Below are 72,089 nucleotides of genomic sequence, written 5' to 3' on the forward strand. Positions count from 1 at the left end.
TACCTTATTTACTTGGGATCGTAAAATCTCGGGTTCTCACAATTGACGTGGCAAGCAACAGATAGAAATGTTCAAATTGTATTTAATATTACCGTTGGAAGAAAGCCTATAAATATCAGAGAAGAGCAGCTAAAGAACAACTCTTGAACTTTTGAATCTTTGAACAACTATCGATTTACGAGTCAGTTACTTCGCTAAAATCCTTAGAGACATCAAAGCTCACACTTATTGTATACTTTCATAGCTTTCAGGCTATACTTCGAGCTTTTTCAACACAAACTATAATACTCGATATTTAAGACATCAGTTGTGTTATATTAATTCATTTCTATTGACAACTGTAAACAAGTTTGTAACTAAGAATTTCAGTTTGACATTGTTAAGTCCAAAACTGAAGTGGGTCTGTACAATCGATTGTATTGATCAAAGTTTTTTAGTGTATATCCTATCCTTGAGATAGAAGGGGTGACGTAGGAGTATTTGAAATCTCTGAACATCCATAAAATCTTGTGTCCTCGTATTTCAGTTTATATTCTATCTATCAGTCAGTTTGTTTCCGCGCACTATTTGTTAACTGATTGATATTGACTTACAAGATTCCCGAGTATCAGTTTATCACTAAACTGATTCATCAGTCGAAAAGGTTTTGAAAATCATAAGTGTTTATTCAACCCCCCTTCTAAACATTTTTCCACCTTTAACCGATCCTATCATCTATGTTTATGTATGTTTAGATATTATTTCGTACACGTTACTTTCAAATACATGTGATTTTATTAAATACTATTTGATATTCATGGTTTATGCGTGTTGAGTCTTTAGGCTCACTAGACTTGATCGATGCAGATTTTGATGCTTTTCAGGAGACAGGAGGTGCTGACCAGTGAGCTTGCTCGGACTGTGTGCAGTACAAACCCGAGGACCGATATTGTTATAAAAGGATTTTATGCACGTTAAACTTTTTACTCTAATTTTATTTATTCAAAATTTTGTGGGCAAACAAGTATTTTCAAATGTTCGTTTTGGATAACGCTTTTACAGTATTGATGAATGATATTTTTTTTGACATGGAAATATTATGTACTTGGATTATTTTCAAGAATTTAATCGATCATTTTATTTAAATTCAGAAGGCGAGGATTTGGTATTTAAATAAGAAAAAATTTTATTTTTCGTAAATTTTAAAGTAGTATTAGTTATTTTATTACGGAATGTTAGTCTTAGAGCAGTTGTAACTGGTGGAATTATTGGCTTTCCTTCTCTGGTTTACATTTCGAACTCGTATGCTTTTAAGTCTGCAAATAAGTCATGTAGCTCAACCTTATTCAGATCTTTTGATTGTCTCATGGTCATTGTTCTGACATCACATTCTTTGGGAAGACCACTCATCTTTTTTATTGCAATCTCTTTGTTTGAGTACACTCTTCCTAGTGCATTCATTTCCTTTGTCTGCTCATTTCCTTCACATAACTCTCTCAAATTTCCTTAGCTGAATTATACATTTTAATTTTGATGAATGTGTTTTTATCCAGTGTCTTGTACAAGATGGCCTTGGAAACATTGTCCAAGTTCTTTTATCTTCTGAAGTACTCATCACGTGGCTTTTCTATACGATATGGTGCTCCGTCAGCAAGAGCAACAGCTGTGTTGGCTTTCATAATATTCATGGGCCTGTCAGTTATAACATATCACGTCATCGTCTTGACCAGTTAAGTGAGCCTGCATTTTGATTTTCCAATCATCAAACTCTTCTCTGGAGCACATGGAGATTTTGTTGAATGACGACATGATTATCAGTTTGAGCGTGTGAGAGTATTCAGGACAAGATTAACCGCTCTGATACCACTTGATATGATTGGTTAATGCAATTGGAGTGTTTAGAATAAGGATTGAATAAACACTCTGGCTTTTTGCAATCTTTTGAATATGAATCAATTCTTTAATAGAACTTATCCTGAAATCTTGTTTGTCGATATAAATCAGTAAATTAATTATAGTGCGGAATTTAACTGAAATATAGACTGAATACTAAGGGTGAGGTACTGTAAAAACTAAACAAATAAAAAAATTGAACACAAGTTTTTTATGTATGTTCAGAGTCTTCGAATGCTCCTATGTCACTCCTTCTATCTCAAGGATAGTTTTTCACTAAAAAACTTTGATGTATTACACCAGACTATAATAAATTACTTCAGTGGACTTATATACTTTCAAACTAAAACTCTTAGTTTTTCAATACCTTACAGTAAATTACGAATCACTCTTAAAGAGTAGCCTGAATGCTACAAATAAATACAATGAAATAAGAGATTGAGTGTGCAATTTGTAAACTGAGAAATTCTTGAGAGTGTATCGCAACTGATTCATGATCTTCGATAATTTTTCAAGTATGTTTCACCAATCTTTTTCAACTGAGTCGATCAGCTATATATAGTCTTTGATTCCAACGGTCATATTGAATGTATTTTAATGACTTATATCCGTTGAATTGTCGTCTAGTCCAAGTAAATGACTTTATCGGACAGTAGTATGAATTATCAGACTGTTCTTATCTGTTTCATCTGTTCTGTTTTGGCACGAACTGTCAGTCTGTCGGCTGATACTACAACTGATAACGTGGCTAACTGATCAAGAGTCAACTGGTCGACATATCAGTTCAGCAGGACAACATCAGTTCTAACTTATGTCATTTTAGTTTGGAATACTTTAGTTGATAAAGGTTTTTCGAGTTCAGTTATGCGAAGTCTTCAGTACTAATTACCAATTCGTTTACTGAACTTCGTGTCATTGATTTTAAAACTTACTTATACTTATATGAACTTCAGTTCTTAATCCATTTAATATCGATAAGTCTTCTTTCAGTTACGTTCTCTTGATTACATCGGTTCAGTTTGGTTCATCAGTTCTCTTCCATATTTATTTGTCAAACTTTGAAACTTCATAATATTCCAACAGAAGATTTGTCTGTTGCTCTTAAGAATTTTTTGGCTTCAGGAGAAAATTTTTCTCCATCGTGCTTCAATAAGTTGCTGAAAATGAAATTTCAATTATTGACAGATATTTTTGCAAAAACTATCTTGATAAAGGCTAGAACCTTTGACAAATCTATTATAAAAAAAATTACAGGTGATGTTTGCTATTACTAATTTGAAATCAAGTCAATTGGACATCTGTTTTGTTCAAGTCACTTTCTGATATGGTTCAGAAGAAGAGTTCTACCGGTTTTGTTGTGCAGATCAGTAAACTTCTCAAGGATGCTGGTTTTGGATTCACTTCTAAAAAGGATGGCACTTCCACCACTATGATCAATGCTGATAATGTGGTTGTCCTTCGACTCAAATCTTCTGCGCCTGAATTTCTCACAGCAAAGAAGGATACCAGGGTTCAAAAAGATGCTACTAAAAAGAAAAAGATGATCAAGAGGAAGCTTATCACTATGGTAAGTGATTTTGAACAAACTAAGTCTGAAAAATCCCATGTTCCCATTCGACCTCCTCCAAAACAAAATTCATCAAAGAATAAATCCAAACATAATATATGCATTAAGAAAAAAACATCTATTTTGGATCTATGCTCTACTCTGTCCCCATCTGAAAGTGATAACCTACCCCTTCACCAAGTCTTCAAACCTATTGCTTCTACTGCACTACAAGACCCTCTACCCAAAAACACTCAATTTCATGCCCCAACACAAAAGCGATCAACATATGCAGGCTCAATATCTTTTCTCATTTGTCCACAAACAGTAGGGGGAGGTCATACGAGATCCTATTCCACAATCTACATGATTTCAAATTAAGAAACAAGTTTTCATTGATAAAGGCAAAGGAAAAATGCATGTTCTTCATGAAGAACAAGTGGAAACATGCTCCAAATCTTCTGTTCAAACCGCCATTGATGACTGGGTCAAAATCCGCACAATTTTGACTCTTTCAGTATTCAAATCCATGGTGCTTGTTCCAAGGCCCTGAAATATGAGAAAATGGTGTTCACTGCTACAAAAATAGAATTTGTCGTTGAAGAAATGAACAGAAGAAATTACATTCTTTTGAAGCTCAAGATTAAGAAGTTTAGTGAGACACTAGATGTTCCGAATTCAAATTATGATTTCTAAGGTCCAACAACCATTCATGTTCAAGTGGCGATCACTCATCTCTCTTCTGATTTTGGAACTTTATTGATTACAATAATGCTTATTGCGAAGAATTTATGTGAGGACGTCGTGGTTGGAATTCGAGAACCATTCAAGGTCAAGCCAGTTGAGGAAAGAACCAAAACCCTTCCAAGAGATGAGGTCTCTAGTAATCCTGCACATTCAATTGCACAATTTCAATTGTTACTGCTGCTTCAGCTCTTGCAGGATCAAATTCTTTGTTACTATTATTTTTTCGCGAGTTTTCACAAGTAGAAGAATTGAGAAATTCAATTGTTCAAGAAGCTGATGCAAAAGTCACTGTTGCTGAAGACTTTATAGCTTCTGTTATGCCGTCTACTGTATCGATCACCCGTGAAAATGAACAAAAGATTGTTCTTGCTACCGATGCTCCCCAAGTCCAAGTATCTGTGATTCCTGATCTTGAAATGTTCTATGTTGAACATTAACAAGAAATGAGAGAAATCTTGTCCGCTAATCCGGAACCAAGAATGCATGTGACTACAATATTGTTCAAATGCCTACTCTACCAGAACTCACTATTGATCCAACTCCTGCTCTGGTTCTATATTGTGAGCATAGTAGACACTTCTTTTGACAAGTCATTGCATGTTTCTCGTTTATCTGATATTAAAGATCGCATGGACGCAAAATATCCATCCACTAATAAACAAAATGCCCTAGAAATTGAGATCGAAGATGTTAAGCGTAGCTGCAAAAAATCATTGAAGTCGTCAAATGCATTACTTTTGAGCAAGTTTATGTTAAATGTGCTTTCGGCCTTTTCAAATATCATCTGGCTAAACAAATGGTATCCATCTACGAAGACGTGAATAAATGACCTTTCAGCTTTCTAGTCTTAAATCCAATTTTTTCATAACTCAAGAAAATATCATACTAGCTGAAACTAATCTATCATCTTCTGCTACTGCCCATACCGACTCTCTCCATTCACTCGATTCCGAAATCAAAGCTCTAGATGCCAAGCTTAGGGATCAATCTCAATCTATTTAGACTTTGAATAACCGAGTTGGCAACCTTACTGAGCACTTATTTGAATTTATTCATTGGGTCAAAACTAGTGCTGCCAAAAAAGGAGAACAAGATGTTGCAAAAGAGCATAAAGCAGGATCTGCACAAGAACAATATGAGAGTGAAGATAAGGAAATCCATGAAGATGAGTAGACTAAATATCAATTTTTTTTAAAAGTTATATTATTTTGGATACAATTACTTTATTTATCGTGATGATCTTGATATTCTCACTTTGCTTATTTATGCTCTAATATTATCTGCTTTATAATATAACAGGGTTTTGACATCACCATATAGAGGAAAATTGTTAGGCCATCTTTAGTTGTGGTGATGTACTACTTAAGAAAACCAGTACTTTAGTTGAGGTACTTGATATAGGTGGATTTTACTTGTTTTTCATGTCATGTCAGCATTGTGTTACATTTATCGTTTAGATTGCATGAATTTTGTCATATTTTAGAATAAATTATGTTTTATTGTTACTCATGTGTTTAGTTGGCGAAAATGCAGGAGATTCGTGCAAAACTGAAGATCAAAGGGAGAAATTCGAGAGACCTCCATGTCCGCCCGGGCGCATCCAAGGCATGAGAAAAAATAATTTTTGCGAGAATCATCCGCCCGGGCGGACAGTTATTTCCGCCCAGACGCGCCAAAGAAAAAAGAAAAATGAAAATTTGCGAAGACCACCCTCCCGGGCGGAAACTTATATCCGCCCGGGCGCGTCAAAGGAAAATTGAAAAGCTGAATCTGCGAAGACCTTCCGCCCGGGCGGAAACCTATGTCCGCCCGGGCGCGATTGTATTTTTGGAAAATATTTTGCGTGATTCCTTGCCCTATTTTCTGGAGGTAGATGATATGGAAGGGGTTGGAGGCACGATTTTACATTCATTCAGACATAACTTCAGAGCCGCCACAAGCTTTGGAGAATTTTTGCGCCAGAAGTTGAAGATTTGAAGATTTTCGGGCGTCGTCTTTGCGATTTTTGTCATGCCTAGTATTTCTGATCTAGTTTCTATTCTTTAAACTTTGTTTTGTTTAGTTTTAATATGAACTCGAGTAGCTAAACTTTTATTATTTGTTGGGATTTAAGGGGATCCTACCCCGAACGTTGATTTGAATTAATTTATATTTTGATTGTTGCGTTATTCTTGATTATACTACTGTTTTATCGTGTTGTTAGAGCGTAGCAAACTTTGACAACGTTTTTATATTGCGAGTGAGTTCGAGAGAATAACTTGTGATAGGAACGAGTAGTATAATCCGTGGATCTACAATTTGCATAGATATATGAAATTGGATACGCGCCGATAGTCATAGCCCTAAGGGTCGAAAACTAGGGGATTTCATAAATCGACATGCAATTCACTCTTGATAAATAATTAAAGACATTTAATTACTTCATTGAGTAGAATTAGTTTGGCATAGCTCGAGAGAGTGTGTTCAATTGAATAGGAAATCCTGTCGGAAGTATAAAATCAATATCGAACGAATTAATTAATTAATGAGGGGTGGGTGAACCGATATTCCCAACAAATTCATTTCTCATTGAATTTTTAATCAACCATTTTAAATATTAGATTTCATTAATCAGTTCTTGAATAATTTTATTTGCATGTTTAGTTGATTATAGTAGCAATAAAACAATCATTCAAATTTTCGTTGCTAAAGATTTAATAACTGAAAATAATAATTGTTAAATACAGTCTTCAGTGGAACGATACTCGTACTCACGTACATTATACTATTACTTGACATCGTGCACTTGCGATTACATTTGAGCATACAAAACCATATTTTTATCAAAGATTTAACAGTGCAAGTTTTGCTCGATCAAGTTTTTGGCACCGTTGCCGGGGACTGTTAATTCACAATTTTATTTTTAGTTATTTTCTTTAGCATTGGTTCATTTTGTTTTAAATTAACAGTCCATATTCTGTTATAGATATCTCGTCCAGTGCATGCCAAAGTCACTTGACGTAGAGCTTGAGCAGTTCGACCCTGAAATTGAAAGAACTTTCCACAGGAGAAGACAGCAGCAGAGACTGAAAGAACTGATCGAGAGGCACGAAAACAATCGTGAGGAGGAACATCGTGAAGATAGACATGTTGAGATGCCACGCCGCATAACAATGCTAGAGTATGCCCAGCCTTCTTTGGATGGTGCATGCCCTAGCATTGTGAGGCCTATTGTGCGGGCAAACCACTTCGAAATCAAACCAGCGATAATTCAGATGATTCAGAACACAGTCAAGTTTGGAGGCTCTGCAGTAGATGACCCAAACACGCACATCGCAGATTTTCTTGAAATTTACGACACTTTTAAATTTAATGCAGTTTCTGATGACGCTGTTAGGTTGCATTTATTTCCTTTCTCTCTACGTGATAAAGCTAAAGTATGGTTGAATTGTTTGCCTGTAGGTTCAATCATGACATGGGAGGACATGGCGAAAGCGTTTTTAATTAAATACTTTCCTCCATCTAAAACCATGAAGCTTCGGGCAGACATCACCACCTTCGCTCAATTCGAGCAGGAGTCGTTGTATGAGGCATGGGAGCGCTTCAAAGATCTCTTGCATAGATGCCCACATCACGAGTTGCCACTTGGGTTAGTTGTTCAAACCTTTTATTATGGTTTACTTACTCTTAATCGTACTATGATAGATGCTGCTGCATGTGGAAACCTATTGAGGAAGACTGCTGAAGAGGGATATGAGCTGTTGGAGGAGATGGGTGCTACCAGCTATCATCCTCAATCTGAAAGAAACAATCAACGGAGAAGTGCAGGAGTCCACCAGGTAAATGACCTTTCTGCCGTGAAGCTTCCGCTCGGGCGCGTCCCTTTTAAAAAAAAAAAATTTTAAAAGCCAAGAGTTATCCGCCCGGGCGGGGGCGGAAACTTATATTCTCCCGGGCGGATCGCGCAGATCTAAAAATCTGCAGCCTTCTTTTCTTCTCCCCATTCGAACCCTACTCCTCCCCCTTCGAATTTTCGCACCTCCTCACTCAAATCTCGCTCACATAGCTAGCCGTGTGTCAATTTTAGGTACAAATCGTGGGTCTCCATCCGCACCAAACATCAAGAAGTGATTTTTCCGGTCAAAAATTGAACTTTCCGGCCACCTCTACAAAATCTGGCCACCGCTGCGTCATTCCGGCCACCTCCTCCGAGTTCCGGCGAGCATTCTCTCGGCGACACACCCTCCTACTCCGGGCTTATTGTTCTTCAGAAATCGTCTTCAACGATGGCACCTAAAAAAGCTCGGGTAAGTCACGGTGCGTCTACTTCGTCATCTCATATTTCCCAATTATTTGTAAATCCTGCGGCTAGGGAACGATATGAGCACGCGAAAATACATCGCGCTCCAATTCGAGAGCGAGGTTTCCAGCTTGAGCAGAATATTCTTATTATCAGACAAACTGCGAGTAGAGGATGGGGTAAATTTTGTTCGCAACCGCAAGCCGCAGTGGCACCAGTGGTGCGAGAATTTTACGCCAATGCGGCTGAGCGGAGTGACAGCAAGGCGTTTGTGAGAGGAAAATTGGTGGATTTTAGTTCGACAGAAATTAATAGGGTGCTTGAGACACCGGCGGTGGACGATTCGTTGTATACGGCATGGGCGACAGAACCCGATTTAGAGTTTATGATGCGGCGCATCTGCTATCCGGGGTCTCCGTGGAAGACACCTGGATCGCACACCTGTTTCGCTGAAAAATATCTGCTAGTCTTGGCTGCAATGCGGTATGCTTTTCTGACCACACGATTGATGCCAGTCAGGCACACGAGTGACGTCCAGAGGGAAAGAACATTGTTGATATATGCACTGATCACACATATGCCGCTCAACGCGGGAAAAATCATTCATTCACAGATCCAGCTGAGCATCCATAATACAAATGTGGCGTTATTCTTTCCCCATGTTATCACCGAACTATGTGCGAGCGCTGGGGTGGTTTTTCAGGACGACGATGAGTGGCTGCCACGGACAAAGGCCCTCGATGACGCCATCTGGCTACAAAAGACCGCAGTACGGCGGAAGGCGTTCCCTCAGTTTGGCCCTATCTGGGACAGTTTGACTTTTGATCCACTGCCAGAGGAGCCTCCAGCACCGGCCCCGCGACCTAGACGTCGCCTTCTGCATGAGAGGATGGATGAGTTTGCTGCCTTTGCGGACCATCAGTTACAGTGGCAGGCCGTGAGTCAGACGTATCAGACGACTATTGATGCCATGCTTCGCCTATCCCTGAGCCACAGCGGTGTCGACCCAGCCCTTCTCCCACCACCCATGCCAGCTTTCCCGCCGCCGTTCCATTTTCATTACGCCGATGCGCCAGATCCGGACGCTGGCATCATTCTCCCGGAGGCGCACGAGGAGGAGGATCAGTGAGAGGGGAGTCACTTCTATCCCTTCTTTTCTTTATCGCATTTCGTTTCGTTCAGTTTATTTATTTTCGTTTATTTCTATTTCTGTTGCATGTTTAGGTCATATTGCATCTTTTTGTTATGCACTATCTGTCTCTGTTCTATCGTCTGTTGCATTGGGGACAATGCTCGACTTTAGTATTGGGGGGTGGATGGGTGTTGTGTCGTCTTTGTCGTGTTGGTTCTTTGTTTGTATTGTTCGTTGGCATGTAGTTTTAGTTGTTTTGCATATTTTTGTGTGTCAGCAGACAGTGTTTCGAGTAGTACATTGTTAGCCAAGGATGATTAGGAAGTGATGAGACATGCCCTGTCTGTCGTGTATTCGTACACCTTTAGCACATACTATGGTAAAGACATAAAGTTTTATTTAAAACATTGAACTCTCTTTGCACAAATGTTAGAACTAGAAGCATGCATGATAAAATAGTGAAAATTTAAAAACTAAAGTGGGGAAAGATGTTTGAAGGTGTAAATTGAACTTGACGACATTCTCTTGAATCGAGGTATCTATCAGCATCGTAAAAAAAAAGATGGAGATGTAAGGTGTGGGGGAGCCGAATAAAGGAATGAAATCCTATTCCTGGCTAAAGTTGGAGATGTAAGGTGTTGAGGAGCCGAATAAAGGAATGAAATCCTATTCCTGGCTAAAAATGCAAAACACATGGATTTGAATCTGAAATAAAAAGTTCTAATATAGTCCTTTCATTATTGTATTCTTATTCAGAGAAAAAAAAAAGGAGAGAGAAAAAATTAGTTACTGATGGATACTGAGTGCAAAGGAATAAAGGAGAGTGATATTTACACTAACAGACTGATTTAAATCTCTGACAATGGTTGAGAATGGATCCCTCTATCATTTGTGATGCTAGGACTAACAACACACACACACGTTCAGGCTTTATTTGAAACGATGTCTAGACCAAGGGAAGTGCGAAGAATTGTGCTTTGTAATGATTGACAAGGGAATATGTTGAGTTTCGCTGAGGCTAGTGATGACTATGAATTCACTGTCGACCTAATTTATGTCATGTTCCATTCTATCTTGTCACCTATTTTGCTCGAGGGCGAGCAAAAGGTTAGTATTGGGGGGTTGATATAGGTGGATTTTACTTGTTTTTCATGTCATGTTTTGTCGCATTGTGTTGCATTTATCGTTTAGATTGCATGCATTTTGTCATATTTTAAAATAAATTATGTTTTATTGTTACTCATGTGTTTAGTTGGCGAAAATGCAGGACATTCGTGCAAAACTGAAGATCAAAGGGAGAAATTCGAGAGACCTCCACCCGGGCGCACATTTATGTCCGCCCGGGCGCATCCAAGGCATGAGAAAAAATAATTTTTGCGAGAATCATCCGCCCGGGTGGACACTTATTTCCGCCCGGGCGCGCCAAAGAAAAAAGAAACATGAAAATTTGCGAAGACCACCCGCCCGGGCGGAAACTTATATCCGCCCGGGCGCGTCAAAGGAAAATTGAAAAGCTGAATCTGCGAAGACCTTCTGCCCGGGCGGAAACCTAGGTCCGCCCGGGCGCGATTATATTTTTGGAAAATATTTTGCGCGATTCCTTGCCCTATTTTCTGGAGGTAGATGATATGGAAGAGGTTGGAGGCACGATTTTACATTCATTTAGACATAACTTCAGAGCCGCCACAAGCTTTGGAGAATTTTTGCGCCAGAAGTTGAAGATTTGAAGATTTTCGGGCGTCGTCTTTGCGATTTTCGTCACGCCTAGTATTTCTGATCTAGTTTCTATTCTTTAAACTTTGTTTTGTTCAGTTTTAATATGAACTCGAATAGCTAAACTTTTAATATTTGTTAGGATTTAAGGGGATCCTACCCCGAACGTTGATTTGAATTAATTTATATTTCGATTGTTGCGTTATTCTTGATTATACTACTGTTTTATCGTGTTGTTAGAGCGTAGCAAACTTTGACAACGTTTTTATATTGCGAGTGAGTTCGAGAGAATAACTTGTGATAGAAACGAGTAGTATAATCCGTGGATCTACAATTTGCATAGATATATGAAATTGGATACGCGCCGATAGTCATAGTCCTAAGGGTCGAAAACTAGGGGATTTCATAAATCGACATGCAATTCACTCTTGATAAATAATTAAGACATTTAATTACTTCATTGAGTAGAATTAACTTGGCATAGCTCGAGAGACTGTGTTCAATTGAATAGGAAATCCTGTCGGAAGTATAAAATCAATATCGAACGAATTAATTAATTAATGAGGGGTAGGTGAACCGATATTCCCAACAAATTCATTTCTCATTGAATTTTTAATCAACCATTTTAGATATTAGATTTCATTAATCAGTTCTTGAATAATTTTATTTGCATGTTTAGTTGATTATAGTAGCAATAAAACAATCATTCAAATTTTCGTTGCTAAAGATTTAATAACTGAAAATAATAATTGTTAAATACAGTCTTCAGTGGAACGATACTCGTACTCACGTACATTATATTATTACTTGACATCGTGCACTTGCGATAAATTTTGAGCAATCAAAACCATATTTTTATCAAAGATTTAACAGTGCAAGTTTTGCTCGATCAGTACTGCTTAAGGAAAACCAGAATCGTAGGGTTCTGCTGATTTTATGGTTAAGAAAAATCAGAACACTCACTAAAGAGAAACTCCAATAGGTAGCCAAGATCATACATTAATATAGATTACAGCATTTCATAACCAGAAGCAGTAGACTTCGTTCTAGTCTGTTATGATAACATGTCAGACTAACATCAAATCATATAATCTTTAATAAGAGACCGATAATACTTGTTTTGTGTATGTTATCCATCAGAGAATGTCTCTATTTAATATGATCGTTCTGTACAAAAGTACACTTCATTTAATGTAGTTAAATGAACAGTACAAGATCATCCATTACTCTCTTTGCCAGCCTATTATTGGATTCAGGTACTTTATACATATAAAAGAGATGTTTTTACTTGAACGTTAAAAGACCAAGTACATAAATTCTTCTCAAATATTCACAAAATATCTCTCCAACTCATGAGCTCTTAATTTACTGTGAATAATTTTTCAAAAATACTCAAACTTTTCAAAGCCTCAGAAAAATCAACACATGCTTAAAACTTTATCAGATCTAAAAGATCATTTGTGTCATTCTTATTCATACTCCTTCATTATTCCAATTACTGTACTGTGCGAAGCATTTGTAATACATAAAAAGAATCTTTAAATCTCTTAAAGTGTTGAGTTGTAATACTAGGAGTTTCGGTAGGAAAAATAGACCTGCTGAAGTGGGTTTGTACAAGGTGTATCAATCAAGACTTCTAGTGATACCTTATGGAAATAGTGATATCTTATGGAAACAGAAGAATGACAGTTCGACGTAAAAGATTTTTGTCATTCGAACTTTCATAAAAAAATTCTTGTATCTTATTATCTTCTACTGCTTGTATTTTCACTAAAATGTTGTGTATTGATTTTGCACTAACCAAAGTAGTATGTTGCACTTTCAATGAACTAGGCCAGCTTATGATTTCTTAAAATATTTCAGAAGCACACTTTCCAAAAGAAGAAAATTTTGAAGTTTGAATTGTTTATCCAACTCTTTTTTCTTAGCATGCTTCACTGATGCTAACAAATTTATACATAAGTTTATATCTCTTTGAATATTTCATGGTTCATTATCACTCAATTAGTTAGCATGATGAATTTCTTCGCTTTTACGTAAAAAGTCAGTTTAACTTCTTTGACGGGGAGTCGGAGTGGGCCTGGAGTATTGTTGTCATCGTGAGTGGAAAGTTTATTTTATGGTTGAATACATAGTATGAATGGTTGCCTTATTTTTTATTTTTCTAAAAAAAAACTGTTTGAATATTATTATATAACTTTATTAGAGAAGAAAATATTTTGCTGGAATAACATATTATGCAATATTATTAATACCAGTCAATTTGATACCAATTTAAATCACCGTCCCAAAATAAGCTATAAATAAATTAAATGTAACAAAAACAAAGTTATGTTTCAAACCTCCCAACTTTTCTCTCTTTCTTTTTATTTTATGTATGTTATGCAAGTCAAAAGTCTTTGATTTTTCATTTTTCTGATCATATTTCATCTCATGATAAAGTTTAAACATAATATTTTATAAGGAAAAAAAAAAGAAGAAGTTAATTAATATAATAATATTTTATAAAAAAAAATTAAATGTATTTCCGTCGATGGTTATCTAATTTTGCAGTCTTTTCTCACTCTGTATCTGTCACGAAGTCATGGGTCAATTATGCAAACCAGTCAACGACTAGGAAACTTCAGAGTTCCTAAATTCAATCTCACCATTTCAAACTAAATAACCCCACACAAACAAAAACATAGAAATATCTTAATATCATTTCACGAGTTTGTTTCAGTTATTGTGTGGAAGAAACAAAAACTGTCTCCATTTTCATTTTTGCTCGTCTCTGTATGGGCTTTCTCAGTTTATTGGTGTTCTTTGTATTTCATCGTTTTCTTCTGGTGTTTTGTCATTCCAAATGCCCCTTATCCTTCCCTTGTCAAAATCTGACACTGGAGTATCCCTTCACCAAGTTCGTCCCCGAATGCGGGTTAATCAAGATTGATTGCGATTCTCCTTCCACACCAAAACTTCAGCTTGTGGATAAAGGGTTAAAGTGGGATGTTATGAATATAAATTTCAGCTCACATAAATTAATTGTCCGAGACAATATCCTTAAACATGATTTGAATAGACGTTGTTGTCCTTCCAATAGTGTTCCTCTCTCTATATTTCCTAATATTTCATTCACAAGCTCCCCAAATCTCACCATCTTCAAATGTGACGAAGCTTTAACTGATATCACAAGTGTGGAAGAGCATTTCAGAAGTTCCGAAAGTTACCACCAGGATTGTGAAAATTTCACATTATATTATAGAAACCCAGCGGTTGGAAATCTTCCGAAGGAGACTGATCTCCCTTCAGTATGTCATTCGATTCAACTGCCTCTAAATCCTAATGGGAATTGGAGTGATGACTTGTTCGCACTGCTTACTTACGACTATACTATTGAGTTGCATGTTGAACCAACTAAAGGTCAGAATTATGTTGTTTATTACTTGCAAAGTTTGTCTGTCTTCTTGGCTTAAAATTCAATCATATTAATGTCTGTTGTTTGTTTCTGCCTCTTATTTGTCTTCATTCTTTGTGCTAGTTAACCAGAATTAAGCAGATCCTTTTTCTTCTTATATTGTTAAAGATTATTTTGATCCGGACATCTTAATGTTACACCGAACATTGACCACATCGTTGCCTCATTTCTTTCCTTCTATGTTTTTCTAAATTCTCCTTGGCACAGTGTCTTATCTAAAATTGTTCTGTTTTAGATCCGGTCCAAAAGGATCTGCTTAATCACTGTTAACTAACACTAAGAACGAAGATTTGTCTTGCCGAAAAAAGAAAAAAACATAGGATGGTGATTAGGAAGTTAAAATTATTTAATATATCCCACAAAAATTTAGGATTGACGAACCATAGAAAGAATATGCTTTTTAAAGTTATACGTGTAATTTGATTTACTTTTGTTGAGATACCAAGTGTTTCTGTCGGAGTTGTCTTAGATTTCAGTATAACAAAAGAAAACATACAGACAAGATCAAGATAAAATCTATTGCAATATAGATAGCTGCCAAAAGCTAGTCTATGAGTCCTAATTGGGTTAGGAGCCAGTTGTGGTGTTGTATAGATAGGATTCGTTATGGTCTTGATTGTTGCTGCAAATAGCTGATAGTGCAGCGAGAGCGTGAGAGAGAAATTCGAGCGCGAGATCTAGGAAGCGTGAGGACGCGAGACCTTAGGAGCATGGATCAAGATGTTTGTTCTTTGGTTAATCAAAGTTTCTCCTTTGTGTCCAATATTCTTTTCATCTTTGTTCGATATCAAGGTTGTTTCTATAACACCCCCTACTCATATTATGTTCCCCGAGAATCAAAATTGTTTTACAAAATGGAAACTTCTGTGAATTTGATGCAAACTTAAAGTTGGCTTACAGAACTTATATAAGCTTTGACATTTAATGATATTACTTCTTCAATTTAATAGCTTGTTTGAGTATGTCCCATTGAGTTATTTGCATGATCCTTAATAATTTAGGTGTAAACTAATCGTGATATCACAATTTCTTTGCAGTTTAGTTATAAACCAATTTGCTCTTTTGCATGCATCACCTGAAAGCCTCTATCGATCGATTAATATTAATTAAATATCGATGACCAAAATTATATTTTAGTTGACCCCTCTAAATCATAATTAGTATCTATACCTTTTAGAACAAACTACTATTGTTTGGGAAGGTCTCAAGTGACAATTAGTATGTAATATGTAATACAATCCTTTCCCTCCACATATCTCAGTTGGATCTATCATGTGTATTTTTCAAAGTATCTTACTCTAACTATATGTTCCTTTTATTATATGTGAGGCTTCGTTACTCTAAACATTATTAATTAACATGCAAAAATTATCTAGCAACGAAAAACAGTTTAAAATAGACTTTGAATTTAGAAAAATTCCGACACGACCTTCCTGTAAATAGGACATACAATAAAATTTCAAACAACAATTTTATATAAAAATAAATAAACTAGAATCTCAACATACCAAAATAAAACATATACAAGTGTCAGCCACACAAAACAAAACATAAATCATCCAACAATCAACTAGAGCTGACAAAGCTCAAAGACAGTACAATAAAGTCCATGCATTGAAAACAAACTCCCAAGCATAGACAAACATTCGGGACATCTCCTCGGTAAATATAAGACTTTGACATAACTAAAAAGGACCGTAGCAATACATATACCATAACTGGGAACTGACGACAAGACTCAACTTCAACCTCAACCACGTGCTTCATTGGTAGACTCTTCGCCTGGTGCTGCAAAACCACTTGGGTGACCTACCATGGTACCAGAAAGCAGCCAAAGCAGCCCCCTAGTAAAAACTGATATTAGAAATCTTGTATGGAACAAGCAAATAACAACGATATCAAACATAAATCCTACATAAACATAACTATGAATTATTAGCAATGCACATGACTGGGATCAATACAACTGTACAACGGGAGCTAATAAACGGTGCGATACAACTAGAACAATTCTCAAGCAGCAACATACACAGGGGAGCCACGTCATAACTGAAGCTAAACCGCTCTGGTCTACGTACGTGAGGATTACCATGATGTACTACAGAACTCACATCATGGCTCATCTCCATACCGATACGATACAACAAGAAAACAAAACATTGTAATATGCTATCATAATCCCAAGTGAACTAACCACACATGCAACACTATCATGGATGTGTGACTCATATATGAGATATAAGAGGTCTCAATGTACATCTACTTGATCGCCCTGATTTCCGGGAATGTAAATAACATGCGCCAAGAATACAATACAACTTGAATCAGTTAACAACAATGATAGGGCTCGATATGCAATGTCATAATATCATTGCCTTATTTCTAAATGCCAAATAATATGTCAAATCATTTAACATATAGAAACAAGGCATTTAAATCACATAAACTCATATAATTCACATAAACGACATAAACTCATATAATAGACACATGAAACACATCGTAGATGTCAGACAGACAATGATTGCCCCAATTCCAACAGGTAAACTCAAGTCTCAATACTTCAATAATCTTATAAGAGCCAATTTATCGAGGTGACAATTTATTTCTCATACCAAAACGAACAGCACCTCTAAATGGTGAGATTTTCATAGACATAAAATCTCCAACATGAAATTCCAAATGTCTTCTACGTTTATTATCGTAACTCTCCCGACGATCCTGAGCTGCTGTCATTCTCTGAAGAATCAACAAGACTTTGTCATGCATTTCTTGAATAATCTATGGTCCAGTCAATTGCTTTTCACCTAACTCATCCCAGCAGAGAGGTGATCGACATCCTCTACTATACAAAGCCTCAAAAAGAGTCACACCAAAACTCACCTGAAAACTGATATTGTATGAAAATTCCAATAATGGTAAACATTTCTACCAACTTTCCTTCAAATCATAACTCATGCTCGAAGAAAATCCTCAAGCGTCTGGATTGTACGCTCTGTCTAACCATCTGTTTAAAGATGATAAGCAGTGTTCATCACAAATCGTGTACCTTTTTTTTTTGGAAACTTGTCCAAAATTTTGAAGTAAATCTGTGGTCACGATTTGGCACTGTTGCAAATGGAACTCCATGCAGTCTCACTACATTATCTATATACAAATGAGCCACTTTCCTGTAAAATAAGTTCTTTCATATGGGATAAAATAAGTTGATTTAGCCAATATATCGAGCACTACCCAAATGACATCGAAATGAAGAGAAGTACGTGATAGATGAATGACAAAATCCATAGCCACGTGTTTCTAATTCCACCAAGTAACTTAAAAACTATGCATTGAGCCTTCTGATCACATTCGTTCTGTCTTTGACTTGTTTACATATCATGCACAAGATACAACTCGACAACATCATTCAAGTTCTTCCATTCAAAAGAACAAAAAAATTTGAATGAATTGTGAATCGGGATTGATGTCCTTGAATCAATAGATTATAGTACGTCTGAACGTGAACATTTATTTTCTGAGTAGTTTTGATAATCTGAATCAATTCTGGTTCACCAGAAATTGGGGACACATAATAGCATTTCATTTTATCTGAAAACATTAAGCAGGATTGTTGTTGTAATATTTGAATATGGGTAAAGGATAACTTAGCATCAACAATGACATTCACATTTCTTTGTTGGTATTAGATCTTACGATCGTATTCTTTTAAAAAGACTCATCCAACACCTTTGTCTCATTATCAAATCAGATAAAATTTCATACTTTATGGTCTCAATAAATCATAAATTGTTCCCAAAACGATATTGTATCCAAATTTTTACACGAAAAGTTTTCATATCCAAGCCATTTGTTTACTCTTTAAGAGCTAGTTTACGAGGAAACGACACATATATTATATTAATATCAATTCGTGTCACCATACTGCTGGAAAATAAGTTTTAAATTACGAAGATTTACTAACTAGCAAACTCATAGCTAGAACTTGATGTAAGTCACAACCATTATTCCTAACTACACTACGATGACTTAAAATGTCATATAGTACTGTTTCTCAAAACATTAAATCCCAATTATCAAAACATCTGCACGGTTACGAGAAAATTCAGTTGATGCAAGAAATCAAATAGATAGATCATAGCATTTTCCAGCCCAAATCATTATCATTGTGGATTATGAAAATAAATCGATATCAAAGTAATGTTGATCAATACAAAATATAATATCAAAAGCATTACAGACAAACAAATTAAAAAGGTTGAAGGTAGAATCTTAGCGAATGAAAGAACTCATTCACAATTCAATGCTAAAAGTAATCTAATAACAATTAAGGCTTCAAGAATAATGAATACGAGCCAACAAGATTATATAATTTTGGTTTTCATCCATCCATTGGTAATGACATCAATAACAAGACGTCCCACAATCAAGGGCAGCTAGCGTCGCCTCATTCACGAGGAATCCACACGCAAGTCAATGATCAAGGAACTACAATCCTAACGCATAGTCATACGTCAAATACGCATCATACGTAGATCACCGTTAAGATACAATTATGAAACTTATCCAATCAAAATACGACTCAAAGATTGAAATACATCAACTCCTTATGTACATTCTACTTAACACGATATTTTCTAGGAGTTTGGTGGATTAATTTGACAGAACATATGCCATTACCCATACATCAACTCACACTAGCAATCTTGCGGAATCATTCCTTACGAAAGTTTTATACTGATGTAATCAAACTCAGACAATTTCTTGGTACTGATTTCCTCTGTCAGGACATGTCACTAAATCATAAAACATATCAACAGTTTAAATAACACTTAGGTGTCATCAATCTTGAGCTGACTTTGTGTTTGATAATTTTTTTGTAAAAAAAAATATATTATTTTATTATAAGGATTTCAGCTAAGAAATGTGTAAAAATGGTAATTACATAATTAAATATTTTGGTGCTTTACAATATATAGTTATTACGATGATATCATCTTTTATACAAAAATATAGGTGAGGATATATAATGCATTTCCTTTTAATAATTATTTAATTTTGTGCTATTTCTCACTCTGTATTCGCCAAGTAGTCAAGGGCAATTACGCAAACCAGCCGCAAAAAATTGATAACGACCTATAATTAGAAGAAAAAATAAAAATTTTAGTCTGACCATTTCAAACCAAAAAATAATAACAATAACAGATAAAACATAAAATATCTTATATAATTTAATGTTTTTGTTTCAGATTTAAATCTTTACATGCATTATTTCTAAATTTATTTTATTTGGTCCGTCTTCCATGAAGATATTCCAAGTCAACTACCGTGTGTGTCACAAACAAGAACTGTAAGAAAAGTAAACCACCAAAATATAAAAATCTTGCCTCCATTTTCATTTTTCTTTGTAGCTGCTCCCAACCATTGAAGGAAACTTCCATATGGTTTTATTCGAAATCTTCTTTGTGTTTAATCTTTTCCTTCTCAAACTCTGTGATTCCAAGTGCCCCAAATCCTTCCCTTGTAGAAATATTGGGCTCCTGGAGTATCCCCTCACCCAGCATGAGCACCCCGAATGCGGGTTAATAATGGTGGATTGTGATCCTTAGGTACCAAAACTTCTACTGAAAATTTTATGGTTCCAGCGCTGCCCTTCAGTATAATTTGAATAACAATGGCTGTTTTTCTTTCAGAAGTATCCTCTCCCTTTTCTCGTTATGTTTCTGTTGGAATTTTTTACAACAATATTTTATATTTCAAAAAAAAAATTATTGATTTTAAATTTAAAATTAATTGTATTAATTTTTCACATAGTTATTATCATTGAATTTTGTAATCGTTTTCTATCAATATTCTCAATTATTATTATTAATGGTGATCATTGAATCTTTACTAATTTTTGTGTATATATAATATACACGTTCTTGAAGAGAAAGGGGTCAGAGGAACCACATTTTTATCTAACACAAAGAAACACAATTTTTTCATGAGATTTTTGTTGTGTAATCTAGTAAATATGTATTATAGCCACTTGTATGCTCTAAGTTGAGCTTAATATCTTTTTTTTTACTTCTTTTACCATTGTGACATAACACGAGAGTTGTTTATAAAAGCCTTGGTTCGAACCGTGCAACCAGGAGCAAAACGAGATCTTTGAAACCTGGGGAGTATTTGGTCATAATCGTATTGCATCGTAGTATTACCTACGAGGAGGCGTTAATACTCTTTAATCCAAGGTTTCGGCACCTCGATCTAAATATTTTCCTCCTAAAATTGTTATTTAAGGTTTTTTGCCTCAACTCATCTACCGAAGTCTAAAGAGTATTTCTGCCGGAATTCTTGGTTGACACGAGTCAGTTCATTCTAATTGATGACACAGTAAATCTGATGTCCAAATGGAGATGGTAAGGTTAATTCGATATTTTTCTCGTTTATTATTATTAACTAATAAGGAATGATAAATCAAATTTTTTTAAACGTAAGATATATATTATACGTGTGTTGCTTGGTGTATTTTCTTGAGGTATTTCTATATGAAATTAAGGAGGATCGGAACTTATTTCAAACCCGAGCTTTACGAAAATATTAATATTACTGGATTCCATTGCTTATATGCTAAACATTGATTGGGGGTTTGAAAATTTTAAATGCGGAACTATATAAAATTAGAAATGGTACACTTATATTCAATGCATGCATTTGGCACCATTTTGTTGATTACAATTACAAGTTTATTCTGTTTTAAGATTCTTTAAAATTCCTGATAGAAGAATGATTTTATATAAGTACTAGATTTTCATGTGGTCTTGACTCATTGTTTCATTATTTGATTTCTAGAGCATGATGATATAATTAATTTAATTTTAAGAGATGTTGCAAAATGTGGGGATTTATATTCATATTGCAATACTATTTATTGAGTTTAATAAGTTGTGAAAGTTTAGTTGTGTTTCAAAGCTAAGGTACAAGTTTTACACTAAAATAATGAAGAAAATGAGACTTATTGAGTTGAGACCTCAATATATACTGATAGCACTTTTGAGGTGTGAGAACTATACACATAAAATGATATTGAATCATGAAATTTATTTTGAGATTGTCGTATATGTAACAACAAATTTTTGAGATATGTCACTACAAGAAAAAAGACATACGAAAACCGTTGTCGTATGTCCTGAAAAAACTTTGTTAAAGCCCCTGTGGTTAAAGGGTTCGCTCAAAAACAACGGTTTTTCACTTTGTAGCTTCAAAACCGTCGCAAATAAAATTAACGACGGTTTATTTCATGATTTCCGTCGCTAATAGTAGCGACGAATTTTTCATAATTTCCGTCGCTAATATTTTCAGTAAAATAAAAAAAATTTATTTTTAATAATTTAACAAATCTAAAAAAACTCACAATTTGACTATACTAAAAATATTCATGAATTTAACTAATACTTAAAAATTTACCAAAAATTAAAGCGAAAAAATTTACCCTAAATCGAAACTAAAATCGTATAAGAGAGAAAAATTTTAAGTGGTGTGAAGTGATAAAATCGTGTAAGAGAGAAAAATTATAAGTATTGTGGAGGAAAATGGACCGAAGGTGCGGATATTTATAGGCAATTTGCGACGGGTTTTGCTTAAACCGTCGCTATAATTGCAAAATCGTTGCATATTTTAAATTTGCGACAGCTTTGATTACAACCGTTGCTATATGTAGCGAAGGTTTTGCTAAAACCGTCGCTAATTTTAGCGACGGTTTAAAAAAAACCGTCTCTAATTTAAAACATGCGACGGTTTAATCAAAACCATCGCTAATTTTAGCGACGTTTAATCAAAACCGTCGCTATTTTTAAATTAGCGACGGGTTTACTGTAACCGTCGCTAAATATGGCAACTTATTTGTCAAAAAACACGATAATCGACAACGGTTTTCTAAAACCGTTGTCGATTGATCAAAAAAAACAAGCTGACCTTAAAAACCGTTGTTTTTAACCCGCAAAAGACAACGATTTTCCCGAACCGTTGTGTTTTGCTTAAAAAACGAATATACGACAACGGTTTTCACTAAAATCGTTGTTAAAAAGTATAGTCGAACGGTTTTAGTAAAAACCGTTGTCGTATGTGCGTTGTTGTTTTGGTTTTTTCTTGTAGTGTGTGACTATCAAAGCGTGATATTTTGAATCAATTGGTTCTTAGTAGTTCATACACTACTGGCAAATTGAAGCGTGAAAATTATGTCTCTTAATAGGTAAAAAAAAAAAAACTATTAGTCATGATGTATTGTGAAAGGAATTGTTGCTCATAAACGTACAGGAAATAAATTAAAAACATTATAATGTGTGTAGCAGAAGTTAGTGTTGTGCTCTGGTGTTGTTAACACGAGCACACAACATGCAGTGGAAATTAAATATTAACACACAAATATAACTTTAATAAATTAATATCAGATTTAAATTATGCACAAGTACGAATACTTGTGCGATGCCTCATGGCAAAAAATTCACTAGAAAAATTATGTAAACCATTTACACCAAAAACAATACTAGTGAGAAAAAAAAACCAAATTCCTTGACACTCCACGGAATTAAAAATGCATCAAAATAAACCACATAAAAACTAGATGCATAAAATAAAAACGTATTGCTTAAAACTAAACGAAACCACTCTTCGATCAACACTCTGCGTCAGTGTTGTTCTTCGAGTGTTGCCAACACCAATCGGCAACACGGTAAATCTGTGACTCAAACACAAAAATTCTTCACACGAATCTTTAATACTTTGAACTCTGTGTGTTTAGAAAAATCCAGCAGCTCTCCTGCGCTATAAAGTGATCTCCCGATCACACCAAAACGTCTCATCAAAATAGGCTCGGCTCTTGTATTTTTCTTCTATGAAAGAACTTCTCTGCCGAACTTTACATGCACTCCCAAAAACCTTCAGCAGCTCTCATGCACAATAAAGTGATCACAGGATCACACAAAAACTGTAGAGTAAATATATGTTGGACTCTTCTAATTTATTCTATGTGAAAAGCATTATGTCCAACACATTGAAAAGCCTCTCTCCACTAAAAGCCTCTTCTCTCTCTAAGCCTCTCTGCCACTCAAATGCTTTTTTCTCTCTCTCCAAGAACTCTCCTGCGGCTGTGAAGTTCTTCATATATATCACCTTTGCTTGACCTAAAATTCATTCCTTAAAATAATCATAGAAAATATAGAAATAATATTTTCATTAGAGATAACACTCTTTTAAACATAGATAAAATATATTGGAGATAAAAATCATATTAAAAACAAATCATATAATATCTATAGATAAATCAATCAAGATCTTATCATCTAGAAATAATTCAAGCAAAATATTATAATATAGAAATAAATCAAATAAAATCTTTTAATCTAGAAAGACAAAATCTTAAATTGATATTATCAATTTAGCAAAATAATAAATGAATAAAATATTCCTTTCAATCTCCCCTTTTTTGCCTTTCTGGACAAAACATCCAAAAATGATAATCTTGGTAAGCATCGCAGTCAGTTAAGTTCCCCCTGCGTTAGAGTGTGTCTCCCCCTGAGTCAAAGTTCATCTCCCCCTGAATTAAACATGTTAGAGCACTGATGTTGTTGACAGTGTTGACAACACCATCGTTAGAACACCTAAAAACATAAGAAGACATAAAAAAGAAAAAATCAATAATCACGCAAACAGATATAAGAGCAACCCGAAAACAGCATTACAGACAGAGCATAAGTATCATTTATCTTCTCAGCAACTCGAGATGCTTCAGCACCATCCATAGCATCATCCATAGTCTATGTCATTTTTGGTTCTCCTACTCCCCATTTTTGGCCAGAATGTAAGCCAACTTCCAAAAGTTCCCTCTACTCAGCCACTTGTTCTTCTTAGTAAGCAATGGGTTCTTTGGGCTTTTGAATCTACTATAGAACAAACTCAATTTGGGCATCAAAAAAGTCTCATCATCTTCTTTGAGAAACCCCTATAACTCCAGTATTCCAAAGGTCAGGAAGAAGAAAGGAGTTCGTCAGTGAAAACATTGATTTCTTCTGTGATTTCATTTTCTTCATCCACGGGGGTATTGTAAAATTCGTTGATGACAGTCGGGGAGAGCTTGACAATTGTAGCAAGCAGTCATCGATCTTTGAAGAAATCATAATAAAAAAGAGTCAATGTTGTGCACAGTGTTGACAACATCGGACTTAACATCAGCAGTATCTTCAGCCATCTGTAGAACGTGAGATAAAGTTATAAAGGTATATCAGGAGTTATACACAAAGACGCACCAGAGAAATCACGAGAGTAAGGAAAGATTGCAAAGGTAAATGAGAACAAGAAAGAGTAATTATCATGTATTCAACTGTAACAAAACATATATGCTCTTACTAAAAAAAATACACTGATTCAATTCTTCAGCTCAAAAAAATCCACATGGTAAAGGTAATATTTCCGAAATTTACCCAAAACACTAATTACGGTTCTATCCCAAAAACAAACAATAAAATTGATTCAAACTCGTGTTACGACGATTTCAAAAGAATATCCAGTAAAACCCACGTCGATTATAACTCACAGACACAAGTATACACATAAATTCAAAATCTAGGTAATCAAGGTTTTTATCAACTGTCATAGGTCAACACTGATATGTCACTGCACATGATGAATTCACGAAACAAAAATCAATATGCATGTCCTAAATATGCCTCCAATATGATGAATTATCAAAATGTCTGGCAGTGTATAAACTGTGTTGTGTCAGAACTTGGTGTTGGCAACACCTCCTAGCAACACCACTGAGTTTTATTCAAACTTCCATAAAATTTTATTTTGATTCAGAAATGGTAGCTCCCACACTAGAAGAAAGGTCTTCAAAAGACTTCCCTAGGTAGCTTTTTCCATTACTATTTTTACTTAGAAGTGGTAGCTCCCACACTAGAAGAACGGTCTTCAATGGACTCCTCTAGGTAGCTTTTTCCATTTTCTTCTGAACAATTTTTTTATTTACCTCTTTTCTGTTTTTCTCCTTATGCTCACATTTTCCAAGTCACTTTTTCACATTAGACAAGATCAAGATTTCCATGAATATCCTCAACTACTCGATGCCTTGGATTGAGCATAACTTATTCCTCAACATTTGATTTGAAGTATGAACACTCAGAGAGTACCTTTCAGAAATTGCCTTCACTGTTCAGACATTACACAAATAAATAGAATGATTATGATTATGCAGTATGTCTAGCATCCTAAAAATATACATGCAAAAATGGTGTTGTCACCGGTGTTGGCAACACCAATGACAACATGTGTGTGTGACTATTGGACGCACATGCTGAGAGACTTCCGAAGATTGGAAAATCTCTCAAAGTCCAAAGGTTTCGTGAATATATCAGCCAGTTGATTCTCAGTCCTAACAAATTCCAGTCGAATTATGTCTTTTTCAACCAAATCTCGAATAAAGTGACGTCTTATGTCTATGTGTTTTGTTCGAGAGTGTTGAACAGGATTCTTAGAAATGTCTATAACACTTGAGTTGTCACAATATACCATCATGAAATTACTTAACTTGTAATCCAAGAAAGAAATTTAGTTCTCCTACCATGCTCATTTCGAACTGTGATGACATGCAATCCACAAAGTTATTCACAAGTATTTCAGATGAAGAACCAAACAGAATATCATCTACATATACTTGACAGATCAAAATATTAGATTTCAGTTTTTGAATGAAAAAGATTTTGTCAACATCAACTCGTTTGAAGCCCAGATTTATCAAGTATTCGGCCAACCTACCATACCATGCCCATGGAGCCAGTTTCAGTCCATACAAAGCCTTCTTCAATTTGTAGACATGGTCCAAGTGGTGGGGATCTTCAAATCCTTTAGGTTGACTAACATAGGTCTCCTCATTCAGAATTCCATTCAAAAAAGAACTTTTTACATCAATTTGATACAATTTGATGTGCATATGACATGCTATGCCAAGCATCAGTCTGACTGACTCAATTCGGGCTACAGGAGCGAAGGTTTCATCAAAATCCTCCCCCTCAACCTGTGTATACCCTTGAGCTACCAACCGAGCTTTGTTCCAAACAATGTTACCAGATTCATCTGTTTTATTCTTGAAAATCCATTTTGTTCCAATAACATTGATATTTAAAGGTCTAGGCACTAAATCTCATACATCATTGCGCACAAATTGTTTAAGTTCTTCATGCAATGCATTGACCCATAATTCATCTTTTATTGCATCATTAATATTCTTGGGTTCAATTTGAGACACAAAACACGAGTGACTTACCTGGGAAAACGTGGAGCTCATGCAGATTAAACCAATCATTTTGCGGTAGTCCACCTTTTCTTTCTTTCTTGTTTGCACATCATCATGTAGTTCACCAATGATTTGTGATGATGGGTGATTCTTCTGAATTTTGCTGGGAATTTCTTTTCCACCATTGATTACCACATCATCATCATCATCTTTATCATTATCCACAGTTTCTGTTCGGTTCAGAGGCGGTGTTGTGCTTGGTGTTGCTTCAGTGGTCTCAACACCAGACTCAACACTGTTTTTGGTCAGTGCCTCACTTATATCCAGCAATTCTTCTACATCATCCTCCGGTGTTTTAACTGTCAGATCTGCAAGATCATCAAACACAACGTTAATTGATTCCATTGTAGTCCTAGTTCTCAGATTAAATACACGATACGCACGACCATTAGTAGAATATCCAAGAAAAAGACTTTTATCACTTTTGGAATCAAATTTAGCTAGATGATCTCTATCATTCAACACATAACCTACACATCCAAAAATATGAAAATATTTAAGGTTTGGTTTTCTTCCCGTGATAATCTCATTTGAGGTCATTGTAGAACCACTCCTTAAATAAACACGGTTGGAAATGTGACATGCTGTATTTAAAGCTTCGGCCCAAAAACATTTTGACACATTCTTAGAAATAAGCATGCCCCGAGCCATTTCTCGAAAGGTTCGATTTTTCCTTTCAGCTATGCCGATTTTTTGAGGGGTCTTCGGAGATGAATATTCATGAGTGATACCTTTCTTATGGCACAAAGAAATAAAATGAGAATTTTCGAACTCCTCACCATGATCGGTTCTTATTTTAACCACCTTCAAGGCTTGCAACACCGGGTTAACAACACGAGTTTGTTTACCTTTCTGACACGGTCCACGGACATACAAGTTACCTGAACTTAAATTTGGCATACCTCTCACAGCATCAAACTTACACAGATTCTTCAAAGTCTTGAAGCTCACATGTCCCAGTTTTTGATGTCATGGGTCTAAATCACTCACCTTGGCACTTAGGCACCCATCACCTTCTCCCAATTGATAGTGATTGTCAGCAGAACGAGGACCTGACATTACACAAACATTGACATCATTAAAAACTTCACAATTATTTTTATTGAACTTAACATGTAAATCATTGTCACAAAGTTGACTTATGCTTATTAAGTTTGAGTTAAGTCCTTCAACGTGTAGAACATAATGAAGTTCAGGAAGTCCATCAACATTCAGGGTTCCTTTGCCTACAATTCTTTCTTTGGCACCACCACCATAGGTTACACGTCCACTTTTTACTTCAACATAATCCGTGAGATGTTCTTTAGATCCGGTCATGTGGTGTGAGCACCCACTGTCAAAGTACTATGCATCTGCAATGTTAGTTTTTAAAGAAGTATAAATGACATGGCAATGAATAACAGCTTTTGGTACCCAAACTTTCTTCACAGGAGGTTTCTTGACTGTTGTGTTGCGCCTGGTGTTGGGCAACACAGTGGACAACACCAGATTTGCATGCCAGTTCATATAATCATTTCTCAGTTTAAAACAGAAAGGTTTGATGTGACCTGGCTTATGACAGTAGTGGCAAATAAAATGTCGCTTTCTTTGCTTTGATTTAAAAGTTGACACTGGCTTCTTGGTTGTTGGCATCTTCACTGGCGGATCAACTTTCAAATGAGAAGAGGAAGCTCTGTTTTGTTTCAGCAATCGTTCCGAGGCTTGCGTTGAGATTGACAGAGTCTTCATGGGAGGTTTCACTATTAAGGGGACAGAGCAGTCTTCACTTGCCTTTACAAACACGGTTGATTTTGATTTAGAGTTGGAAGTTTCACCATGTTCATATGTGCTTTCAACATATCTAAGACCAGTTCTGTTTTCCTTTCCCATAGTTAGCATTGAGTCAAGTTTTGATGAACTTGAGCTTAATTTAGCAATAGTCTTTGAGGCCTTCTCAAGATCATCCTTGACTTTACACAGTTCGAGGTCCTTTTTACTCAACAAGACTTCCAGTCAAGACATGCTACTCTTTAACTCAGTATTTTCCTTTGAGAGCATAGAATTTGTTTCATTTCTTTTTATCCAATCTTCGTGTAGCTCTTCATACATAGCCTGCACACCTTCAAATGTGAGTTCATCAGAATCAGTATCCTGGATTTCATGATTACCTGAGTCATTGTAAGATTTAGCATTGAGACACAAGGATTTTGAAGTGGTGTTGCGGCCTGGTGTTGCAACACCAGAGGCAACACCGTGCGGGTTGACTTGCAGCCAGCATTTTTTCTTTCAAACAGCAGTGTTTGTAGACAGTACGTCCATTGGGATTCTGTAAAATTTCCTGAAAAAAAAACAATAAACCAGAATCAATCACTTAGTGTATCAAGCATTGGCTCTGATACCATTTGAAAGGAATTGTTGCTCATAAACGTACAGGAAATAAATTAAAAACATTATAATGTGTGTATCAGAAGTTAGTGTTGTGCTCTGGTGTTGTTAACACGAGCGCACAACATGCAGCGGAAATTAAATATTAACACACAAATATAACTTTAATAAATTAATATCAGATTTAAATTATGCACAAGTACGAATACTTGTGCGATGCCTCATGGCAAAAAATTCACTAGAAAAATTATGTAAATCGTTTACACCAAAAACAATACTAGTGAGAAAACAAAACCAAATTCCTTGACACTCCAAGGAATTAAAAATACATCAAAATAAACCACATAAAAACTAGATGCAAAAAATAAAAACGTATTGCTTAAAACCAAACGAAATCACTCTTCGATCAATACTCTGCGTCAGTGTTGTTCTTCGAGTGTTGCCAACACCAATCGGCAACACGGTAAATCTGTGACTCAAACACAGAAATTCTTCACACGAATCTTCAATACTCTGAACTCTGTGTGTTTAGAAAAATCCAGCAGCTCTCCTGCGCTATAAAGTGATCTCCCGATCACACCAAAACGTCTCATCAAAATAGGCTCGGCTCTTGTATTTTTCTTCTATGAAAGAACTCCTCTGCCGACCTTTACATGCACTCCCAAAAACCTTCAGCAGCTCTCATGCACAATAAAGTGATCACAGGATCACAAAAAAACTGTAGAGTAAATATATGTTGGACTCTTCTAATTTCTTCTATGTGAAAAGCATTATGTCCAACACATTGAAAAGCCTCTCTCCACTAAAAGCCTCTTCTCTCTCTAAGCCTCTCTGCCACTCAAACGCTTTTTTCTCTCTCTCCAAGAACTCTCTTGCGGCTGTGAAGTTCTTCATATATATCACCTTTGCTTGACCTAAAGTTCATTCCTTAAAATAGTCATAGAAAATATAGAAATAATATTTTCATTAGAGATAACACTCTTTTAAACATGGATAAAATATCTTGGAGATAAAAATCATATTAAAAACAAATCATATAATATCTATAGATAGATCAATCAAGATCTTATCATCTAGAAATAATTCAAGCAAAATATTATAATCTAGAAATAAATCAAATAAAATCTTTTAATCTAGAAAGGCAAAATCTTAAATTGATATTATCAATTTAGCAAAATAATAAAAGAATAAAATATTCCTTTTATATTGAATGATAGAATAAAATAAGAAAAATGGTTCCACACAATAGACTACTGGTCACATATAGAGATTCTGGGTAGTAAGATTGTTGACCATTATAAACATAAATATGGATATATTACGGGAGGAGAAATTTTTTGTTGCAATTATGTGAAATATACATAGTAATGATGGTGATTAAGTGAGTGGAGTTCATCACCGTAGATGATTAAAATTTTTTGAGGCTACAAATTTGTTAATGAAATAATCATTGTTGGGTGCAATAATTGTCCTTACTTGATAGAGCGATCGAACCGTGGTGCTTGAGCTGCTGTGCGGTTTAAAAGATTTGAGTTGCACCATTACTACTAGCTATAGCTTTTGGTAAAGCGGTAAGCACTCGATCCTACAATCATGAAATCTATAAACAAATGTTGGGAAATAAGGTTATATGCATATATTACAAGGTCATAAATAAATCAAAAGGATACATGACTGAATTATTAAGCAAAAGGGCTAATAGATATTACATCTAGGGAAATATGACAATGCCTATATCAAGAGTTGAGGGTGATGGTAATGCAAGTTCATATGGGTAATAACAAGTCACTTGTCAATTAGTTGAGCTACTGTTCATTATTTTGTATCATGTTCATCTTTATGGTGTAGAACAGTGTGTAAATTGATGTTGAATCTTTGCTCTTGATGAGTCAATAGCCCGATATCAGATGGTGTGTTTAACTGTTGTGCACACTTGATGGATGTGTCACCTGTGTAAGTGTAGAGGTGTGGCTGCCTCTTATGGGAACTTGGGGAGGTTCTCTAAAGCGCTCGTGAAAATCAGAAATGGCGCAAGGCCAAAATGTGCCCAACCACTAGAACAACTCCGTATAGAAAAGTGAAGTGCGGGAGATAATTCACTTTATTCACATCAGGAAGACAGGTTCATAGAAATCTAATTCTACCGATCTTCTGTGGATTAACACTTGTTCTCCCTACGTGTTGGTTCATACCCCAAGAGCACCATCACATGCATTTCTTTTCTCGATTTGCCGCATGAGTTTTTATCATCTTTATCAAAAATTTCTTTGAAATATGTGGGGGATTGTTGCCGCATGAGTTTTTATCATCTTTATCAAAAATTTCTTTGAAATATGTGGGGGATTGTTGGAGATTTTGCATAATATTTATATTTCAAAAACCATATTACTCATCACTAGTAGTCTTACATGACTGTCTAGTCATCAAGAACTATATAATCTGATTGGATAAATTGTAATCTCTTACATACTTAATTAAATTATCAAATTGACTTCCATCAATCATATTCTGCATCTCTGCATCATTGAGGCATTCCTTGATAGCCTCTGATACACTTTTAAAATGAGAGTTTAAACTTAACTTGCATTCAAAGTGATTCTTTCTCAATAACTGAGGTTTCAATTTTACCTACACTCAAAAAAAACATAAATGATATAAAAATATAAATATTTTTCAAACATAAACAACAAATACAATGTTGAACACAATTTCTCAACAAAAACACAAATAGTTTATTCATTTATCAGTTACAGATATGTAAGAAAGTTTAGACAAAAACTCAATTCAACAAATCTAACTAAAAGTAAAAACTCTATAAAAATCATATAAAAAGATAAACTTACCCAAACTTCTTCTTCTGCCATTTTAATTATAAATGTTAAATGTATGGTCGTTTAAATGGTCCTTGATTAGTGAATTAGACCATTGATTGATGGAAAATTTTAATGGAGCTAAGAGAAGAACGGTCGGTCACCTAAGGAGAAGAAGGAATGATATTGTTAGTTTAGCGTCACTCATAAAGTACTTATATCAAAGAGAATATTCAAAACTAAGAATTGAACTCATGCAAAAACAATTTTATAAATGATTTACTAAAAAGAAATAAATTAACCTCAAACACAAATAATTTATTAATAATAAATCGTTTAGTTGAAAATAATTTTTTACTAAACTATGGATTTTTGATGACAATGAGGGCAGCTGAATGAAAGGTACATATACATAAAGAGAAAAGAAAAATAAATCGTATGAAATGGATTCCAAGATTTTATTTATTATTTTACCTGAAAAATTCATTTACTCCACCGAACTTAACCCACTATTTGCTCTTTGTGAAGGATTTTAAAGAGAGCGGAGAATAGAGATAGCTATTTCGATCGATTTTGCATAAACATGTGAAATGAAAGAAAATGTGTATGTTTTCCGATGAAGAAGACTAACAATCATAATAGATTTTAATAGCTATTTCGATCAATTCTCACCTTGTGATTCACATTATCTCAAGCTCCAAAATACTTAGTTGATTCTGGTGACCAGCCCTTCCACCCAATCCGTCAGCTTTCAATTGCGGAAGAACTCTTGAGCCTGTTCCCTCGGTCTCTGGCAAAGCTTAGAGCAGCAACCGTAGGCAAAAGAAGAAGAACAAATGAGCAGCCCAAAGGAAGAAAACGTTAGTCTAGATAGGGTTAAAAGAAAAAAAAGGATTTGAAAATATTTAAAATGAAGGTAGAATGAACATTTCAAAAGTGAATGTTAGTTTTTTAAATATGATGTTGTTGAGTGTTATCTGCCTAAATTTTCCTATAATTTACATGTTCTTAAAGAGAAATGGAGGAATCACATATTCATCTAGCACAAAGATATACAATTTTCTCTTGAGTATTTTTTTATGCAATCTAGCAATTGTGTATTCTAGTCATTTATGTGCTATAAATTGAGATCAATCTTCTTCTTTACAGCTTCGTTTACCAATGTGACATAATACGTGAGTTGTTCATGGAAGACTTGCTCTGAACCGTGCAACTTGCGAGAAAGACAAGATCGTTGTATTCTGTGGAGTATTTGGTCATAATCATGTTGCATCGGAGTATTACCCTCGAGGAGGCGAAAATACTCTTTAGTAGTGCTTCAGCACACCCCGATCTAAATATACCAAAATTTCCAACAATTTCACTCATAATCTCCCCAAATCTCACCCTCTTCAAATGTCAGCAACCTTTTGATAGCGAAAGGGTGGAAGGACATTTCGAAGACTACAATAATTACACCGGTTGTAAATATACCAAAATTTCCAACAATTTTACTTAAAGCCGCTGTTGTTAAATAGTGCGCTCAAAGACAACGGTGAAAAACCGTTGTCGTAAACATCAAAGACGACGGTGAAAAACTGTTGTCGTAGGTCTTGTAAAACCGTTGTTAAAGGCACTGTGGTTAAAAGAGTGCGCTCAAAGACAACGGTGAAAAACCGTTGTCGTAGACGTCTAAAGACAACGGTGAAAAACCGTTGTCGAAGCATTGAAAAATCGTTGTAAAACAAAAATTTTGCGACGATTTTTCTAAACAATTCCGTCGCTAGTATTTTTCCGTCGCTCTTTAGCGACGGTTTGTATTATGACACATTCGCGACGGTTTGTTAATGTTTTCCGTCGCTATTTTTTTCGTAAAATAAAAAAAAATTACGGTTATAATTTTATAAACATAACAAAATAAACTAATAATCTTACTAAATTAATATATTTATAATCTTGAACTTAAAATTTAAGTTGAAGGAGAATCGTTGACAAAACGTGGAAGAAAAAAAAATTTGAGAAGTGAAACTAACTAAGGAAATGAGTCATGGGTGTGAAGAAAATGACTAAGGATGCGGATATTTATAGACACTTGTGCGACGGTTTTTGATTAAACCGTCGCTACTTTGCAAAAACAGTCGCTAAAGTAAATCGGCGACGGTGTTCTTAAAACCGTCGCTAAATTTAGCGATGAACAGGCGGGAATAAACCGTCGCCAAATTAAATCGGCGACGGTGTGCTAAAAACCGTCGCTAAATTTAGCGGCGAATAGGTGGGAACTGTCGCTAACGTTAGCGACGGGTTTTAAAAACCGTCGCTAGATTTAAATTTAGCGACGGTAATGTATAAAACCGTCGCTAAATATTTACCGATTTTTTAAAAAAAATTAGAAACTACGACAACATTTTTTTAAAAATCGTTGTCTTTAACCAAATAAAACACTATGAAACGACAACGTTTTAAAAAATCGTTGTCGTAGTTAAAAAACCATCCGAAAAGACAACGGTTTTTAAAAATCGTTGTTGTAGTCTAAAAAAAAAACCGCTCATAGACAACGGTTGTTAAAACCGTTGTTGTAGCCCAAAAAAAAGCTCTTAGACAACAGTTTTTAAAAACCGTTGTTGTAACAAAAAAAAAAACGATCAGACAACGGCACATCAAAGACAACGGTTTTTAAAAACCGTTGTCGTAGACACATAAAAGACAACGGTTTTTTAAAAACCGTTGTCAATAAGCGGGGTTTTTTAGGCTACGACAACGGTAAAAACCGTTGTTAAAAGAAAAAAAACAACGGTTTTAATAAAAATCGTTGTCGTATTAGTGTTGTTGATTGAAGCTTTTCTTGTAGTGCATCTTTAAGTATTGAGTGCATTCATCATGCACCTTAATCCAGCTTATATTTTTTTTTATCGACATTGATCCGGATGGTAGCCCTTTTTTAGGTGCTCTTTTCGTTATACGAACTCTCAACGAGAGTACCAATGTTAGATTATAAACCCAAGAGGGCTATAATTCTAAAATACTTGTCTATTAGGTGATGTAACTCTTGAGTTTATATGTAACTATTTATTAATTAGTTTAATATATCAATGGACAATTGTAACACCCGGATGTCATTTGATTCAGCTGCCTTTGAATGATACTGAGAAAGGGAGCGATGACTTGTTCAAACTGGTTACTTATGAATATACTATTGAGTGCCATGTTGAACCAACTGAAGGCCAGTTTTGTGGTTTATTACTAGCAAAAAGAACCAACTTTTATGCTAACATATGAAGTCTTGGTCTTCTTGGCGAAAAATTGAATTATATTAGATTTTCTGTCTCTTGAGTAACCCTCTTGTTTGTTTGTCTTCATTCTTGGGCTGTATGTATACTTGAGCTGGGATATGAAATAAATATTTTTTCTTACCATAAATTTTGTTGCAGGAAACGACAAGAAGAAGAAGAAAGTGATACTAGCCGGAGGTATTAATGTCTGTCTGATTACCGTGTTTCGATCTTAGTATTCACGTTTCCATACCTTAATGAGTCTGATTTATGGTACATAGCTATAGTGGGGGCTGCGCTTTTGGTCTGCTTGTTGGCCTGTTTCATAATCTGGCGAAACAAGAAACGAGTCACAGATGCCTACCGCCTTCCAAGAAACATATCCTCGGATCCCTCCTCGAACTCAGACATCGAGGGCGGCTGCTTATACTTGGGAATCCCTGTATTTTCCTACACAGAACTTGTGGAGGCCACAAATAATTTCGATTCCTCCCGAGAACTCGGTGATGGAGGCTTTGGAACCGTATATTATGGTACCAAAAATTGTCTCTTTTCTTGTCACTTGTCAGCATGTAAAATAAGTCCATTTCTGCAGTTTTTTAAGTATAGTTTCACTCATCTGTTTATAACTAACTAGGGAAACTCAAAGATGGAAGAGAAGTTGCGATAAAACGACTCTACGAGCATAACTATAGAAGGGTCGAACAATTCATGAACGAGATCAAAATTCTTACATGTTTGAAACATCCAAATCTCGTTACACTATACGGCTGCACCTCCAGAAGAAGCCGAGAATTATTGCTTGTTTATGAGTACATTGAAAATGGAACCGTAGCCGATCATCTCCATGGCGAAAGAGCCGACGAATCCCCACTAACATGGTCCATTCGCCTGAACATAGCCATAGAAACAGCAACATCGTTAACTTACCTGCACAAATCAGACATAATCCACCGCGACGTGAAGACGAACAACATATTACTCACCGATAACTTCCGCGTCAAAGTAGCGGATTTTGGGCTGTCAAGACTCTTCCCAATAGATGCAACTCACATCTCCACCACCCCTCAGGGGACTCCCGGGTATGTCGATCCCGAATACCATCAATATTACCAACTCACAGGAAAAAGTGACGTATATAGTTTCGGGGTCGTGCTAGTAGAGCTCATATCATCCATGCCTGCAGTAGACATAAACCGACATAGACATGAAATAAACTTAGCTAACATCGCATTAAACAAGATTCAAAGTTGTGCTTTTGACGAACTAATAGACTCGTCTCTCGGATACGGCACTGATGCCGAGGTAACCAGAATGACCACTTCCGTGGCCGAGTTGGCTTTCCGGTGTCTGCAACCGGAGAAGGAGATGCGGCCGTCGATGAACGAGGTGTTGGATTATCTGAAGGATATTCAAAGTGGGGATGAGGAAAATAGGAATGGGAAGATGCTTCATTCACCCGAGACAGACGAGGTTATGTTGTGGAAGAACAAGAATTTGCTGTCACCTGCGCCCGTTACAGATAAATAGATTATCAATAGCTCTACTATAGAAAGTTCCATTGAATCAGAATTTTGTGTGCATAAGTTTTTTATATATGTATGCATATCTATCTATATCTATATGTGGATGGTAAGATTGCAATACTCAAAACACCCTTTATATTTTGTTTGGATGGACCATATTATTTTAAGTTTAGGATCTTATAATCTCACAATTGATATGCAATTTTTATTTTTATTTTTATGAAAAAGTATGTGAGATTTAAAGTAAACAAATAATTAAGTATAGGCAAAAACTTGTGTTAGACGGTATCATAGGTCGTATTTTGTGAAACAGATTCTTATTTGGGTCATCCATAAAAAAATATTACTTTTTATGCTAAAAGTATTACTTTATTGTGAATATCAGTAGGGTTGACCCATCTCACAGATAAAGATTCGTGAGACGGTCTCACAAGAGACCTATTTTTAACCATAATGTTGTCTCATATGTATTCTCCACAGAAAATAAAATTATCCTCTAATCATGTCATAATTTACCGAAATCCAATAATTGCTATCTCCACACTTGGTGTTCTCATATCTGTTACATTATCATCATCTAGAGTGTTCGTTTAAATCGAAAAATTGTAAATCCTGATCGACCGAACCGAAGATCAAATATTTTAATTTGGATATAAATATTAAAATCAAAGTTTATGTGGTTCGATTTCGGTTTATATATGTCAAAATCGAACTGGTAGAAAAACCAAAATTTAATTATATTAATAATTTTATTTTTATTTAGATTATATATCTTATGAAATGATATTTATAAATTAAGAATTTGTTTTTCTATTTTTAGTTCATTCTTTTTTATTTAATTCATTTAAAATTTATATTTAAATATTTTATTAAAAAATTAATATATCGTATTTTATAATATATTATAATTACTAATTTAAATAATTTTTAAAACTTAATAAACTTAACTGAAATAACTGAATCGTTTTGATAGAAAACTGAACTAAATCGAAAGAAAATGTTCCGAATTTTGGATTATATATTTCTAAATAAAAAACCGAAATAAATTGTGTAAAACCGAGCCAAACCGACCGATGAATATCCTCATAATCACTCCACTTATGGTGCAGCGACATAAATATTATAGTAGGTGATAACGGAAAATATATCCACATTTTAATTAAAAAAACTCTTAAACTATAAAAATATTTAATATATTTTTTAAAGGATCCATGTTCTGGAAATGAAATCCTTTGTATATGATGTCATGCTAATTTCAATTATATACAAAATAATTTGCCAAATAATAATATTAGCGTAATTTTATTCACACAACCTACGTGACATATTTTGTAGAGACATATTGTAGACAAACCTCATTATGCGAGTCCGTCTCCAACACTCGTGACATATTTCGTACATTTATGGCTCTCGTGCTTTTGAAACAAAAATGTTAATACATGATCAGATGAGGTACATAGTGAGCAGTGATACATAAATATTAATAAATGTTGACAGTTGGCTTTTTCAAACAATATATTCTCTCTGGACAATGTTATTGTTGGTTTTGAATGCATGAATTGGATCCGGAATAATGGTAAGGCGAAATCAGGATATGCAGCCTAAAACTCGATATGAGTAAAGCCTACTACTGAGTAGAGTGGATTTATCTGCAGAAACTTTTACTAAAGATGGGGTTTGCTGAGGGATGAGTTGAATTGCTTACGAGATGTGTCTGTTAGAGTAGATGTCCTGCAAGCCAACGGTTGGCTAGGGAATTTATTGACTCAAGTGAAATAAACAATCTTTATTTTAATATAATTTAACTTTTTATGGTCTTGTTATACTTTATCTGTATACCCATGCAAACAGCATAGATAAAGTCCTTGATTATGCTTTAATACAAATGAATCGTAATTCGATGTTGAAACTCATTTGTAAACACTGCATATTCTAAATTCGTTCCTAGTCGATTCAGCCGCCTAAAACAGGGATAAAGGCCGCTTGAGCTCGAGACTGGCATCTGTGATGTTGTGTACTGCGTTTCTTGGTAATGGCATAGAGATGTCCAAACATGCAGATGGGTAGTCATATGATGATTATACCGAACAACCCTCCCTCAGACTTTCCAAGTGGTTATCATTCATCGAGAGGATAAGTCCGTGGTTATGATTGTACACCATTAGTCCTTACGACCCGGGACAACACTGAGGCTCTATATGCTAGGGCGGTGCTTTGACTCGTTTACCGGCTCCAGGAGAGTCATCAGGTGGCGAGGTTGGGTACAGTTGCGACACATATAGGAGCCAGTGCATTGTAGTCGGGGATTCACCGCTCACCTGCAGATGTGGATATCCTATGTGATCTGATGAAATTATAGTGCGTGGAATCTCTGGCCAGAGTATGAGATGTACGTTAGAGAAGGAGTTCTCCAACCGTACATGCGATGCCACTATTTATAGTTATCACATAGTTATCGAATAATTATGCAACCCTCAATGAACCAATGGTTGCAGATTCGATCGGGATATATGAGATGAAGGGACCGTACTGTACGTTAATCATAATCGACTAGTTCTTGCAGGCACTATCAGTGATACCTAGGGGATCATGGGGCGATGCTACTAGACGCTCTTACCATGATCCGATGGGTGCAATCAGAAATGAGTTCTGACATTCTTGATCAAGGTGTTGATGAAAAGAATGAGGCTAACTAGGGTAAGCCCGAATAAAGGATTATGTCCTGAATCACAAAGAGTTGTGAACCCACGGCTAGCTGTATCCCTGAACCATTGAGGGTCACACAAGCACTTGATTATTTTGTCCCCGTTGAGATAATAAATTCAAAGAGTTGAATTTATAGAAAACATTGAGAGAATAAATTCAAGGAGTTGAATTTATATTATGATATAGTAAATTCAAGGAGTTGAATTTATGATAATTAAACTTTGAGAAAATAAATTCAAAGAGTTGAATTTATGAGATAGTAAATTCAAGAAATTGAATTTATGAAATTTGGAGAGAATAAATTTAAGGTGTTGAATTTATAAAATTTGAGAATTTATAATTTAAATATTAAATTCAAATTTTGAATTTATAATATATTTAATTTATTAAGCTCAAAGGTTGAGTTTATTAAATATTAAATTATGGAGGTGATAAAATTCAAGGAGTTGAATTTATAATAATAAATTCAAATGTTGAATTTATTATGGATTTAATTTATTAAACTCAAAAGTTGAGTTTATTAAATATTAAATTAAATATGATGGGAGATATATTTAATGGGCTTGTAGGAGTACAAGTCCAACATATTAAATGATTAAAGTTCTTAATGGACTTTAATATAATTAAAACTAGTTTGACTAGTCCATTTAATTAACAAAGCCCATTGGATTTAATTAAGGAACCTAAATCCATAATTATGGAATTTAGGTTAAAAGCTTTTGTTTTTAATATAAAAAGAAAAAAAAAGGTAGCCTCCATGGATCCCCATTGTGATTCACGTGAATGACAATTCAAATTTCTCCAAAATAGTTTTTCCATTTTTTCAAGAAAAGAGATTTGAGTCTCTCTCAAATTTTAAATCTCAAACGAAAAACTTCTTCCAATTTTCTAGTGCAAATTAGAAGAGGGACAAATCATCTAGTCGTGGACCTGATTAGAAGAAAGGAGTCCCTGAAGAAAGTTCGTAGGGATTCATCAAGAGCTAATCCGTTTATACCGGATTAGTTGGAGCCACGTGATTAATTCACAAAGGTATAAAATTTCAACACCCTATGAATGTTTATTATTAAATCATACGAGCGCCCAAAACAAAACATATTTTGATTGTCAAAATAAATAAAAATTTTAAAACTTCCGCTGCGTTTGGGCGTGTAGAAAACCGAGATCCAACAGTGTCACCACAGTTTCATACTCCTTCAAGATAAATTATTCTATTTTTGGCACAATAAAACCGACGAGAGTAATACGACAAGGTGATCCTCTTTCTCCATATCTATTTGTTCTATGCACGCAAGGTTTGTCATCTCTCATCGGGAAATCAGTGGAGTGCAAGTTGTTTAAAGGCGTGAAGGTTGCCTCTACTATTCCAGTAATCTCACATCTCTTTTTTGCAGATGACAGTTTAGTGTTTTTCAGAACAAAGAGAGCTGAGTTCTTGCAAGTTCGGAATTGTTCACAATGTATAGTCGAGCATCATGACAGCTGGTGAATTACGATAAATCAGCCATTACTTTCAGCCCGAGCACCTCATCTCAATCTATTCTAGATATTAAAGATGTACTGACAATGGAAGAGGTGAAAGGTCATGACCTTTTTTTGGGATTACCAACCTTTTCTATGCGTAACAAGCGTCTTCAATTCGCTTATCTAAGAGAGCGTGTCTGCAAAAAAATACAGGGTTGGAACTCGAAGCTTTTCTCTATGGGAGGGCGTTAAGTGTTAATCAAGTCGGTACTACAAGCTATTCCGTCTTGTTCCATGTCTTGCTTTAAGCTTCCAGAATCAATTTGCAAGGGCATTGAACAAGAGTGTACTAAATTCTAGTAGAATGATAAAGAAAGGAAAAAGAGTATGCATTGGATGTATTGGGAGAGCCTGTGTTGACCCAAATGCCATGGAGGGATGGGTTTCAGAAATTTGAGAGCCTTTAATAAGGCTTTGTTGGCTAAACAAGTTTGGCGCGTTATTTATGATCCTACTTCTTTACTGGCTAGGGGTTCTCAAGGCACGATATTTTAAGCATACTGATATTATAGAGGCAGATTTGGATGCTATTCCCTCGTATGTATGGCGGTCTTTATTGTGGGGGCGTGTTATCATTAAAAGAGTATTATGTTGGAGATTTGGAGATGGTCAATATATCTTCATTAAATCTGATCCCTGGATCCCAGGTATCTCATCCTTTAAATGCAATCCAGTTGTTCGAGTGGATCCTAGCATGAGAGTGGCTAGACTGATTTCTAGTTCAGGATGTTGGCAGGCAGAACTTGTGAGACATATTTTTACATCCCACGAAGCTGAGGCGATTCTTAATATTCCGCTCAATAACAGGGGTTGTCCGGACATCAGGTATTGGAAAGATAGTCCAAATGGGTTATACACAGTCAGACTTGGTTATTTATTGGAAATGAATAGTTTCGAAACCTCCTTCTTTCCAATCATCACATCCACTGAAGCAATGGTGGAAGTTAATTTGGAGCCTTCGTCTTCCGCCAAAGGTACGCATATTTATGTGGCGAGCATCACAGGATATTATACCCACAGCGCACCATGTGCCGACGACATGTATGTGCCTTTGTGTAAGATATATTGTGCTTCTACTAGTCATTGTTTACTATTTTGCTCACGTGTGCGTCATATTTGGAGAGACACATACTTTTGGCATATCTTGGGTAAACTTCGGTTGGCTCTTTTTGTAGATTGTGGTTTCGAGTTGTCGAAAGAGTTGTTGAAAAAGGATTTTGAATTATTTGTGATGATGTTATGGGACATCTGGTATGAGGTATGTAAGATTAATCACTCTACTATTTGATTAAAAAAATGGTTGAGAATTGATTGGGCAGTTGCATTGTTGGATGCATATCGTTGTGCAAGTATATTGGATAGGTATTCACAGTTGGATGGATATTTGGCTCCAGACCATGTGTGGCATCCACCGTTATCAAATCAGCTGCGGATGAATGTTGATGCAGGTTGTTGTGAAATCAGGAATAAATTCAGTGTTGGGGTGGTTTTATGGAATTCGGTTGGGGGAGGGGGGGTAATGGGAGCAAAGGCTTGCCTTATAGTCCTTCGAGTTCAGTGAAAGGGGCGGAATTGATGGCTGTTCGAGAAGGAATGGACTTTTGTTAATGTAATAGTTTCAGGAGTGTTTGCATTTTTTCAGATTCAATCCAGGAGATTCAGGCGGCAACCAAACCTGGTGAAGATCGTGGCCCAGATGGGTGGATCATTAAAAAAATCAGATCTTCTTGGAATTTTCGGATTTTATATCACTTCGACATGCGAGAAGAGTATCGAACAAAGCATCTCATCATCTAGTGAGTGAAGTTATTAAGAATGATGTTACTGGAGGATGGTTTAATTGTATGTTTTCATCAACCTTTATGAATATTGTATTGACTGACTCTTTTGATATGAATTAATGGATAGATGTGATTTCTCTAAAAAAAAAATTGTGCGTGTTTTCACATATATTATGAAAGTTATTGAAAAAATGAATTTTATCAAAAAAAATTCTTATTTTACTCTTATTTAGTGAATAATTTAATAAGATACAAAAATTGTTAGAAGTAGTTAATTTATTTAATGATTAGGGTAAATTGGTAAAATAATAGAGAAAATTTTATTATATATAAAATTTTAATTATATATTTGAGATAGAAAAAAAAAGTAACATTTATACGTGAGATAGAGAGATACGTAGAGTATAACAGTAGTTTCAAACAAACTAATTGACATATTTCGTAGAGACATAATAATCGCATTTTCGAACACGTTTAATCGAGAGTTGTATAATTGGCGCCTTTTGGATCATCGTTATGCGAGTCCGTCTCCAACACACAGCCATTCCTCTCAACTCCCATTTATTAACTGCATTCGCTCTCGATCTCGGCTGCTGATTTGAATCAGGTAATTTCTGGTTTGGTTTTCTTGTAATTCCAAACTCCGATTCAAAATATGTATTAGAATCGACTTGGTTTTACGAAACCGAGGAATTGATCGGAGTTGGATTTTGGTTATTTTTCACCCTTTTTTTTAATAAAAATGCTGAACTCTAGAGAGATAACAAATGGACGAGATTCAATTTTTTCTTATAAATGTTTTTTTGGGTGCTGGATTACATCAGAATTGGCTGGAAAACAAATGCTTTTGAGTTTTTGCATTTTTAACATTGATTTATTGATGTATTAGTCCATGACTTTATTATTTTACAGGTTCTCAATTGTAAAAACTATTCAATTGACTTTTTTGCATTTTTAACATTGATTTACTGATGTATTAGTCCATGATATTTATTATTTTACAGGTTCTCAGTTGTAAAAACTACTCAATGGCTTCTTAAATCCTCTTTACTGTTCGTATTGTTGTAAATCCTATGTTATATTTTTTCGTAATTTCGACTACAAAATAAAAATTCAATTTTGCAAGGTCGAGCATGAAATTTACCGCGTGATGTACTGTATATTCTAAATATGTTCATAATGTTACAGTAGGTATTCAATGAGTCAATTTGTGGCTTGAGCTTTATTGAGTCTAATGTAAAAATGATATTTATTTTAATAATATTTTATGATTTAATCCAGTGATGACATTTACTTTATCTGTATACTCATTCAAGCTGCATAGATAAAATTTTTGAAAATATAATAGGTACCATGAGGTCTGCCTCTCAACGTAAGATCATGAAACTCATTAGGTAGTGTACCATATATTCTAAACAGGTTTCTAGTCGAATCAGTCACCTAAAATTAGGATAAAACTCGCTCGAACTTGAGACTAACATCTGTTATGTAAACTCCATGTTTTATTGGTAAGGACATGAAGATGTTCATTCATACAGATGAGTGGTCGTTTGATGATTCACTAAACAACCTTCCATCGGAATGTCCAAGTGGTTATCATTTATCGAGTGGAATAGTCCACATTTATGGTTGTACACCATTAGTCATTTGACCCGGGACTACATAGAGGCTCTACGTACTAGCATGCACTCTGATATGTTTATTGGCTCCATTAAGGGTTATCAGGTGGCGAGATTGGATGTAGTTTCGAAATACGTAGGAGTAAATACATTGTAGTCGATGATTCACTATTTGCCTACGGGTGAAGATATTATATTTGATCTGATGAGTTAATAGTGTAAGGAATCTCTGGCCAGAGTAAGACATGTGAATTTTGGCAAGATGTTTCCATAGTTGCACATATCGTTTTACTATTATTACTCAAAGATATATCACATCAGTTATCGAATTTATATGCATCTCTCGATATACTAATGATTACAGATTCGATCAAGATATATGAGTTGAAGGGACCGTACTGTACGCTAACCATGACTTAAGATTCTTGCAGGTTATTAGGACTGATTAAGGTAGCTAAAGTGTTTAGAAGAGGGGGTTGAATAAACACTTTACATTTTTGAATTCTTTTTTGGAATGTGAATCAGTTGTTTGATATACTGATCCTAGAATTTTGTTTGTCGATATATATCAGTCAACTGAAACTAGTGCGCAATAAGACTGAAATATAGATTGAATACTTGGTATAAACTTAAATGATAACTAAGATGAACACATGGAATTTTTCTGGATATTCGGACACTTCAATTACTCCTACGTCACTCATTCTATCATGAAAATATGATTCACTAAAAGACTTTGATATATTAAGTCAAATTGTAATAATTCACTTCAGTTGATATTATACACTGTCAAACTGAAACTCTTAGTCTAACAACTCTTAGTCTAACAACTCTTATACAGTTATAAACTGAAAGATGTTCTAACTGATAGCCTGAATGCTACTGATAAGTACAATAATTGTAGAGCTTAAGTGTATGATCTGTAAACTTGAGAATATGCTCGTGAAGTGTATCACAATTGATTGAAGTTTTAGTTTGATTGCTTTGTGTGTTCGCTTATTTTTAGTCACTGGCCTTCTTCAACTGATTCGATCAGCTATATATAGTCTTCGATCTCAATGGTCGTATTGAATGCATTTAATGACTATTTAATGATAAATATTCGTTGAATCGTCGTGTAGTAGCTTTATCTGACAGTAGTGCGAGGTATGCAGACTGTTCTGTTCTGATACAACTGTTCTGCTTTGATGCGACCTCTCAGTCAGTCTGCTGATCTTTTAACTGATGACATGACTAACTAATTAGAAGTCAACTGATCAGTCGATCAGTTCAGATGCGCATTATCAGTTGTAACTGATGTCTTATAAGTTACGAAAGCCTTAGTTGATAAAATTTTCCAGTTCAGCTCAAAATGAATTCTTCAGTTACAATTTTGCGTCTGTTCGATCAGTTGGATTCTTCAGTTTCCTTGTGGATTAATTTGTCAAACACTGAAATCTATAATATTCCAACAATTTCCTCCTTTTCAGTGTTTGACAAAACTTAGAATTCTTGAACTAATGATAGAGAACAAAACTGATTGAAGATAAAATAATGTACGGAATCGTACATATTCACCAATAACAATTTTTTTATTGATTTTGAAAGAAATAAATACAGATTCGTACAAACTTGTCAACTAAAAGAATAAGCCTCCGGACTAATCAACTGATTTAAAATACTTAGTGTTGGAACATTTCATGTTCACAATCTTGATTTTGATGTTAACAAAACTTGTTATTTTGTTTCTAATGATTTACATAAGTGCGCAAGAAGCTGAAACTTATCAGGCTTCAAACTGATCAGTTAAAGGAGCCAAAACTGAATCTATCGAGATGCAAACTGAAAACATCAACTGGTTGACCAAACTGAATCAGTTCAACTGATACCTTAAATAATGGTTCAACTGATTGTCCAGCTGATAGATGATTTAGCAGAAGACCTTCAGAAGCCCGGCCAAACTGATGAAGAGTTCAACTGATGAATAACCGAGTTGACCAGTTCAACTGAAAGAGTGAAATCAGTTCAACTGACGAGTCAACTGATTTCACCAGCCCAACTGAAGATCAGTTCAGATGACCAGTTAGGAATCATTCAGTTGCAGATCAAGACAAGCTTATCTTAGTGGACTCCAGCTACACACAAAGATACAAATACATGTACAATCAAAGGTACAATAATGGACGTTGCAGCAAAGATTAAAGCCAAGAGATTCCTGGAGGCATGTCAGAAAAGTCGAGACACATATACCAAGGAACGCATTCAAAGCTGCAACGATCACATGTGATGAGTCTTGAAGTACGATCTCAATGCTTCTATATATACACGCTCAAGACCATCAACAAAAAGAAGAGAGAGCACATACTAGAGTGTGTGAAGATAAAAAGAAAGGGCACACATATTGCATATTAGCTTACAAGAAGCAATCAGCCCAGAGGGAAAAATTCATCGTGTTATCAGCTTAGTTTAGAAGCATATTTTCCTCAGTGTGTGAGAACACTTTCAGGTAGTTTTCAGAGATCAGTTCTCACACACACACACACACCACCACTCAAATACAGTCTTTCACAAAGACAATAAACTTGTGTATTTAGTATTTGTCACATAGACGTTAAAGAAGTGTTGACTGAAAGGTGTTGCTTTCAGTCTAGTCTAGGAGTTCAGTTAGGCAGTACTGTAAATCCTAAGTTGGGTGGGTTTGTACAAAGAGTTGTATAAATCAAAGTCTTCTAGTGAATCCTACCCGAGGGAGTAGAAGGGGTGACTTAGGAGCAGTTGAAGTCTACGAACATCCATAAACATATCTTGCGAATTTTTCTAATAACTGTTGTTTTCAAACTTTTTGGATCAGTTAGAGTATTCGTCAGTCCAGTTGTCACCATAACTGAACTGATGAGGTGACAACTGAACTGACGAATGCAAAAACTAATATACACTTTTTCAGTTATTCAATTACACAGGATATAAAAAATATATCAGTGTTTCTTAACGAAGGATTATTTCAAGTGTTTTTCGCTTGGTTTTAACTCCAAACTCGATCTAATTCATCGGTGTATACATTCTTAGAACACGAGCCATTGCAGCTCTTGGAGAATATTTTGTTTGAAGTACCTCAAGATGCTCTGCAAACGATCTTTCAATTGGTATCAGAGCTAGCTTTTCTAAGAAAGACATTTGAAAACTGATATTTTAAAATATGTTTTAAAATGTTATTTAAAATGGATTTCAAAATCCTCTGAAATATTTTATGCGTTTGCCATGAAGAGAGAGAAGGTTCTTGGTTCAGAAACTAACGTTGTAACCACTTCTCTCAATTCATTAACTTTGTTGTTGTTAAGTAGCTTGCAGGGCTTTGAGTTTAGCTGACAGCAGTTCAACTAAACTGCTCAACGGACAAAATTTCAGTTGCGAGTCTACCAGTCCAACTGATCAACAGAAGAAACCCAACTACCAGCTAAAACTGATGAGTTAAGTGGAACTTAATCATCAGAAGTATCGCCGCTTCATTGCCATATCAGATCAAATATAGATGATCAATGTGGTTCAGCATCAGTTGATTCCAGTTTGATTCAGCCTGACCAGTTAGCCAGCACAGAGATCAAGTCTAAGACAAATTAGCTGATCCTCTGGCAAAAGAGACTCAAAAGTCATGCAGCATTCAAAGCATTCAAGGCGACCAGTTGTTAGTATATTCAGTTCTATTATGTATAAACTAACTGATATTTGATGTTATTTAAAGTCTGCTAGTGATGTAGCATTTTCCGTTACAATTGTTGATGTGCGTAAATGTACAATACAAGGGATGCTTATTTGATTAAATAAACATCTTGTTCATCCGGTTAGCATTTACATAACTGAACTGCTATATTAAGATTTGTTGCCCAAAGTGCTTGATTGATACTAAAACTTCAATAATCGCGTAAATGATTTTAATTTCAAAGGGGAGTTTTTAATTCAGTTGTTGAGGGGGAGCTTGTCTTTCTGCTACTCCTCGAACTGAAAAACTGTTTTCAAATTATTTCATTCAGTTGTTGAGGGGAGCTTTTCTTTCTGCTACTCCTCGAACTGAAAAACTCCTTTTAAAAGTTTTTTTTTACTTTTTGATTCTCATAAAGGGGGAGAATCATTTTTTTCGCTTTAACTGCCCAAGTTTTGTGATTATCAAAAATGGAGAGATTGTTGGAACATTTCATGTTCACAATCTTGATTTTGATGTTAACAAAACTTGTTATTTTGTTACTAATGATTTACCTAAGTGTGCAGGAAGTTGGAACTAATTAGGCTTCAAACTAATCAGTTAAACGAGCCAAAACTGAAGCTTTCGAGATGCAAACTGAAAACATCAACTGATTGACCAAACTGAATCAGCTCAACTAAAGAACGACAACTGATTGTCCAGTTGATAGGTGATTTAGTAGAAGACCTTCAGAAGCCCGGCTAGCTGATGAAGAGTTCAACTGATGAAGAACCCAGCTGACCAGTTCAACTGAAAGAGTGAAATCAGTTCAACTGACGAGTCAACTGATTTCACTAGCCCAACTGAAGATCAGTTCAGATGATCAGTTAGGAACATCAGTTAGGAATCATTCTGTTGCAGATCAAGACAAGCTTATCTTAGTAGACTCCAGCTACGCACAAAGATACAAATACCTATACAATCACAGGTACAATAATGGACGTTGTAGCAAAGATTAAAGCCGAGAGATTCCTGGAGGCATATCACAAAAGTAAAGACACATATACCAAGGAGCGCATTCAAAGATGCAACGATCACATCTGATGAGTCTTGAAGTACGGTCTCAATGCCTCTATATATACACGCTCAAGACCATTAGCAAAAAGAAGAGAGAGCACATACTAGAATGTGTGAAGATAAAAAGAAAGAGCACGCATATTGCATATCAGCTTACAAGAAGCAATCAGCCCAGAGCGAACACTTCATCGTATTATCAGCTTAGTTTAGAAACATATTTCCCTCAGTGTGTGAGAACACTTTCGGGTAGTTTTCAGAGATCAGTTCTCACACACACGCACTCCACCACTCAAATACAGTCTTGCACAAAGACAATAAACTTGTGTATTTAGTATTTGTCACATAGACGTTAAAAAAGTGTTGACTGGAAGGTGCTGCCTTTAGTCTAGTCTAGGAGTTCAGTTTGGCAGTAGTGTAAATCCTAAGCTGGGTGGGTTTGTACAAAGAATTGTAAAAATCAAAGTTTTCTAGTGAATCCTACCCGAGGGGGTAGAAGGAGTGACATAGGAGCAGTTGAAGTCTCCGAATATCCATAAACATATCTTGTGTATTTTTCTGATTAACTATTTGTTTTCAAACTGTTTGGATCAGTTAGAATATTCGTCAGTTCAATTGTCACAATAACTGAACTGATGAATGCAAAAACTAATATACCCTTTTTCAGTTATTTAATTACACAGGATATACAAAATATATCAGTGTTTCTTAACGAAGGATTATTTTGAGTGTTTTCAGCTTGGTTTTAACTCCAAACTCGATCCAATTCATCGGTGTATACATTCTTAGAACACGAGCTATTGCAGCTCTTGGAGAATATTATGTTTGAAGCACCTCAAGGTGCTCTGCAAACGATCCTTCACTTAGAAATTATTTCTTCGACTTCTTCTTAGCTGGTCCTTTAGCAGTTGGCTTGTCTGGTTCAGTTCTCTTCTTGCTACTTGCTCCTACTATGAAACGTCAACTACTCGTTTTTCTTTAAAATGTACTAGAATATTTTTTCTTAAAAACATTCGGCCACACACACACATATATATGAATATACTTTGCACCATTTCAAATCAACTCACCAACTAATTATTTGGAAATCCAAAACCCAATTCAAAACATGAAATCGTAAACGTCAACCAAACTTAAAACTAACATTTTTCAAAATAAATTATAAACATCTTAAATCCTCTCAAAACCACTCAAAAGCATCATAAGTCATAAAAACCTTAAAGTAAACTTAAATCATAAACATAATTACGGACAACTAGCGACGGTCCTCGGGTTGTGTGCACCATCAGTCCAGCTAGTTCAACCATCAAGTTCTCCATCAACATCATGCTCACATGTATCGATCACAGCTAATGAGTCTATTGACTCAGTAAACCTTAATCCTGATAACAAGTAATACATATATTGTAACACCCTTCTTCTATGCTTGACGTGACTAATGATAATTGCGCTCATAATTAAAACAGTGTTTGATAGATATACCTATAACATGGAACAATCCAACCTATGGACACTAATTTGATGGTTTATAAACATTTTGACATGATATCCCTATATTTTGTACGATCCAATAATCCAAGCAATATTTTAATTCATATAACATATGTTGCAATCAACATTTTGGAGTTTGACAAATTAAGCGATTGAAGATTACATAACTGATGGCCAACTGAACTTATTCGAACTGAAATCACTTAAACTGAAGTTGCGCGAACTGAAAATTAATGTGCTAAAAAATCGAAGGCAATCGAACTGATCGAAGCTAACTGAATATGTGAAGATAACTGAACTATCAGTCAAGAGAGCTCATGTAACGTCCCGAAAAGCGGAAAGCTCACGTGAACTACATGCATGCAAATTATTAAATTTCTTTGGTATTTTATTAAATTGTTTTAAAGCATTAAATGCATTTTTATTTCATAAATTATGTGTTTAATTATTTTTATGCATTTTATACATAATTCATGCAGGATAGAATTTATTTTACGAAATTTTAAAGGTTTATGCATTATAGATTTTTAAGTTGTATTTCGCGCTCGAACGAGGATCAGAGACCGACAAATTTTCAGGAAAATTATTTTAATATGATTTGTTTTTAAATATTAATTTAAGATGTTTTAAAGGTATTTTTCAAGAATTGGGATTTATTGGATATTTTTACCCGCATAATTTTAATTTTTAACGGTACATAAATTTTATTAAATTGGGGGACTTTTTGAGGGTTCGGCTAATATTTTCAAAAACTTTCCAACACGAAATATTTTTCGGGAATATGTTTTGATTTAATAGGCTTATTTTTAAGATTATTGTGCTTAAATATTTTTTAAGCTTCTAATTAAACAATTAGGGTCCATTATCTACTAATTAATCATTTAATTATTGTACTAGAGCTACCCTACATATATTATATACAACAACCGACACTTTCCTCTCCCACCACCTTTCATTCTCGGCTTCATCATTTCCAGCTGCATTCTCTCTTCGGTTTGATAGCAAGAAATTCATGAAGGCTTCGGCCACTTCTTTTCATGCAAGGGAAAATTCTTCCGGGTCTTCATCGCATCGTTCTTGCTCTTTAATCATCAAGGCACGCATGTACTTTTATTTATGCATCATACATGCTAGTTATTTTCGGATTTGGGTGTTTGTTTGCATAGAAGTATCGATCCAGCTATGCACAGGAAAGCTTTTCAATTTTACTTACATTCTTGCATCTTTTAATCATTACTCACGTTTTCCTTGTGTTATGTGCCAAGGGCTGCTACATTCAAGTGTTAAAGAGGCTGTGCGAAAGGGGTTTAAGTGCTGTCATGGTTGCTGAGGCCGCGATCTGTCCTTATTGATGAGAAGGGTCGGCGGCTTTGAGGTTTAGGTGGTGTCCTTGGTGGCCGAGAGTGAGGGGTGGGGTTGGTTCGAAGGCTGTCGAGCAAGGGCTGCGGCAGTGCATGGGCTCGAACCTAGCCATGTCTCAGCCTTTGTTATGTCTGGTAGGATGCTAAGAGTGTACCTTAGGCGCTTGGACGAGGGACAAGATCGGATCTTGGAGATGTAGCTCGATAGAGAAGAGGTGCGATAGCTTGCTCGGTTCTCTTCTTCCTTGTGCATGATTCGCACAGCAGCTTCGTTTCTCCTAGTTTAAGTGATTCCTTACGGCTTTAAGAATGGGAATTAAAGATAGGACAAGTGGTTATGGAGGAGTGGACCGAGAGGTTGGAGAGGAGTTGTAGTGGTGCAGGACATGTGTTTGGTTTTAAAATTAATGGGGGAGGCCGGGAGTTGATGTATTGGGGTAGGTGTTGGCCGATAATTTGAGGGCTTAAATTAGGTACCAAATTGCCTAGGATGAGTGGTTTAAATTATGGTGCAAGTTGGAGAAAAATCGAGTGTGTTTCGGGTCGATTCGGGTTAAAACCGGGACCCTCGGTCTAAGTTTTAAAACGAATAGATCACGTCTCGTTTTGGGCTCGAGTTTATGTCTAGGGATGTTTTTAAATATGTTTTGGGATATTTTTAGGAGTTTGGTAAGTTTCGGGTCAAAATAATGAGTTTTGGAATTATCCGAGATTTAATCGCCGCACGAAATGTTAATTAAGGAATTAATTGAAATGCCTAGATTAAGCTTAAAAAAATTATGGAAAATTGTATTTAAGCTCAAATAATTATTAGAAGTTTAATTTTTTAATTTGGGAATTTTATGCTAAGATTTGGTTTAATTCGGGAATAAAACGCATTAATAGGTTATATTTAAAGATTAATTTAAAAGTCATAGATTTAAGCCAAATAAAAATATGAGAAAGTTCATATAGGCTTAAATAATTATTTGGGACATGTTAAAGTCAATGGAATTAAGAAAATGTCAAAAACGTGAAATTTTACGTCTAGGGGCAAAATGGTCATTTTGCACCCCGGGTGAGATTTTGGTTCTGACAACGCTCTGAGCACAATTTTATGATATTTTAAATGTTTATGCGTCATATTTACGATTTTTACGTAATTATGATAAATACGGTACATGCTTGGTTTAAAGGAAAAAGTTACGTATATGCATATTTTTATTAAGTGATGATTAAGATGCTATTTTTGAAAGATGGGATTTGGTTGTGACTGACGATGTATATGTATACGATGATATGAGATATGATGAGCTGAGGCCCGAGCTCAGTGGACGGGTAATGCTGTCGCTGATGTCCCTCGCCGCCGGGTACCGCGGTTACATGTAGATGGATCCATCGATAGAGCTGATACGAAAGTCACAACTAATGAACTGAATTCAATTAAAAAGAACACGTATACGTATATGATGACATGGGATGATATGTTTTGACACGATATGATTTTACACAACACGTATACGTATATGATGACATGAGATGACATGTTTTGAGACGATATGATTTTACACGACACATATACGTATATGATGACATGAGATGACATGCTTTGGCACGATACGATTTTACACGACACGTTTACGTTATGCTTTTAAGTTCATGAAAGATATGTTGAGTATGATATTTTTCACTGCTGTGTGCATCGTATATGTACTTGTTATCCCTGGTACAGATGTGTTGAGTCTTTAGACTCACTAGGCGTGTGTGATGCAGGTCAGTTGGATGCTGAGCAGACTGAAGGTGCCGAACTCTGAGTAGGCAGACCTGGTGCAGTGACATGACCCGAGGACCACATGTTTTCCGCATTACGATTTATGAGATTGAGAGGAGAGGAATACATTTCATACGTTGATGATTTTAAGATTTTTATACATTTAAGTTTATGTATGATTTTGGACGAGTTTGGTTATTTTAAACCGCATTGTTTTTACTGTCAAATAATTACGTTAATTTTAAATGTCTTTCGAAAATACGAGCTTTTACTATTTAAAAAAAATATTTTCGCACTTTTTAAAACTAGTAGATGTGATAGTTGGTATCAGAGCCGACCTCTCTTAGTACGGTGTGGTTCGGGGACGAACCAAGCGGAAGCTGGTGGGCATGTGAGGCCCGAGGCCGAAGAGGGCGGCGTGTGATCGTCGGTGCCATCAGTTGCACGGACAATGAGCGGCTCCTGGCAGACTTCTAGGTGGAGGGAACATGAATGAACCGACCTACACGGGAATGAGAGGGATTCCGAGACTGTTCAATGTAATGGACTGTACAGTTGAAGAGGGCTTAAAAGATTTGATTTGTACTACTCATATCACGAGGGTGCATCTTCTTTTCGTGCGTGTAAGTGAGGACATAAGCACGCTGGAAAGACTTGTCTTGGTACAGTGAGGACAGTCGTCGAATCTTGGGCGTTACAGTTGGTATCAGAGCAAGGGTCCTGTATAGGGTTGTGCCACCGCCAGCTTCTGCCGCTCAGTCTTCAAGCCTCAAGTCTGTAAGATTTTATGATTTATGTTTTAAATGATTTACTATTATCACCTGCGTGTTAACATGATTTACGTTTTATGACGATCTACGGTATATGTTTAACTGCTTTTATGATTTAAGGATTTATTATTTTAAAAAAAACAAATTAAATTGCATGTTGGTTATGTTTGGAATAGGACGTGTCTAAGAATTCGAATATTGGTCTTTAGGAGAGGTTGATAATGATTTGACTATATTGATTTTTAGGTCAGTAGTACTGATGTCCTCCTTATGGGGGGCCATAAGTTAATCTTGAAGATTATGAATGCTTTTGGGACTTGTAGATTTTCTAAGAAATTATTGATAGTTCGTGGCTACTAGTTGAATTAATTTTGAGGATTTCAAGTAAGGAATAATGATTCGAAGACGACGATTTTTGGAAGTATAAAAATGTAGAATTTACTTAGGATGCATGCTCTACGTAGTTAGAATTAAGGATTGGATTGCATGAATTGAGAATTTTAAGGACCTAATTGTAATAACCAATAATTTGAGGACCTAAGTGCAAAAATAAAATTCTAAGGGACTATTTTCGAATTTACCAAACTTTGGGATTAAATTTTTAGTTTTGAGAATTTTAAGGTTTAATGAGGCCAAGTCGAAAATTTTTTTGAAAAAAAAAAATGCAAATTTCGCGAGGGTTATAGGGCAAAAATTGTAATCTTCGAGTATTTTAAGGACCAAATTGCAAATTTTGAAATTTTGAGGATTAAATTCGAACTTTTGAGGAACACTTGGGTAAAATCAGTAATTTTCGAAGTTATGAGAATTGATCTTGGGTATAATAATCTTAAGATTGTTGAACTTTATGATACAAGAAACCTATAAAATGGGATTAGGAACCCCAAGAACTTATGGGTAATTGTTGGATTCTCGAGATTAAGGATAAATTCGGATAATATTCTAGGAAACTAAGAACTAATTTTGCAATTTTTAAGAAATTTGGGGATTTGTTTAGCAGTAAGTGAGAATTGAGTGGTTTAAATGATAAGACTTTTTGGTGATTTGAACTTGAAGAGATAATTAGAACTTGGTTATATCTGAGTTATAATGTAATAAGGAATGACAATCAATGGCATTGTAGGAGGATTCAATATTGGGTTTAAAAATCTAAATGTTAATGGAATAATTTAGTGTAAAAAAAATTAAGAATTTAGAGTGATAACAATTTAAGGTAAAGTGATCATTTAGTCAAGTTACAAGATTAGATATTAAGTTAACTTAATTTTGAGAACTTAAGTTTGATGTATCATAATTTTTAATCGTGATCTTAAGAGTTGAAATAATATATTTGTTGGAATTTAATTTTTCTAAAAATTGGGTGTGATTGATGGTTAGGATATTTGATAGACGCATGTAAGAGATGAGGTAGACAACTTGTCTTGAGGAATTTTGAAAGTCATTAAGAAACGTGGGGCTAAGCGGATATGTGTATTGGAATTATTTTATCCAAATCTATTTGGATTAGGTAATTTTGAATTTCAAATTTATGGGATATTTGTTCATACGGAAATTTTGGGTGAAATAAAAACAAAAAGGAATTAGTTGTGTTCAACATAAGTTATCAATGAAAGAATATTAAGATTTTTGTCGAGTAAAAATCTAAAAGCTTGATATAGGGATTCTAGAACTCTATGGGTTATAAGTGAAGTTGATTTATTAAAGTTACTCTAATGCTACAATGTGATAACTTATTAAGTTTTATACGCTAATATTAATTAAGCATTAGGGATACGTAAGAATGCGACATTCGTTTCAAGGAGGAAAGTCTAAGAGTCTCAGGCCTCAACTATATTGTAATTAGGAAGGGAGTAATTTAAGCATGCAACTGATGCGAGAAGGGTTTTACTAATTAGATAGAAGATCATTATTTATAATTGGGTTTTATGGATTAACGTTATTCGAGGTTTAAGATTTGCAACAATTTTCATCAACTTGTAAATAGTAAGTTACGTAAGTTTGGTGATATAAGATAAAGATTCGATTCAAAGATCTTAGGCTAATATTATTATAAGGTTGAGATAAGGTTTAAATTTTAAGTATATTACCGAGGATAGAAATTGATCAGTAAATTTTGGTGCGAACGTTCTTAGGGTGAACTGCATAAATACAAATGTAATAGATCAACGAACATTACGGGTACAATATAAGAAAAGTAAGACGCAATAAAATTCGGACTGCCGTTTCTAATATTGGAAAGTTTAAGAAAAGTTGAAATTCAAGGTTATAGAAAAATGAAACTAGATCACCATGATTCGTTATAAGTTGAGTTTCACAAATGAAGATTTAGAAGGTAGAGTTTATTAGGATTGAGAAGACATAAGGACATTTTAAGATTTATTATTTTATCAGAGTAGCGCAGCGGAAGCGTGGAATATTGGGATTCTAGAAGTAAGAGTCTAAACTTTTTGTTTATCGAGGATAAGCGAATTTCGGGGATGAAATTCAATTTAAGGGGGAAAGATTGTAACGTCCCGAAAAGCGAAAAGTCCACGTGAACCACATGCATGCAAATTATTAAATTTCTTTGGTATTTTATTAAATTGTTTTAAAGCATTAAATGTATTTTTATTTCATAAATTATGTGTTTAATTATTTTTATGCATTTTATACATAATTCATGCATGATAGAATTTATTTTACGAAATTTTAAAGGTTTATGCATTATAGATTTTTAAGTTGTATTTCACACTCGAACGAGGATCGGAGACCGACAAATTTTCAGGAAAATTATTTTAATTATATGATTTGTTTTTAAATATTAATTTAAGATGTTTTAAAGGTATTTTTCAAGAATTGGGATTTATTGGGTATTTTTACCCGCATGATTTTAATTTTTAACGGTACATAAATTTTATTAAATTGGGGGACTTTTTGAGGGTTCGGCTAATATTTTCAAAAATTTTCCAACACGAAATATTTTTCGGGAATATGTTTGGATTTAATGGACTTATTTTTAAGCTTATTGTGCTTAAATATTTTTTAAACTTCTAATTAAACAATTAGAGTCCATTATCTACTAATTAATCATTTAATTATTGTATTAGAGCTACCCTACATATATTATATACAACAACCGACACTTTCCTCTCCCACCACCTTTCATTCTCGGCTTCATCATTTCCAGCTGCATTCTCTCTTCGGTTTGATAGCAAGAAATTCAAGAAGGCTTCGGCCACTTCTTTTCATGCAAGGGAAAATTCTTCCGGGTCTTCATCGCATCGTTCTTGCTCTTTAATGATCAAGGCACGCATGTACTTTTATTTATGCATCATACATGCTAGTTATTTTCGGATTTGGGTGTTTGTTTGCATAGAAGTATCGATCCAGCTATGCACAGGAAAGCTTTTCAATTTTACTTACATTCTTGCATCTTTTAATCATTACTCACGTTTTCCTTGTGTGATGTGCCAAGGGCTGCTACATTCAAGTGTTAAAGAGGCTGTGCGAAAGGGGTTTAAGTGCTGTCATGGTTGCTGAGGCCGCGATCTGTCCTTATTGATGAGAAGGGTCGGCGGCTTTGAGGTTTAGGTGGTGTCCTTGGTGGCCGAGAGTGAGGGGTGGGGTTGGTTCGAAGGCTGTCAAGCAAGGGCTGCGGCAGTGCATGGGCTCGAACCTAGCCATGTCTCAGCCTTTGTTATGTCTGGTAGGATGCTAAGAGTGTACCTTAGGCGCTTGGACGAGGGACAAGATCGGATCTTGGAGATGTAGCTCGATAGAGGAAAGGTGCGATAGCTTGCTCGGTTCTCTTCTTCCTTGCGCATGATTCGCACAGCAGCTTCGTTTCGCCTAGTTTAAGTGATTCCTTACGGCTTTAAGAATGGGAATTAAAGATTGGACAAGTGGTTATGGAGGAGTGGACCGAGATGTTGGAGAGGAGTTGTAGTGGTGCAGGACATGTGTTTGGTTTTGAAATTAATGGGGGAGGCCGGGAGTTGATGTAGTGGGGTAGGTGTTGGCCGATAATTTGAGGGCTTAAATTAGGTCCCAAATGGCTTAGGATGAGTGGTTTAAATTATGGTGCAAGTTGGAGAAAAATCGAGTGTGTTTCGGGTCGATTCGGGTTAAAAACGGGACCCCGGTCTAAGTTTTAAAACGGATAGATCACGTCTCGTTTTGGGCTCGAGTTTATGTCTAGGGATGTTTTTAAATATGTTTTAGGATATTTTTAGGAGTTTGGTAAGTTTCGGGTCAAAATTATGAGTTTTTGAATTATCCGGGATTTAATCGCCGCACGAAATGTTAATTAAGAAATTAATTGAAATGCCTAGATTTAAGCTTAATAAAATTATGGAAAATTATATTTAAGCTCAAATAATTATTAGAAGTTTAAGTTTTTAATTTGGGAATTTTATGCTAAGGTTTGGTTTAATTCGAGATTAAAACGCATTAATAGGTTATATTTAAAGATTAATTTAAAAGTCATAGATTTAAGCCAAATAAAAATATGAGAAAGTTCATATAGGCTTAAATAAATATTTGGGACATGTTAGAGTCAATGGAATTAAGAAAATGTCAAAAACGTATTTTATGATATTTTAAATGTTTATGCATCATATTTACGATTTTTACGCAATTATGATAAATACGGTGCATGCTTGGTTTAAAGAAAAAAGTTACGTATATGCATATTTTTATTAAGTGATGATTAAGATGCTATTTTTGAAGGATGATATTTGGTTGTGACTGACGATGTATATGTATACGATGATATGAGATATGATGAGCTGAGGCCCGGGCTCAGTGGATGGGTAATGCTGACGCTGATGTCCCTCGCCGCCGGGTACCGCGGTTACATGTAGATGGATCCATCGATAGAGCTGATAGGATAGAGCTGATACGAAATTCACAACTAATGAACTGAATTCAATTAAAAAGAACGCGTATACGTATATGATGACATGAGATGATATGTTCTGACACGATATGATTTTACACGACACGTATACGTATATGATGACATGAGATGACATGCTTTGGCACGATACGATTTTACACGACACGTTTATGTTATGCTTTTAAGTTCATGAAAGATATGTTGAGTATGATATTTTTCACTGCTGTGTACTACATATATGTACTTGTTATCCCTGGTATAGGTGTGTTGAGTCTTTAGACTCAATAGGCGTGTGTGATGCATGTGAGTTGGATGCTGAGCAGACTGAAGGTGCCGAACTCTGAGTAGGCAGAGCTGGTGCGGTGACATGACCCGAGGACCACATGTTTTTCGCATTACGATTTATGAGATTGAGAGGAGAGGAATACATTTCATACGTTGATGATTTTAAGATTTTTATACATTTAAGTTTACGTATGATTTTGGACGAGTTTGGTTATTTTAAACCGCATTGTTTTTACTGTCAAATAATTACGATCATTTTTAAATGTCTTTCGAAAATACGAGCTTTTACTATTTAAAAAAATATATTTCCGCACTTTTTAAAACTAGTAGACATGACAGCTCAGTTATACAGTCAGCTCAACTAATTGGATATATACTCAAGTAATAATAAGTTGGACACCTCATCAGCTGAAGCGTAGCCAACAACCGACAATTTGTACAAAGCAGACTGTAACTTGCAGTGGGAGCGACGCATATCAGAATGCAACAGTGTACTATTGTCAGAAGAATGTTGACACGTCCAGAAAGGACAAATCAACGGATATAAGTCATTTGAATGAATTCAATATTACCGTTGGAAGAAGAGTCTATAAATAGTCGTGGAGTTCAGCTGAGAAAAAAGACTTTGCACACATTCATTCTGAGTGAATTTTTGAATTCAAGCTTACAAGATCAGTTACGAAAAAGCTCACATTTAACAGACATATTCATAGCTTTCAGGCTATCTGAAACATCATCTACTTTTTAACTTTAAAATCATACTCAATTTTTTTTAACCATTATTTCGAAAATTAATAATTAAAATCACTTAACATTTCCATAAATCAAAATAATTTTACATTTAAAATCTCAAGTGCATAAAAATCCCTAAATCGTTGATTAACAAAATTCAACTTCAACCTTTAACATGATCATCCTACTTTCAAAATAAAGCATAAAAATCTCTAATAAAATCATTAACAAAAATCTTTAAATCTTTTAACTATCAAGCTAATGCGGAAAAAATAAAAGCCTTAGGAAGTGTATTGTTGGACTCCATCCACTCAAGTTTCAGCGCCTCCCTCAATATCATCATCACCTGCGACATTCAAACCTAGTGAGTCTAATGACTCAGCACGTTCTAAACATGAGTAACAAATAATATGTATAAAGAACATGCATTAAAATCATACTTTTATTTAAAATATTTTGTAAGCATAAATAAATCGTAAATCGTCATATCGTAAAATCATAAAACTTTCAATCATTTATCATTTTGATTGAAGTTTGATCATTGAAAGTAACTAGCGTTTTATTCTTTGGTCGACTGATCAGTCTTAGCTCACCATTGTGCATGGGGACGGGCACTAGGCACTGACGTAAAATGGAAATAAGATTGTTGGGCTCCCTCAGGGCCTTGTCCCGTAAACGAGCTCCCTTTGGTGCCTTCTCCCTCACGATATTTCCAAAAATCATATATCATATCCTTTTTGTCACAGTCAACTTACATCTTTCAAAATATTTTTCTTTTTTTTAAAAAAATCATAAAATATCATGGCTTCCAAAAATAGTATTTTTTACAGTAAAAATTGCACAACTTTACCATAAATAATAATATATCATATTTTCATCAAAATCATCATAATATATCATTTAACACGTGTTATGACCATTCGAGACGCTGCCAACCTTTTTCGTATGTAAAATGATCTGTAGAGCCCAAAATCAGTACACGTAAACCCTTGCATTTATTAAATGGTTAAAATTATTTATTGAATTTTTAAATTATTTTTAACCATGCATGATTTATGAATTCCATGATTTTAAATTATTACATGTTATTGTGATGCACATTAAAATATTTCTTGAGTTTTATCTTTAAGGCGAATATTCGATGCGGGATCGGAAAAAGAGACCGGTGACGATTTAGGCGATCTATGAAAATATGGTATTTTATTTCATGCCAAGAAAATTGTGTTTTTATTGATTTACAAAATTTTAAACATTCTAGAGCCTAATTTTAATTTATTAGGTGATTTTAAGATTTTTAGCTTTTCAAAATTTTTAAGTTTAGTAGTGGGGAATTTTAAGTCTTGAAAATGATTTTTATTAAAACTTTGTTTGGAGTTAAATTTTTTGATTATATTATTTTATACCTAATTATTTAATTAAACAATTCTTTAACATTTAATTAATTATTTAAGCAAAAACTATCCCCCATAAACTTACACACTCACGCACACACAACACACACACACTCACGTTATATTTTTGAGAAAAACCTAGGGTTCTCGAGCTCTAGCAGCAGCCCCTTTTCCCCTTGCAAATTCCCGAAGATTTACTGTTGGAAACTGAATTTTGGTTGTTTGATAAACTGAGCGTCTAACTAATCTAGAAGAATGATAGAAACTGATCTAAAATATGCAAATTATCGGTTGCCAGTAACTGACGGTTAATACGCAAATTTTCAAAGGCAACTGAACCAACAACTGAACTACGCAGACAACTGACCGATCAGTTGGAACTGATCAGTTACTAAAAACAGTTGTGAGCTTATCAACTACAATCAATCAGCTGCACACATCATCATTTAAGGAATAAGACATTCAACCGACAAAAGCTGACTGCAACAAGTAGTGGGATCGCAACATTTCAGAAAAACTGCACTGTACGACTGTCAGAACAATGTCGACATGGAAAGCAACGGATAGAAAGTTTCAAATTGTATTTAATATTACTGTTGGAGGGAGCCTATAAATAGCAGAGAAGAGCAGCTGAAGAAAAACTCTTGAAACTTTTGAATCCTTGAACTCTGAACAACTATCGATTCAGTTACTCTGCTGAAATCCTTGCAAACATCAAAGCTCACGCATATTGTATACATTCATAGCTTTCAGGCTATACCTCGAGCTTTCAACACAAACTTTAATACTCGGTCTTGAAGAGATCAATTGTGTTAGATTATTTCAGTTCTATTGAGTACTGTAAACAAGTTTGTAACTAAGACTTTCAGTTTGGCATTGTTAAGTCCTAAACTGAAGTGGGTCTGTATAACTGCTTGTATCGATCAAAGTCTTTTAGTGTATATCATATCCTTGAAATAGAAGGGGTGACGTAAGAGTATTTGAAATCTCCGAACATCCATAGATTCTTGTGTCCTCGTATTTCAGTTTATATTATATCTATCAGTCAGTTTGTTTCCGCACACTATTTGTTAACTGATTGAAATTGATTTACGGGATTCCCGAGTATCAGTTTATCACTAAATTGACTCATCACTCGAAAAGGTTTTGAAAATCGTAAGTGTTTATTAAACCCCCCCTCTAAACACTTTTCCACCTTTAACCGATCCTATCATTTACGTTCGTTTTTCGATAAAAAATAGTGTTGCAAGCTTTCCCCGGTACTGATGACATGTGGTACGTTATCACAGTGGACCCATTTATCAGAGACGAACCCATGAAGATATTGAAGGCAAACATAGATGTTGCCATAAATGATGGGGCACCACATCGTATTGAAAAACCCTAGATGAATGGACAGCTGAAGACAAGAGAAAAGCCAACTTGGACAACGTGGCTAAAGAAATCTTATACAAAACGCTGGATAAAGTCAATTTCACCAAGATAAAAATGTGCAAAACTGCCAAGAAAATTTGGAAGAAGCTGATTCAGCTCTGTGAAGGCAATGAGCAAACCAAAGAGAACAAGCTATCTGTTGTTGTTCAAAAATTTGACAATATCAAAGTGAAGAGTGGAGAATCCATGCATGAATATGATGAGAGAATCAGCAGCATAGTAAACGAACTGAATGCACTCGGAAAGGTGTATTCAAATCAAGAGGTGGCACTGAAAGTTGTCAGAGATCTTACCAAGGAATGAGAGGTTAAGACCATGGCAATGCGAGAATCAAAGGACCTGAACAAGGTCGAACTTCATGATTTGTTTGCTGACTTAAAAGCCTAAGAGTTTGAGTTGCAAACCAGAGAAGGGGAACCTTCTACATTAGCTGCTAAAACTGCCCTAACTGCTGTCAAACTGGAACCAACTGGTTCAGTTGACAAATCTGTTGATCAGTTAAGTAATGACGCTATGTGATTATTCGTCAAAAAGTTTGGAAGATTCATGAGAAGAAATCAAGGAAATTTCCAAAGACAATATCAGAAAATCACTCCAAAGAAGAAACTAATGCTTGCTACAACTGTGGCAAAACTGGTCATTTCATTGCTGGCTGTCCCAAGCCTAAGAAGGACAGTCGAGGCTCAACTGAAAAGGGAAAGAAGTCCTATGAGCACAAAAGAAGATCAAAAGATGACAAGAAATCTTACATAAAGAAGCATGAGGTGCTTCTAGTTGAGGAAAGCAAGTCAAAATAGCAGAATCTGACAGTGATGATTCAGAATCTGAGAGCTTGAGCTGGTCCAGTGATGATGATGAAGAAGTCAAGTGTCTAATGGCTGATGACACAGAACTGGAGTCAACCAGTCAACAGGTATTTGACTTTAGTTCAACTGATTTCACACGAGATGAACTCATTTCTACACTTCATGACATGGTGAATGAGTATCACAAGCTTATCATATCTTTTGAGAAGGCCAGAGCAAAGCAAATTGATCTCAAAGACAATAAAACTGAAACTGATGAATCAGTTGATCTGTTGAGTCTTAAAAGGGAGATTGCTGAGCTCAATGCTGAAAGAAGCAAGAATCAATCATGATTCAGCAGTTGATGCTTGAAAATTCAAAGCAAATTGAGCTTATTAAAGCATAGAACAAATCAACTGTTGCAATAGCTGAAATACAAGACAAACAAAAATCAGTTACTGATAAAACTGGTTTAGGGTTCCGCAACCAAGATGAAACTTCCACCAGTGATACTCAGCCAAAACTGAACAAGAACAAAGGATATACATCCACTTTGTAAAATCAGTTATGGTACAAGAACAACCAGAGCCAAGTAAACCAGTTATACAGCCTATTGAAAATAAGGACAAGGCAAGAAGGTATGGTATTGGTTATAGCCCAAAAATTTCAACTGACCCACAAAGTCAGTCATCATAAAGGTTCAGTAATAGATACTTGAACTATTCAAATGGCTACTCCAATTACTATAACAGCAAGCCAGTTCAGAAAAGATATCGGCTTAATAACCAGTTGAAGAAGGCTAAAACTCATATTGCTTCATCTGCACACTGCACAAGCACACACAAGCCGAGAAAAAATATCTGGAACACTGCAACTGAAAAGTCAGTTAGACTTTTCCAAGTCTGGGTTCCTAAAAGACTAATCAGTTTAGGACCCAAATAGTTGTGGGTACCAAGATTATATATTGTGTGTGATTGCAGGTGACAGGTGCAAACAAAGAATCATCCTAGTATCTGGACAGTGGATGCTCGCGTCATATGACAGGGGATGCAAGTTTGCTATCCCAACTGATCAAATACACTGGTGCAAACATCAGTTTTGGAGATAACTCCAAAGGTAAAATTGTGGGTAAGGGTATGTAGCACCCGTAAATCAGTAAACGTATAAGCCATGCATAATTCTAGATTTTTAAATTTAATTGACTTCATTGCATGATTATTTTAAATGCATTTATTTGAAGTTAATTATTCATTATTTCATTTCAGTAGTTTGATTTTTAGCATTTCAGTTATTTCAGTGAGGCCGGACCGGAGTTGGAGTTTTGAGATAGAATTTAAGATTCGAGAAATATTTCCAGAATTTAATTTAGCTAGCAACCAAGTCCATTTAAGTTAGAAAGGGAGGTTTGAGGATTTAATTTAATTATTTGAGATGATTAAGAAATGAACTCATTTAAGTTATTTAATTAAGGGGTTAGCTCACTAAAATTATTTAAAGGATTAGTAAGGCTTTCAAGGATTATTAGTTGACTAGATAATCAAAATTTCCCTTTATTTTATCATGCATTTTTCGGCCACCCTTAGTTGCTAGAAGATTCATTTTCCAACTCATCAACTTTGACCAATTCTTTGCATGTAATTAGTAGGATAATTTTAGGATTTTTGGGAGCAAAATTTAATTAAATAAATGGACATATCCTAGTCTAGAATCAAGAGAAAATTCGGCCACTACCTCCTAGAAGCATCCACCAACTCATTTGATATCAAACCATAATTCAAAATTCAAATTTGGGAAGACTTGGTCTTGGATCTTCCTTAAATCTTGCACCCACTTCCCTCACCCTCCTAACCATTTTTCCCCCCCTCTCCTTTTCGAAAATTCAGAGTGAATTCACACTCATTTTCAGTAGAAAAATCGTGAGGTACCTAGCCAAAAATAAGAGAGAAAAATCGAGAGCAAGGTAAGGTAGAAAAGAGAAGCGCTCCACCTCCTCCGTGCCGCGTCGTCGTTGTTTCGTTCGTTTTCTTTCGAAACGAAACCAGGCATGTCTAGATTTCTTTCAAACCTCAATCAAGTCATATTATCATTTATTTTTCAGTACATGATCATGTTTATTCAAGTAAAAATCGAGATCCAAGTCAAAACATTTTGAAACCACACATGCAGAATTTTCGATTTCCTTGGCAAGCTTCACGATTTCTTTTGGTTTGTGAGTTTCAGGTATTGGATCGACTCCAGGCTCCAAAGGCGGCTTATATACATGTAGTAGGATGCATTAGGACCATTTTGGTCCATTCAAACCAGTCCCATGCTTGCTGGAAATTCAGAATGACAGCAAGTCCCCATAGGTGCAGAAAATGTTGTTCGAAAATTTCAGTTTTGTGTCAAGGGGTTTGGATCTGATCTTGGCTGCCCTAAGGGCTCTTAGCCATGGTTGGATCACTTCCCTAGCAAGTCTAAGACGTGACTAAGTTGCCCTTTTGGTGGCTTGGTCCATGGTTCATCGGTTTTTAATAAAAACATCACAACAACCCCTATACCCCTTCGGCTTCTTCATCTGTTCAGCTTTTGGTTCGTTCTTTTGTTGCTTGGTATGGATCTTGGTTGGCCTATGGCCCTTAGCCACGGTTCATATCATGATCCTAGATGTCTAGATCGTGCCATGGTCAATCAAATGGCCACTGGAATGACGCAAGACATCGATCATAGCATAAACACTACACACGCATTCAAGATGCTCTCGGTTGGACCCTTCGGTTGAGTTTTGGCGTGATGCGGATTGTGGCTGGCCTAGGGCCCTTAGCCATGGTTCAAATCATTCCTTGGGATGTTGTTAAGAGTCTCTGGTCGGTGGTTCACGCCCCTAATGGCCTATAGTCTCGAAACCAACGCAAGTCTTGTAGTTGCGCAGCTGCTGGAAATTACAGCAAGTTTCTGTGTCGTTTAGAAGGCTCATTTGAGTTCTTGGTTGGCTTTTAGCCCATGGCCTTGGAGTGGACAGTGCCTCATTGAGTTAGGAAGGTCATGTTTTTGACCGTTCGTGATTCGGATCATTTTCGAGGTCGTACGAGAATTTACGGTGCGATGTGCCAAATTGACTCTCGAAAGAGCGTTTCGTGTTTTGGCCTCCATTCCACCTAGATTTCGACCCTATCATTTTAGGAGCAATATTTTATGATTTTTCAGCGTATTTTAATCATGACTATACGTCGGTTCGGTGTCGGTTCAGGTTGGCTCGGAGTCATGATTAAATGCGAAGTCATTAGGTGTCATAGTCGCATCTTTTGAACTAAATTGCGTAGTTGGTCATGTTTAAGCTATTGCATATTTTTCATAGCACAGTTAGGTTGCAGCGAGCCTGGGGACGATCCAATCCAATCCAGTTGGTAAAATTACAGGAATTTTCATTACGCCAGTTAATTATTTTACGTGCATTAAATAGAAAATGATTATTTTTGAGATTTATGCGATATGGCTTGTGGTTCATTCACTATGTGGGAGTGTTATTTTATACGGTCGCCAGTGACCGATCAGTTCAGTATGGTACCACCCGGTCGCCAGTGACCGGCCAGCTCAGTTCAGTTTCAGCCTCCCCGGTAGCCAGTTACCGATCAGTTCAGCTTAGTGCAGTGGCCACAGGCGTAAAACATAATCTCAACAGAAAATTTTATCAGTTATTTCAGTACAGGCTCCAAGGAGCAAACATTTTTACTGTGATTATCAGTTCAGTTATGCACGTATTATAATTGCTCAGTACAGATTATTTTCAGCATGCCTCAGGACATGATATTTTATCCCATGCATATTTTAAATTCAGATTTTTACTCGTTACCTGCGATATATGCATGCTGAGTCTTTAGGCTCACTAGACTTGATTGTTGTAGGTACTGATGAGGCCAGGGCCGAGGGCGGGGACCAGTGAGCCAGCTTGGGTCGGCAGTAGTGGCACCCGAGGACCTCAGTGCAGCAGTTGTTATTTTATTCCGCAAACAATTTTTATCAGTCGTTGGATAATTTTTAAGTTGTTATTGTTGGCAAAACTTTATTTTCTTCCGCTGCTATTATTTTAAACATTGAACTTGATTCCCCAGTGATTTTATGAATGAGGCCATTTAAGTTCTTTTAAAAAGAAAATTTTTAATTTTTCCGCAAATTTCAAGAAAGGAGTTTTAGGCCCCTTCACAGTTGGTATCAGAGCGGTGGTTCTGTATAGGGTTTCACTACTACTGACCGCGAGAAGCTCACGAAGCCACGCCTTTGGTCTGTAAGTTTTTCAGTTCAGCATTTTGTTCAGCATTTTAGTTAAAGCATGAATTAGTTTGTCAGCATGCTTCCAGATTTTCAGTATTTCAGAGTTCATTTAAAATAAATTATGGAATTATGCATGTTAGTTACGTATGGGTTATGTTGGAACAGTATGCCCCCTAGACGCATTTTAGAGCGCAACAGAGAGGAGGAGCCTCGCCGAGAAGACAGGGAGGAGCGTAGACCAGAGGGAGACCTACCACCTCCTCCACCGCCCCCACCGGACATGAGTGCCCAGATGTTAGCTGGGATGGCACAGTTCTTCGCACAGTTTGCGGGGGGCAATGCCGCAGCCGTAGCCGCAGCCGCAGCCAGGCCGACAGGGCCCGAGGCTGTGTATGAGCGATTCATGAAGATGCGCCCGAAGGAATTCTCTGGGGCATCTGACCCCATGGTTGCCGAGGGATGGATCAAATCCCTCGAGGTTATCTTCGATTTTATGGAGCTGGGGGACGCAGACCGAGTCCGATGTGCCACCTACCTGTTCACTGGAGACGCCCGCTTATGGTGGGAAGGAGCTTCGGTAGCCCTGACATTGGCTACACTTTCTTGGACCCGCTTTACGGAGGTTTTCTACTCCATGTATTTTGCTGAGGAGGTTCGCACCAGGCTGACCACCGAGTTCATGAGCCTGAGACAGGGGGATATGACGGTTACGAATTCATCCGTAAGTTCGAGAGGGGCTGTCACTTTGTGCCCCTGATCGCGAATGATGCCAGAGCCAAGCTGATGCACTTCCTGGTGGGCTTACGGCCGATCTTGCGCCGGGATGTTAGGGTATCTGACCCTGCTACTTATGAGATTGCCGTCTCCAAGGCCTTAGCCGCGGAGCAGGATCTGCGGGATATCGAGATGGATCGCCAGGGCAAGCGCCCAGTCCAGGCACCGCACCGCCCTCCTCCTCATCAGCATCAGCAGCAGAATAAGAGGCCTTTTCATGGACCGCCCAGGAACCGAGGCCAGCAGCAGCAGCAGCAGTAGCGGGGACGCCCAGCCCCGAGGACTCAGGAGCACCCAGTCTGTCCCAGGTGCTCACGTCGCCATCCTGGAGCATGTATGGCTGGCTCAGGAAAGTGTTTTAAGTGTGGCAATCCAGACCACATATTGCTGCAGTGCCCTCAGAGGAATCTGCCTACCCAAGGCAGGGTTTTTGCTCTCCATGCCGCGGAAACCAACCCGGAGACTATGTTGTTGACAGGTACCTTTAAACTTTAAGCTATTATTTGAATTTCCGTGTTTTGGGAATCGGGATTTAGATTTTTGAACTTAGAACTGTTATAGGATTGCATGCTCTACTCAGATTTATTTCGGGGAAATTAAGCTAGAGGAACCTTGACCTTTGCATGTCTATAAGTTTAGATCTTGTAGTGGGATTCAACTTAGAGCTCCGTTCTTTCAGGGAGAATTTTTATATCTGGTTCCGCTACCAAGGCCTTGATAGATTCAGGGGCCACTCACTCATTTATTTCGGAGGTCTTTGCAAACTTTCTCAAGATCCGGACCATTGGGCTAGATACAGCCTTTTCAGTAGTGTTGCCGTCAGGCGAGGAGATGGCAGCCACCAATGTTATCCGATATATAGACCTTGAGCTGCACGGTAAGCTTGTTTATGCGGATCTGATTGTGCTACCGATGCCGGAATTTGACATCATCCTAGGGATGGACTGGCTATTGAGGAACAGAGTGTTGATAGACTTCCAGCGGAGATCCGTTCTTGTCCGACCGCCTGGAATGGAGCAGTTCTTATTTGAGCCGGACAGGTACTTTTCTTTACCGCGCATTATTCCTTATGTTCAGGCTAGGAAGCTCATGCATAGAGGGTGTCGGGCATTTCTAGCAACCTTTTTATCTGTCCCCGAGGAACCCAGCCAGTCAGCTTCAGATGTTCCGATTGTCAGAGATTTCTTAGACGTTTTTCCCGAAGACGTCTCTGGTATGCCACCCGAGAGAGAGGTGGAGTTTTCCATTGAGCTTATGCCAGGTACGGCTCCGATATCCAAAGCGCCGTACCGACTAGCACCGACAGAGATGGCAGAGCTTAAGAAGCAGATCCAGGAACTTCTCGACAAGGAGTTCATTCGCCCGAGCTTTTCTCCATGGGGCGCGCCGGTCTTATTTGTGAAAAAGAAGGATGGCTCGATGAGGCTTTGCATTGACTACCGGGAGTTGAACAGGGTTACAGTGAAGAATAAATACCCACTGCCGAGGATTGAGGATCTGTTTGACCAGTTGCAGGGAGCTTCGATTTTCTCCAAGATAGATTTGCGTTCCGGTTATCACCAGTTGAGGGTGAGAGATGCTGATGTTTCGAAGACAGCTTTCAGGACTCGTTATGGTCACTACGAGTTCCTTGTGATGCCGTTCGGTCTGACGAATGCGCCAGCGATCTTCATGGATCTCATGAATCGCGTATTTCAGCCGTACCTCGACCAGTTTGTGATAGTGTTCATAGATGACATTCTCGTCTACTCCAAGAATCGGGAGGAGCACAGCAGGCATCTGACCACAGTGTTGCAGACATTGCAGAAACATAAATTATTCGCAAAGTTCAGTAAGTGCGAATTCTGGTTAGAGAAGGTGGCGTTCTTGGGCCACATTGTTTCTAGCAGTGGTATTGAGGTAGACCCCGCCATAGTTGTAGCAGTTAGAGATTGGGTTGTGCCCCAGAATGCATCAGAGATCCGCAGTTTTCTTGGGCTAGCAGGATATTACAGGAAGTTCATTCAGGGATTCTCATCCATTGCCGTTCCACTCACAGCACTGACCAAGAAAAATGTGAAGTTTGTGTGGAGCGAGGAGTGTCAGAAGAGCTTCGATACTTTGAAGCAAGCTCTTATTTCAGCACCAGTTTTGGCCATGCCATCAGGGCCCGGCGAGTTTGTCCTTTATACCGATGCTTCGAAGCTTGGTTTAGGTGCAGTTTTGATGCAGCATGGGAGAGTGATAGCGTATGCTTCTCGACAGCTGAAAATCCACGAGAAGAATTACCCTACCCATGATCTGGAGTTAGCGGCCGTAGTTTTTGCTTTGAAGATTTGGAGGCACTATCTGTATGGGGAGAAGTGTCAGATCTTTACCGACCATAAGAGCCTCAAGTATTTCTTTACGCAGAAGGAGCTGAACATGCGTCAGAGGCGTTGGTTGGAGCTTGTGAAAGACTACGATTGTGACATTAGCTACCACCCGGGTAAAGCTAATGTAGTTGCGGATGCTTTGAGCAGGAAAGTCGCAGTGATGGCTCATTTGACGATGCAGAAACCTCTTCAGATTGAGATGCAGAGGTTTGATCTTGAGACTTACCCTCGAGGTAGAGTTCCTCGTGTATCTACCTTGACTATCCAGTCCTCTCTTATTGACCGTATTCGCAGCGGTCAGGCAGCAGATGAGCAGTTGGCATAGTGGAAGAAGAGAGATGAAGCCAAGGGCAGTGTTTTGTATTCAGTCAGCGACGGTATTGTGAGATACCGAGATAGGATATGGGTTCCTAGCAGTGATTCTATCCGAGCAGACATCTTATCAGAG

At 36.1% G+C, this 72,089-nt stretch overlaps 1 protein-coding gene, 1 long non-coding RNA gene and 1 other non-coding gene across 6 annotated transcripts; 2 read left to right on the top strand and 1 right to left on the bottom strand.

Annotated features, from left to right (window-relative positions):
* Positions 1-7,678: 7,678 nt before the first annotated feature.
* LOC142525692 (small nucleolar RNA R71) lies at positions 7,679-7,784 on the bottom strand. The gene has a single exon (XR_012815142.1). It is a non-coding gene; the product is annotated as a small nucleolar RNA R71 (small nucleolar RNA).
* Positions 7,785-14,028: 6,244 nt separating this feature from the next.
* LOC142524634 (LEAF RUST 10 DISEASE-RESISTANCE LOCUS RECEPTOR-LIKE PROTEIN KINASE-like 1.1) lies at positions 14,029-37,209 on the top strand. 4 transcript variants are annotated; one of them, XM_075628679.1, is made up of 4 exons: positions 14,029-14,705; positions 35,673-35,700; positions 35,784-36,035; positions 36,140-37,209. In XM_075628679.1, exons 1-4 carry the CDS (start codon positions 14,067-14,069, stop codon positions 37,030-37,032), a joined length of 1,812 nt encoding a protein of 603 aa, XP_075484794.1. In that variant the 5' UTR covers positions 14,029-14,066; the 3' UTR covers positions 37,033-37,209. The 4 variants fall into 4 exon arrangements, with proteins under 4 accessions (XP_075484794.1, XP_075484796.1, XP_075484795.1 ...); XM_075628681.1 differs by having other exon boundaries at positions 35,790-36,035; XM_075628680.1 differs by having other exon boundaries at positions 14,029-14,691; positions 35,662-35,700.
* A 1,350-nt stretch (positions 37,210-38,559) lies between these two features.
* Positions 38,560-42,279, top strand: LOC142524593 (uncharacterized). The gene is made up of 2 exons (XR_012814915.1): positions 38,560-38,750; positions 40,919-42,279. It is a non-coding gene; the product is annotated as an uncharacterized LOC142524593 (long non-coding RNA).
* The last annotated feature ends 29,810 nt before the right edge of the window (positions 42,280-72,089 follow it).

Source organism: Primulina tabacum, chromosome 14, assembly GCF_025594145.1.
Source record: "Primulina tabacum isolate GXHZ01 chromosome 14, ASM2559414v2, whole genome shotgun sequence".
NCBI lineage: Eukaryota > Viridiplantae > Streptophyta > Magnoliopsida > Lamiales > Gesneriaceae > Primulina > Primulina tabacum.

Excerpts from the sequence above, each read along its gene's own strand:
- LOC142524634 (XM_075628679.1), top strand. The coding sequence starts at position 14,067 with ATGGGCTTTCTCAGTTTATTGGTGTTCTTTGTATTTCATCGTTTTCTT. Across the intron at positions 35,701-35,783 it reads GAAAGTGATACTAGCCGGAG|CTATAGTGGGGGCTGCGCTT; the intron begins GTATTAATGTCT and ends TATGGTACATAG. Across the intron at positions 36,036-36,139 it reads CTTTGGAACCGTATATTATG|GGAAACTCAAAGATGGAAGA; the intron begins GTACCAAAAATT and ends ATAACTAACTAG.